The 65,514-nt window shown below is 38.6% G+C and overlaps 1 protein-coding gene across 2 annotated transcripts; it reads right to left on the reverse strand.

Moving 5' to 3' along the window:
- Positions 1–21,964: 21,964 nt before the first annotated feature.
- On the reverse strand, positions 21,965–58,207 carry ALKAL1 (ALK and LTK ligand 1). Of its 2 annotated transcripts, XM_054647809.2 has the most exons (6): positions 57,903–58,207; positions 56,743–57,059; positions 31,647–31,700; positions 27,789–27,869; positions 25,479–25,555; positions 21,965–22,622 (listed from the first exon to the last, which is right to left on the reverse strand). In XM_054647809.2, exons 2-5 carry the CDS (start codon positions 57,047–57,049, stop codon positions 25,491–25,493), a joined length of 507 nt encoding a protein of 168 aa, XP_054503784.2. In that variant the 5' UTR covers positions 57,050–57,059; positions 57,903–58,207; the 3' UTR covers positions 21,965–22,622; positions 25,479–25,490. The 2 variants fall into 2 exon arrangements, with proteins under 2 accessions (XP_054503784.2, XP_077041658.1); XM_077185543.1 differs by lacking the exon at positions 25,479–25,555.
- Between the last annotated feature and the right edge of the window lie 7,307 nt (positions 58,208–65,514).

Here is a 65,514-nt window from a genome sequence, read left to right on the forward strand (position 1 = left end):
CATCAGGGTTTGGGGTGGTCCATTTAGGCTGTCTTTATCTGCCTAATCTCTCCATAGTACAATCAAGCTAACAAAAACATATCTGGTCAGCAAGCAGTCAGCATGGAGAGGCAGCAAGTGGCACTCAACCGTGGCTTAGTTCTGACTCCCTCCAAGAATGTATCAAAATTCTCCAAGTAAAATTCTACAAAAATATTGTGCAGTTGAAGGGTCAATAGTTGGTGGATTAGCACTTAATTCCCTGGAATAGGGATATAGGAATGAGCTCATTAACAACAATATTTATTCCTGGAACAGGGTATAGAGACAGCTACTCTCCTGCTGCTCAGTTTTGCTTCCCTCCCGCAGTAATTCCCCAAGCCCATACATTCAATTTCCTTAGACTGTGGTGTCATCTGGCAGTAGCTGCACCTTTAGCAGCTGTTGCTGGATGTGCCACACACGGATCCAGCCAGCGCACTGGAGCCTTGTGCCCTCTCTGAGGTCCAGTTGTGCTGCTGGGATAATTCATATTCCCCAGATGTTTGTTGGTCCTCTCCTCTTCATCCATCTCCCAACCCTCTTCTGCGGCATGCTGGAAGGAATTTTGTGAGCTCTTTGTAATCTATTCAGGTAAAATCATCCAGATTAATGTTACTTTCCTCATCAAATTGAGCTGACCTTATTGATTTTCTCAGCATTACTCCTTAGAAGGTCTTCAAAAAATGGGAGCACAATGTATTCCACCTAGCAAACAGATTTGAAAAATGAGCACCTTTAAGACTAAAATTCATGTTCAAATTATTAATTTTAAATTAATTAATAATTGAAAACTAGCTACAATTTATTCTATGGTTAAATGTTAAATTTCAGACTGAAAAACATTTTAATCTCAGAAACCTAAAAAATTCTTAAACATTGGAAAGAGTCTATTAACTTCCAATATTAGTATTTCTTCTATTGAATCTTCAGAATATTGTCTTTATTTCATTGTAAGATCAATTATGAGACCATTTGTCTTCTGATGATAACAAAATATAATTCACCAATTTTTAATTGAAGAACACCTAGCATTCTTTTTTTTCAAATGAAAAAAAACTGTATTTCAGCAGTTAATGTAAAATTAAAACCTTTTATTCTTTGAGAAGCTACATTTTTTTCTGTAAATTGTCCTAAAGATTTGGTGAATAGAGGCTAAGAGAGGCATTCCCACCAAGAGTTTATGCAGTTCCAAAACCTTATGACTAAGTTTCTTTATTTGTCATTTGCAGTCTCAAGATGCCATCTTCTTACAAACAAGCACCATTTATAAACAAAATTTCTGCACCCTCTCCCTTGAAAAATCAATACTTATTTTGGTAACAGCTTCATAAATGTGAGAGAAATAAAATGAGATTATCCTGCAGTTATTTTTCATGGATCCATTTGTGTGATCCATTTAGGCTCTTCCCCTTCTGCTGACACAGATCAGTTATGCAATGGAGAAAAAGATCCCAAGCTTAATTCTCCTTGGCTTTGTGTGTGGATGAGGAAAATGACCTGTTGAGAAGTCGTCTCAGAAGTCAGTTCTGGAGGCAGTTGATTGCAATGCATTTCAGCTATGCAGGTTAAAGACCTTGTTTTGAAATATAACTTGATATTTTACTACCAGGGGGAAAGGTTAAATAACTGAGTAAGATTTGAACTCTGGGAAACACTGAATTCAACTCAAAGAAGTTCAAAATGGAGGTAAAAGGTAACTCTGGGTTTAAGCTGTCTGTGACCCTAAAATCAGAGAACTATATGGCCTATATAAGAAAAGAATTGTGACTTCAGTGAAAAATTAGGTTAGAGAGAAGAAGTCTCTCCTCTTTGGGAGGATATTTAATTGTAAAAAATGGTATGTGTTTAGAAAATACATTAAGATACAAAATTCAAGAGCTAGTAATACCTTAAAAAGAACATAACCAAACAAGAGAGAACTCTTCAAACTCTTCTCAGTACATCAGAAAACTCCTCAAATACCAGCCACAATTGCCCAGTTTCAAGAAAATGTGATAAAAAATTATTCTTTTGGAGTTGTTCTTCACAGGAATAGGAAAAAGATATCTCCTCCCATCCTTCAAAAAATCACTTTGCTTTCCTCTAAAATAGCAGTCCATTTGTATAAGGGAGATTCTTCCCTATACAACACTGGCACCATCAATTCAAGAGCTGAAAGGCAGATTTTAATAACCTGGTGGAGAATGGGACTGTGGGTTGTTTGGTCTCCCAGATGTGAGTTGCCTGTCATTCAGGAGTAATCAATGCACCCTACCTATGTTTGAACTGCTGCTGTGGGAATGGCACTCTGTGTTGTCAGGCTACCAAAAAGACTTTAGTATTCAGAGACATATAGGATAAGAGAGCTGAGATCTGCTGAAGATTGGACTGCAAGGTGTTCCTTGTAATGGAAACAATTACAAAAGGAGCAGAATAAGACAAGAAAACAAAATGGCAGACTATGCTTATCAGTTCACAGCTATTTTAAGATCATCATTTGGCTAAAAGTTAGGCTGGCCATCTAACCTTTCCTCTCTTCTCTCATTGCACAAAAAGCTCTGAGAGTTGCCTGTTTCCTCTCCCTGGTATTAAGAGATTGATTTTCCTATCCTTAATGTGTAACCCATAAAAGGGATGGACAGCTGTGCTTTTCAAATTCTGCTGCCACTCCCCAGCATGCCTAAAATTCCTACTGTGATTGCTTAACTTAGATCATTTCTTCCTGCTTGCCTTCTGCCTCCATAACCAGTTAATGAAGAACCACGAGCTGGACTATGTGACCCCAAAGGTCCCTTCCAATTTCAGGTACCCTAAAAAAATCAATAAATTTCACATCTTGGAAAAAATGTGCTTATAGTAATTTTGTTAAATTCTAAAACATGGAAAAATGACACAGTTCACAAGTCATTGCATTACTTCTGTAACACAGAAGTAGTTGAAACTGAAATTCTGAATAGGACATGTCTGGTAATATTTTATTTGAATGATAGATTACCCACCAAGGACTGGCTTGTTTCATTCATGCATACACAGATTGTCCAGAATTTCACCTATATACCCTCTCCAGTTTATTTGCCCAAGGAAACAGAAATTCAGAGGTGGATCAGAACTGAGTAAAACCAGCTTCCTCTTCCATCCCTACAAAAATGTAACTAAACATTTCCTTTTCAGATGGAATTTGAAATCAAGCTACATTTGACCCTTTGACAAAAGCTTTTCACAATATGAAACTTGGTGTTCTTTTCCTCCTAGAGCATAGTAGTCCTACCTTTTCTGTGTAGCAATTGTGCAGCCAAACTGTAGGCTCATAATAAAAGGTTGTCCAAAATTACATGCAGCTTCATGCTTTGAGGAAATAACAGAATTTCTTTTTCTACTCTATAGTAAATATTCTGGACTTTTTCCTGCCATTAAAAATACATATTTTAACTGTCTGTTCTTTCTTAATCTGAACAGTCATCTAAATTTTTATTTCATAGTATGATTGCACTATCTGGGACAACTGAGCCAATTTCACTTGTATGCACATCCATTTTCCCTGAATCATATCCTGAACTTTTATAAGAGCCAGTTGTAAGCTGTAGCACTGAAACATGGGATGCCCATGTCCCGGGTCAAGGATACACAGCTCAAGCCTATATAAATAAACATGAAGTTATATTACTATGGTCACTTAGTACCAGTTGTGTTACTGAGGGCTGCAGATATCCAGCTTGAACCAGAGAGTTTTCACTTTTCCTCTGCTATCAACTTGCCAGACAGAGTTCATTACAGCTTTTTCCTTACAAGAAGTTTAAAATGTTTTGGGGCCTTCCAGGAACTAAAAAGTTTTTTTAAAAAAACATGTTATTGGAATGCATTGACTGAATCTATGATCCTTCAAAAGCAGAGAGCCACCATGCACTATAAAAGAAAAGAAAAACTCACTTTCTTCCAACCAGGATTCTTCAAGGTCTTACTTGAGCAGATATTCTGCTTCAACAGATGCTTTACTCCCACTACATTGTATAAACTTTGTAAGGTGGTTTTGTACAGTCATGTCTGCTTAGCATAAATGGATGGCTGTGTCATGCCTAAAAAGCTGTAAATGCAGGTCACAGGAGAAAAGGACTGCTTGGATTTATGACAGTGACAAAAGAATTTTAAGTCAAGCAGCATAACAGGAAACTATATAATTTTTTCTTTTAATGACATTTCCCCTTCCTTCAGATGTTAAGTGTCTAGCTAGAGAGAGATAAATCATTTTGCCTGAGATACTGCATCACTTTGCAATAGTACCTTAGGTCTGTGATCAAATAGTACTTGAGAGCATTTCTGCATGTATAACTATGGTTCCATTTTTGTCTTTTTCAACACTAAAACAAACAGATATGTTTCTTTTCCTCCAACTGCCTTCAACGTTCACTGTTCTATTTAGGTCCAATCTGCTGTGTGTTTCAAAGCTGCATTTGAAACTTGTGAATTAGCCACACTACATGTGAAGGACAGTTTCCTGATGGTGGGAAAGAGTTTAAAAGAATGGCAGCTCCCAAGATTTAAGTGGTGCTGCAGGGTGTTAAGCTCCATAGGAGATTTTGAACATGTCAGAAGTGTCAGGTACTTTATATTCATGGACAATTTCACAAAGGAGTTGATGGTGCTGTCTTTACGTTGTTAAAGGCAAAAGGAATGACGTGGTTACCAAGTTTAATGACTTCAAAGAACTGGGCCTGTCACGTGGGCTGCTACAGAGCTATTTGTATTGAACTAGTTTAAGGCAAACATTCTTGTCAGTATTTGCTATTAAATTGTTTAAGAAAGGCCACATTGAGCTTTTAGTCAAGCCCTGTAATGCTCTCAAAACACTGAAAATTTGCATGAAAGCCTTGGGGCAATGTGCTAAGTTGATATAAGTTAAAACATCTGTTGCAGGATTTATCCCTGGGTAATTAACTAGACTTGGCATAATGGAAAGGAACAGATTTACCACTCAGCTATAGAAACCTGTTGCAGGGAAATAACTGCTAAACATTTCTTCCTAATTCTTTTCCTAATATCATAACCTATTCTTTTGTTTCACTAAAATGAAAAGAATGCTGGGTATCCTGTATATGAGCACAGAAACTTATAAGTGTGTTTCTAGCACCCTGATTTTTTAAATTCCTGTTTGCAATTCTGCCATATCATATGAGGAAGCATGAAGTCTATAAAAACCACAAGGTGTTCCAGGTTGGAGCTTATTCATAATCTCTAAGTGAAGCTCTCCCACTTTATGTGAAACACCTAACACCCCCCACCAGCACCCCTGGGTGTTACATCACTGAATGAGCTTGGTTTTTCTCTGTGCAATCAGCCCACCTCCAAATGGCCCTGGTTCAAGCAAAAGAGCTGGCAAACCCTGTCCACATCACAACTTTCCCCTCTAATTTGGCAGCAAGGAGTATGACTTTGGCAGTGGCTATGAAACATCCCAAGAAGTTGAAGGATTTCAGACTGGACATTAGAGTAACCAGGACTGACCTAAGAGGCTGTCTTTTTTTCCCCTGCTGTGCTTTATTGGGGAATAGCATTATATGCTTATCTAACAGAATGCCTCTCTTCTCCATGGGGTCCAGAGAAACATAAATCTACCCAACACATTTCCCAAAGACATCTGAGAGTCCCTCTGCCAGCATTGTGAGCTCACAGACATGGGCCAGCTGTGGCCTGGAAGCTATAGATCCAATTTAGCATGGCTTTGTGCCCAAACTAAAACATCTTGCCTCAGCAGAGCTGTGTTCATGCCTAGATGACTTCTGGACTGCAAGGGGCAAGCATGGCCCATTGCAGAATGGGCAGGACAAGGGCACTTGCCTGTGTGAGACACAACTCTGCTTGCAGGTGCCTTGGCTATGCAGGCTAATGGAGCTCACCAGTTCTGTCAAGAGCGCTGTAAATGCCAAGAAAAGGCACCCCTAGGAATTTTCTGCTGCAAACTCTTAACGCCTTGAGAAATTTAGTCTTCCCCAGGCAAAGGAAAGGATTTGGGTGCCAGGTAAGTGCTTAGGGACAAAAGGATATTTGTCCATCTCATCCATGGTCTTGTGAAGCAGCTGATTAACCTTAGATTAAATTATTCATATTAATTACTAATGCATATTAATTCATTATAACCTTTAATAGGATTAAGACTAAATATTCTATTTCTACAGTATATAAGCTAGATTGTTCAGCTCAGCCTAATTAGTATATTAATGATGCAGTTTAGAGAACACGGAAAATTTTTAGACAAAACAAAATCTATTTTATGTCCACCAGTATGTACAGTTGCTGCATAAATATCCGAGACTGTGTATGGTAGAAATGATTTCGGTTTTCAGAATTTTCCCAGAAAAGACAAACTGAGATTTCCTGCACTCTCTAAATGATTCTGAGTGCAAAGTCTGTTGTAGGAGAGTGGGGGATGAGTTTTAACTGCCTTTAATTAAAACAAACAAACAAAAAAAAAACCATTAAGCTGAACACTCACATGACCTACAAGAATTTTAATTTTTTTTTCTGGGACAATTCTACTGACTATTTAGGATTTTAATTACAAATTTCAGGTTCAAATTTGTCAGTGACCAGACCAAGCAGTAATTCAGGTCACAATTTAGGTGGGTGAACAAAAATGAAGAACAAGGACTATAGAAGTTTGTATGATGGTGTAATTGCTTAGTACCAAAGAAACATAGAATATGCTGAGTCAGAAGGGATCCACCAGGACCATTAATTCCAACTTCTGGCCCTGCACAGGACACCTCAAGAATCACACCACAAGCATTTCATACAGGCTTTAGATTAGTGCCAGAATGTTGTTTGCCTATACGGAGGTGTTCCATCCCTGACATATATTCTATGAATATGATCAAAGACCCCTGCTTGTTAAATTATATTAAACAGATAGGAAAGAAATAAATTACAGAAATTTATTATTTCATTAGGGGCAACACAGTGGTTTGATTAAAATTTGGAGGGGTATCACGAAATCTCATGTCTGAGAAGACAGAATTAGTTTTCTAAGCTGTGCACATGCCCTTCTAAATGGTATGCTTGAGGAAAAAAAAAGATTAATTGCTAATACACGATGATTAATATATTAGCTGTTGCTGTCATTGTCAATTTGCTATTTTGAATAACCTTTAAGGATTCAAAGAACTGCAAAGAATTCAGACATTTGATAATTCATATCAATGGATTCCAATTTCTGATGTTCCAGTCAGGTTTGTAAGAAGAATCATTCTTAGGTACAACTATAGAAACCACTATATCTCAATATTTAAGAGATTAATCCAAATACATCAATAACATTGCTGATATAAATATTGAAAACCTAGTTGGAACATGCCAGTTTTTAAAAACAGGATCCATAGGAATTCTTCTATGCTTCAGTGGAAACAAAAAAAAAAAATCACATAATCCATATGAAAGATCTTTTTAAACATTGCTGCTTTCTTTCTTCCTCATACATGGAAGTACGTGAACATTTTGCTACTCCAATCATAGGCTTGAAAACACAATAAAGTCAGGAAACTTTAGATGAGTTTTGAATCACTTTAACTAAAGCTTTATCAATGCTTTTTTGAGTCTCTCACAATCTCAACTGTGGTATTAATTCTTATTTGATTTTAATTATCCTTTGCCATAGGTGCGCTGAAGTGATACAAACACATTATTCTGTGACTTTAATTGCTACCAGCCTTCTAACCAACTGGTGGCCTTCCAGCAGTGTATACTCAAACATAGCATAATATCTTAATTTCCACTGGCATTTTGCCATGGCTACACTACTGTCATATTTCTCTCATCCCAATGGTTAAATGCTTGGAGCACAGGTTGTTTTATTTTAGCCAGTAAGCTTAATAAAATATAAATATTTATGGATGCAAATACAATTCCAACATCTTATCAAGCTAGCCAAAGTCTACTCACATATCTGGTTCCAGGGACTTGGCTACTGAACTTGGCAACAGGAAAATGATTGAGTTGATCAGCATTCTAAGAAGGTAAGTATGACAGTGAGTTTGCAGGAGATCAGTAGTAGTGACCTGCAAGTAAAAAACCACTGCTGCTCAGATTGAGTGACATAACACTACATGAGGTGGCTTGGGGAATACAACAGATTACTGAGAAATTAATATCTTACAGAACACCTTCCTACTGAACCACAGAAAGCATGGCTCTCTTACTGTTCCATATATTTTCATGCTATCATGAGCTTAAAAGGATACATATCGTAAGATACAAAAATAGAGATATTTTAAGTGTTTGTTCTACTACTGACCACCATAGAGATGAAGGTTGTGAGCCTAAAACAAAAGTAGTGACTACAACTCTGGGCAAAGGGTTGTATTACAGAATAAAAACTAAACAAATTATTCCAAGGAGTGAAACAAAAATGTGGAGCGCCAACAGCAATTTCCTCTTTGGGCCATTGTTCCCTGGATGCCTTCATGGGTTTACATCTCAGGCAGGGAAGAAAGCATGGACAGGAAATCTTAGGAAAGCCCTGTGATCCGATCATCCTGCCCTTAAGCAAAGGAATTCAAGTACAATCACTCTTTAGCACCAATTTCTGATGTAGATTGGGGAAAGGAACTGGGGGAACTGGGTTAGGAAGAGAACTTGGGCCCGGGAAGGGAGCAGGGCATCTATCTCCAGGCTTCTGTGGAGACAGCTGAGAAATCAGTCCAATAGATGGAAAAGCTTAACCTTCTCTGTCTTCTATGTTTCTTATATAATCAAAAGAGAGCTCTGCCATAGCATGTGCAGTCTTAAATATCTTATTAACCAGAGTAAAGTGAGACATTGCTTGCCAGCTGTGTTTTTCCAATGTCCCTTGGCTCAGCTGTGCACCGTCTGTCTTTAAATCATAAATATACTAATAACATTTACTCTTTAAGGCCCTAATCACCTAGGCTTGAATAACTCTCAGATCACAGGCTAATATTCAGCTCAAGTCCACTAGCCAGACCCGGTGCAGCAAACAAATATAAGTCTGCAAGATTTTGTTAATGAGAATAGATTTTTCTGAGAGCAAAATCAAATTCAGATGGACTGGGTTTTAGACGTGGTACACATTTTCTGACAGAAAGGGTGTTGCCCACAATATACTTTTCTTAAATATTTGTTCCATTAGCATTTAAAAATTCAAGCAGTAAAGCTTCCACTGTATTAATTGAGAAATAATTCTACAGAAATCACTACAAAATGAAAACAAAGTTGGATAATGATGTTCCTTTAGTTTTTATGTTTTACCTCATTTGCCATTTTGAAAAAAAGTATGCTCATTTAAATGTTGAGTATTTTGGAGACAGCTGAATAACTCAATGGTTTTAATAATATTTTCTTTTTACAGAACTTCACCATCTACTGTAGCTCCAAGACATCTTCTAAACAAAGCAGTAAAGAAAGGAAAATATGAGGTTGGAAAATGTCAAACAGAGGTCCTTGGTCTTTTATACCTCCCTGTCAATAATTCTAAGGCCTTTTTTAGCACAGCTCAGCTTCTGACAGGCTAACACTTCCTTGTGCAATATGTTTGTAGGGATATGTACATCTGCATAAGAGAGGAGAAACAAGGTAAATATCCTAAAGAAAGGATACAGAACAAGCAGAAAAACAGGAAAGCTGATAAAAACTGAAAAAGAAGGCCAGAAGAAAGATTTTCCTTAGCAGAATGTACTCAGATATTTATATTCACTCCCTTTGGAAAAGCTCATTGCATCCTCTCTATCAAAAGTGAAGCAAGTGTGTCTTTTTTAGCATATGTGCCCACATATCATCTCTGTGATAGTGTAAGCAAAAAGATATAAAAACAGAAAAAGAGAAGCAAACTCAGGGCAATTATCTCCCAACTTTTCAGGCAATACTCCTTTTTCCTGGTACTGTCTTTTACAGTCCTTAACTTTGCTTTTAGTAGCAAACAGAGCTTATTCTTCAAAGACCACTACTAAAACTGTTGAACTGTATTATTTTACTGTTCTTAATAGTTAGTATTTCAAAGACAACAAATGAAGAAAATGACTGATGCATATACATTCATAAAAAGGATGGAAAATTAAAGATAAACCATTGTCGTGTATGTGTGATGTTTTTTTCAGATTTACTGTATTCATTTTGAATGACATTTTATGCCCTCAGGGTGAGAAGTTCTGTTTATTGTACAAAATAATTTCCTAAAATTCCTTACCATTTAAATAGCAGACTCTAATCTTTCCACCTCTGCAAAGATACAGCAGAAAAGTACTCTGAACTCTCCAGATACGTCCAAACTACTTTGAAACACAAGTAGTGCCTGACAACAGAATTTCATTTGGAAATAGCAGATAGAATATTTAGCATTGCCTAGTCACACCAAAAGGAAGAAAATAAGGGGGAATAACTGAGCAAACTGAAAACTGCAATGGAGGTGTTGCATATTCTTTCTAGCAGCTCAGTAGGATTTCATTGATCTATTCTGAGGAAGTTAAGAATTTGCATCGCATGAACTGTGGGCAGCAAAAAGCCAGTTGTGATTCTTACATGAGATTGTCACTGTGTGGCGTGCTCGAGAGTTCTGTTTAATAGTGGCATGTGGGAGGAGGGGACAGGGAGGACGGGGTGGGAGCACCTTGGGACGACTCGAACATCAATCACTTGTAACCCACTCCCTCCCTTCTGGAAAGTTCCCCATTCCCCACTCCCTCATTGGACCTCTCCCCAAGAACACCCTCTCCCCACTTTCCCATAGGTGTACCCCAAATCACCCCACCTTGTCCCCTTCTCTGTACCCTTTCCCCAGTGGTTGAATTGTACCCCAACCCTGCCTACCCTTTCCCCTTTATAAACCCCGGTCCCAGACCGGTGCGGGGTTCGAGTTCACCATGACACTGGCTCTGTTCAACTGTGGCTGAACCCCTGCTTTCCTTCCCTCCTTGCACCCTGTGCCTCGAGTCCTCCTTCCCTCTGGTCATGCCATCTGATAAACATCCGGGACTGTGCGCGCGTGGAAGAGGCAGACACGCTCCAACGGGCCCCGTGAAGGGGTGATCTGCCCACACCCACACGGAACGGGGTCCCAGCGAGGGGACCCCCTCCCGCAGTAGCACACAGCAGGACATGAATACAGCAGAGAAACAGAAGTTCCACACACATTACCAAAAGAGGTGTGTGGAGCTATTCATGTATTGCCCATGAGGTTGCTAAATGATCTGCCAAGAAGCACTCTGTGCTATTATTTTTGACTGTTTGCCTGTTCTTGCAGTGTTCTGACATTGTCTTCATAAGACAGTGCAGTCAACCCTGATGCTCCAAACCACTGGATTAATCTGTCACCAAAGTAATTGGCTTTCAAATCACATCTGTGCTGCAGAATAAAACATTTTCCTAAGTGAGGATCTATACAACCATCCATAGGGTCAAAGGGTCACAATCCATGTGTTGCTACCTCAGAGCAGGTCTGTCTGAGCCCTGTGGACAAGTGCTGCTGAGTGCCAGATGGCACAAGCATGATCTGATGTGATGTTCTCCTCCTGCACACAACTGGAGCTTCGCGCTCTTTGAAGGCACACGCCGCTGATGTGAGTTAGTGCAAATCTGCCCCCTGCAGTCACCAGCCTCCTGCAAACATGGCCTTCATGCCTTTCCTCATGTTTTATATCAGCTGATCCTTGTCATCATTCAGCTATACAAAGGACATATGGTGCGGATCTCTGGCATGCAGGGACTCAGATTTGGCCAAATGGGAAGCATGCCATGAAGGACATAGAGAGAATGTTACTTTCATCACAAGCCAAGACTGTGGAAACTGTTCTAGACATTAGCAGACCTTTATGTAGAGGTTTTTCAGCATGGAAGAAGATGCATAGCCTATTTCATGACAGCCAAAGTAAATAGTGCTAGCAGGACTCCCTTATTTCTCTATTTTTGTACTAGACATCAGAAACACTTGCCAATGTGATGGTGACTGATATAAACTCAGGCACAAAAAGCCATCTTCATTGCTATTCATTGGCAATATTTAAATGCTGCTGCTGACCCTCTTCAGTAGTGACCAGTTGAGCTGAAGACTGTTGTACATTTCTTTTTTTAGGTAAATCACATGAGGGGAAGTCAGGCCAATAAAAAACAAATGCCAACAAACTGTTTTAAAATACTAGGCGTCACTATTTTTAAAAAAATTATTGAATAGGAATTTTTAGTCATAGCCTGGTTTTCATCCTCAGATAATTTAATGTCACAGTACAGCAAGAATTCCTGGGTGGTTTGCAGTTTGTATCACCCTGGAGAGACATTGTCTTTTCCATTTCTCTGTCCAGCAGTTATCCAGGACTCACATAGCTACTCACAGTTAGTGAGTACAGCATAAGAGTGATGCTGGGAAAGTATATGCAAGTGTATTAAATATTTTTAAATGAAAAAGAAACATTCACTGTGTTCTGTCAATTTCAGAAAAAGTTAAGTTACAAAAACCAGTTCTCTCTGTCTGATCTCCTGTCCCATACACAGCCACTTAGAGGGAAAGCCGAGACTATGAGATGTCTCATTAGCTATTGCCTCAGTCATATAGCAAGGATAGTTGGCTTGTTCATGTCTGTCCTGTGTATAGAAAAAAGCTGTCAAGAAACAGTCTTAGTTTTAGTAGTTTAGGGATTGAGGGAGGAGAACTGTCATTCAAAATAGTTTTTATAATTTGTTTTGGAAGTACAAAAAATTTTCTGACAGACATACCTTTGCATCTGAAATTTCAGATATCTCAAAGTTATCTCTATTCTATCAGTACAGCATCAAAAAAACAAATCTTTATTTTCTTGCAGGAAGGGTTAGGCCTAAATGTTTTACAGGACTTCCTAATTATAGAGTACAGCCATTGCCAGTCTCCTGAAGTCTTATTTAGAAAGAAAGAGGCAGAGTAAAAAGCATAGGCTTTAAGACCAGAAAGGATCATTAGATTATCCAAATTTTTATGTGTTTCAGGCCAACACATCTTAATATGTTTAACTACTTACTAAGCCTAATAATTTATGAATTATCCTAGTACATTTTTTTGAAAACCTTCCATTTTGAATTCTTTCCTAATGCTCCCAGAGAATTGAACATTCCTCAATAGATTAACTTTTTTATACAGATCATTAGTGATTTAGGGCCATTCTGAATTTAAATCTGCACAACAGCCGCTTCCAGTTTTTGTCTTTATTGTACCTCTCCATACAAATTTATGAAGTCCCTTTGTCCCTTACTCTTGGGAAAGTAATTAAACATGGAAATCTATTCATTACTTAGTAGCCTTTAAAAATCTACTAGGCAGGCTGAGCCCTTTAATTCTGTCATTCTGACATATACTTTCCAGCTCCCAGACATTTTTATTCTGTCCCTGCTCTCTCTCCACTTATGCAGCAAATCTTGAAGCTGTACAGATAAACTACAGATATGGAGGTAAAAAGATAAGTTAAAAACTGTGATGAAACATATCACAAAGGTAGCACCACTTTTTTCTCTCAGGAAAAAACTTCTTAGCACACCTGATATGAACTTAGAATTCTTCCCAGGGTTTTCAGGAAGTAATTTTTAATTCTGTATTTATGGTCTGTATTCCATATTTCTACATATGTAGCCTTAGTTTTGCTAATATTAATGCAATATTAAAGCAAGCCTGTCTTATAAATCAGTCTGGTCATCAAATAATCCATATAATTATATTTTTTGATTACTTAACATGACTGTTACCAGCAATAACTTCATAGTTCCAAATCATAAATCAAAAATATTTAATTAGCTTTAAAAGCATTAGTTGATGTGGAGCCCCTTTTCAACAGCTCTCCCAATTAATGATGAGCTGTCATTGGCAGTTCATTGCAGATCAGCCTGTCAGCTGTTTGCAATCTGTCTACAAAGGCAAAATGCAGATTATATAGAGCATAGAGAGCAAAATAAAAGTGAGATACAGGAAATTATAAAGTTTATTAAAGTGAGAAAAGAGCCCATACTGCCTTAAAAAGAAGCAGATTGAATTCACCCAATAAAGCACGTAAAACTCAGATGGATAAAGGAGTTTGGGGGGAAAAATCTGAACAGTCTTTATTTCATGTTGGGCTCTGAATATAGTCATTGTCAGTTAGGATCTCATAGACTGCAAGGCAGTGAAGTGAATAGACATGCTTTCCTCCCACTTCTAATCTGTTTCTCCAGACTCTCAGCCTGGAGATTTAAAACAAACTGCATTTCTCTGCTTGTTTACATACTCAAGTTTGCTCTGGCAGGTGATAAAAAGGTAAAGACTATATAATTCTTAGCAAAGGCTACAGCCACAGAAGCACTGTGATGCTTAAAACCAGAATGCACTTTCCAAGACACGTGGGATCAGAGTATCTTAGTTAAAACCTGTGCTGTTACTGGTTTTGCTATGCCCATGCAAGTCTCAACATTTTCTTCCCATTCTTCAGTTCCCCTCTTCCATATGATTAGATGTCAAAACATAAAACAAATTAATCTAACTTTTATCAGTGGAGTGCTAAATCTTACACAGTGTGAGTCAAGTCTCAAGGTCACCTCCAAGATTTTTCTTACCATTGCATTACTTTAGTTAGCAAGTGACAGGAATTCTATTTAGGAATGACAGATCTACTGTACAGACACTTCTTCTAGTGGAAGTTTTCACTAGATTTCATCTTCTTTGAGATATTTTGCAAATATCATGTTGCCAGTTATTATTAGACCTTATGTTAATTTAAAAATAAAAATTCCACTTGACAAAAATACTGTCATACATGTGCCTCCTTTGGCTCAAAGCTATCAATCATCATGATGAAGTAGACATAAGTTATGAGATTTCCATGGAGGAAAGAGTACTGGACCAGTGAGAGAATGTTATAACCCAGCTGTAGCAATAATTCCAAGCAGCTTTTAGGCAGTGAAGTCTTAATAAACTTAAACACTTCTTTAAGCCAGATTTATTGAAGCAGCTTCACATAATGTGGTTCTGGTTTAGGGTTTTCTATTCTGGGCAGAGCACCAACTGGAAAGAAGCCTTGGAATATGCACTCCCTAGTCCACTAGAGAGTCCTCTGAAAACATCATATACCTTTTTCTCTGCTCTTCCCTGTCTTCCCATCACATATATTACTAATATTAAATAATAAGATAGTTCACTATTCTATGATGCAAAAGTAAAATAAAAGCAAACCAAAAGGTTAATTTTTTATTCACCAAAAGAGGATGCATGTTACAAAGCTTACACCTGAGACAGCAGGTTTTTGACAGTTCCCATGTGGGAATTTGCCATTGCCTTGGATATCTCTGAAAGCTCTTAGTGTTGCTTATTTAGCTTTTTTTTTTCCAATAAGAAATAAGTGCACTCTAAATTTTCTATTTGCATGCTTCATGTTCATTGTGTCACTCTTTCATGTTATCTTGAACTCCCTCTTTTTTGAAGTATAATTTACCCTATATTTCTCCCTCCAGAATGGTTTCTATTTAGATTTTGTACTTTAGTCATTTCCAGGAGCTATTTTCATTTGCATGACCATTTTACTTGGGTCTCTTTCCTCCTCCCTGACCTACTCAGAGGAGTTTTTCCATTGGTATCTATTTCATTTCTGTTTACAAATTTAAAGGCATATAATATAATTTTGGGAGTTCTAGCAATCATTCCTTCCTTTCAAACATAAGCCAGTCTGGAATTCATCTCTATTCTTTCCAATAATAATTTATACACATGGAAACTAAGATTACTTCTCTTGCAAAGCACATTAGTCTTCACCATGCTGTGGGGTCTCCAGGATCTTTTTGAGTCTAACAAGATTCTAGTTCAGTTCTAGTCTAATAAACTAAAAGCAATACCTGAAATATGCTGCTTTGTATTGTGCCACTAAGTCTTCAAGTTTTCTTGTGATGCTTCTCCAAAAATTAGTATTGTGATAAAAAGATATGGCATGACCATATCTTTTGATCAGCATTTCTTGTTATTATAGAATGTGGATGAAAACTAAAACTGGAAAGAGAATTCTCTCAAATTGTCTCTGTTTTTGATGTCAACAAGTCTTAATGAAAAATGACTGAAAAAAAGTCTCAATCCAAAGCTCTCTCTAAGCAAAGCAGTGACAATGACTCTGACACTCTCCATTAGATTTGCATTGGGATTGAGGAACTGCTATCCATCCTGGCCTGAGGGTATCAGACAGTGGAGAACAAGGCAGTTTCCTCAGAACTCTGACACTCACTTTGATGTCAGCCTCCAGCCATGAGACTGCATGGATTGGCTGCAAGAATTCAAGAAGTATCATGGATACACTAATTTCATTTGGGAAAATGCAATATAACTCCATAAACTGACAAAAGTCTCGCCAAGAGGAATTCAGCCCCAGAACAACTTAAAAACACATTCCTGTTGTTCAAGTGAGAACAAAATATAAGCTGGTGGTTTATGTGCTGTGTCAGTCTGCTGCACACCCTGGGTCTGAGTGTGACTGGATGTGTTCAAACCTCTAGGGTTCAGAGGCAGCCTTTTTATACTTAGTCTCTGGTTATCAGCTGTAAATAAACCATGAGCCTGGTGAATGTGCCCTGAAAGCTGTAGAGCTCATGTAACAGAAGTACAAGTTATTCTCAGGGTATGGGAAAGATGAAGGAACTCTTCAGGAGCAGGTAACATTCAAAACTCTTTTACCCCATCTTGCAAATTTCAGTTTCTGATGTCATCAGTTATTGCTTTTCTTTGGGGTATATGAGTGGGAGAGACCTCTTTAACTTGCAGAATTACCCTATTAGACTAAGGCATCTTTTAATTACTATAATTTAATAAACATATTTCAGTCCCCTGATAAAAAATGTTTAAAAACTGCCATTAAAAGACTCTCTCACAATCTGACAATGAAATAATTCAGGGTTTTATACTTTCAAAATATCATCCTGACATTGGTCCACAGTCAGCTCCAATGGAGTACATCTTCATGTAGACTTTTAAGACAGAGAATTACACCAAAAAGTTAGTGATTGATTCTGTATGGGTAAGGCAGTAAGGATGTGGAGGTCATGTGAGGAGAAATTACTCCCACTGAAAGCCCTAAATAGCTCAAGTTCACAGAAGTTTAGAGACACAAAAAGTTTAAGGAACATTTCCATATAGCACTACCTAAGTACTCAAAGTTGCATTCAGGAATGTGTGAGTTATACAGATCCTCATATCTTCCAGTTGAAGCAGGGAGAACATGGTAAGGCAGGGGAGAAGCAAGTTTCAAAATGGAAAGAAAGGAAAGGCTGCAGTCTGTTTGCTTTCTTAGACCTCTCTTACAACCAAATGCAAAATATTCCCTCTATTTTGTAGAATTCCCTCTAATGAAGCACAATCAAAAAGTGATCAATTTTAAGTACTTTTGCTGATAAAAACGAGTTACTTTGAGTACCAAAGATGAAAGCTGATCTGTAAAATATTCCTACCAAACCTTAAGATACTGAGTGACAGGGAAACAATGAAAACAATAAATTTGATCTGGATAATCACAGAGCAATGCAGATGAGAATAGTCATATTACACTTTATGTACAGATATAATGATGGGCCTCAAGCTAACATTTTCTGAGATATGGAATGAAATACTTCCATGAAAACATAAATTTATTTTTCAGCTCTAACTGAAGTGAGTGTTACTAGAAAAGAAATATCAGTTACACAAATAAGAAATATTTAATTTATGTGCTATTTAGACAGTGAGTTCTAAGGGAGGCAAATGGCATAAATGGAATTCATATTGCACAGAACAGACTGCTGCAAAATGTGCTTCATAAGTAGAAGCACATGACCATCAGTGAATATTTCAAATAAATATAACAGTTTCTTTTGTAGTAAATGAGTAAGTAATTATTCCTTGAACTGGTTGCTTCATGGAAAAAATGTAAAAATTACCATACTCAATGTAAAAATGGACAGCAATTCCAATGACAGAACTATTTTTTAGAAGAAATATAAGAGGGAACAAACATTTTTTGATACTGCAAGTAAGCAAATGAATCAACTACTAAAGCAAGGGGCAGAATTACTGCACTTCTATAGAATTACAGGAGTGATAAGGACAAATGAGAACCAAAGCTAAATTAATTACACTCATTACATTGTGCAGTGTAATTACATTACTAAAAATCTACATGGATAGTAAAGTGATTCTGGTATGGTTGAAAAAAATACTCGTCCTTGGGTCTAAAAGCCAAAACCATGCTATAAATTTGTCTGTCAAAATATTTTAGAATTATCATCTTACAGTGAAGCTACATGAAAGCTTCACAGATTATTTGCACTGTTTTCTTTCTTTGGTGGACTTTTTATGATAATGGCTTATATTTGATTTCATATTTTTTAAATACCTGTCTGTGAGCAGAGGATAAGGCTTTCATATCCGTAGAGACAGTGAGGAGGTAAGACTGGGTGGAAAGTTCAGCTATTGTATGGCTGATGGAGGAGGAAAGAAATTAAATGTAGACAAGCAGCAAATATTAGCCTAGGGAATTCAAACCCATCCTCCAGAGTACTAAGTGCTGCCTACCCTCACTTTTTTTATTTGTTCCACTCCTTTGCTTTTCCATAGCTATCTTTCCCAGCTCAGGTCTAGTGCAAGTAGCCCCTGATTATGGGATGGTGAGAGCAGTGGGACATATTTCAGGCAGATTATTCCTTTCCCAGCATGGCAGCTATTGATCCTGGTCTTCTGCACTGACCAGTTGTCACAGGTCAGAGTCTCTCATGCCAAACCATCTTGTGCTGGGTAACTCTGACAGGTCTATAAGCAGCATCTCTCTATTTCTGCTGGCCAGTACAAGCTACTGACCCAGGTGAATTAAAGATCCCATGGTGGATAAGGAGGATCAGGTGGGATGAAAAGAACGTCTGTGAGGTGCTGGTTTCTTTGGTCATGTTAAAGCAATTTCTACATCTCCTATGCCTAGTGTATTTATCTATCTAATGTCTCAACTTTACCCATTTCCTCCTGCAGTTGAAAACCAACGTAGCCATTAATAAAGTATTTTAAATATGATCTGAACATATATTCATTTTGCTGTTTTACATCTCAGTTACTCTCCCAACACTTTTGCTGGTCTTCACAACAGGTGACCAGTGCATGTGTCCAAGTTGAATCTTGCAGTTAAACTTTTCCACATTTTTGCTTATTCTCATTTTTGGTGTCTTCCATTTTTGAAACTAATGCCTCATTCCATGATAAAATTTCAGCTTCTGACACCAACAAGGTGTTCATACCATCACTTATTTCCTATGTGGGTTCCTGTGTGCAGCACTGGGTTATTCTATTTATTTTAGAAAAGCCTCTCCACAGTGAAAGCCCTCATCACAGGAAGAGTTCCTTATAAAACTCTACTTGGCTGTCTTGCCCTCTACTGTCAAATCTCCAAGTGATGCATTTAGATAGCTGACAGTGGAGTAATTTTCCACCTCACTGATCAAGAAGAGTTCCTTGTTTTCATGTACACTTTCCTCACACTGTTTTACTCTGTGTCTTTAACTTCTCTGAGATGAGAATAGGGTCTCTGTCTTGCATTTGAATAGCACTCAGAACACAGACTAGGAAAACTCTTCCAGTGTTTTGATAAAAAATTAAGAAGGTCTCAGCAACAAAGACAAAAAATTGAACTTTGGGTTGCAGTCTCCATTGACACAGATCCAGGTTAAATTGCTGTTGGCCTTATGGCCTTCTCTCTGCAATATGCCAGATCAACAATAGTATTTGCTGACAGTGGTTTTCTTTAGTAATTCAGAAGTCTGGAGCAATGAAGTTGTTTGAAAAAGGTGAACAGTTTAATAGAGTGAAAAATCAGGTTGAGGCGCTACTATTGCTGCTGGGTCTGTCTCTATCCAATATTCCCCACCAGGATAAAAATTAGACAAAAAATCTTGAGCAGGCAAGGACAACACAGTAATGGGAAAAGCCATAATCAGAAGTATTTCTGAAGCCAAAATATTTTTTATTTAATGTCACAAGAAAAAATGAAAAAAAAATCTGGAAGAGAAAACGGTCATGTGAAAACATGACAAAACTGCAATTTACTTGAGTGTATCATCTCGGCTTCTATGGCATTTGCTTCTTTACTGTGTTTCCAAAAACCATCCTGTAGACTTGATTCCTAAAATGTAGGACCATCAGCAGATCTTACAACTTACGTTCAGGTTAAACAAGAAAGGGACTGTCTTATGGTTTTTCTGCTACTAACTTTAGTATCCCTGCATCTAAAAATCATGATAGAGTATAGTGACAAACAAATGTGTAGATGGGTGGTTCGAAAAAGTTGGGTATATTTCTAGCTACTAAGAACATGCTGAGCATCAAAAAGGGGCCAAAAAGAAAGAAGGGATCCATGCCACAAATGTCTCAAAGAATAATTTTTTTCCAGAAAAAAATAATAAATCTAAGCCATTTGACTTCTGGGAAAGAAGAACTTATAGGGGTTTATCCCTTTAATCATTTCATGATTTCTTTTTTCCCCTCATAAATATTTTAACTTGTCATACTAATCTCTGTTTTGCATCTTTGTAACATCTGTGGATCTTCTCTAAGATACGGACTTGATCACTTTTCAACTCAATAGAGGTAAGATTTCTTTATTTTTTCAAAGGTGAAGCTCTTGATTTAGCACATTAGATTTGAGCTCAAAAATTGTATTAAATAATCCCAATTAGGTCTTCTCATTGGAATTTAGATATCACAAAAAGGAATTTTCAGAAAAAACCCCACAAATACTTCAATTCTTTTCAATTCCTTGAGGAAAGAAAGGAAAAACCTTTTTTAGACTGAGAAGCTAGCAAACCAGAGTGGAAAAATTAAAGTGAGACTAAAGAAAAATGCTTTTCTTGGAGACTGATTGTCTGTTCTGAGCCTCATCATTTGTCCTCCCACTGAAGTGTTTTGGCCAATAATCCTTCTATGAAGTATGTTACCCACAGAGATCCAAAGATATCCCTCTCACCATTCAAACCACTGGCATTTTCAGTATGAGTATTGCTTTCAAGATGGATTAGAAGGAGACTTGAAAACTTTGCTCTTACCAAAAGAATATGATTGCAGAAAGTTAGAAAACCAGTCCAGTTAATCACAAAGAGGACAGGACAACCTCCTAGCTGGGACTATAGATGGAGTACTTCTAAAAGTTGAGGTTGGACTGCATAGAGCATCACAGGACACTGCACAGCTTTGGTGCAGTAATACACTGAACATATCAAAAGCAGGAAGAAAATCCCTTTGGATAACAAGGCAACCCTTTGCTATTTGGTGAGGGCAAAAAATTCCAGGGCAAAGTTTTCCTACTATTCTGTAGTGGGAAGAGTGCTGGGCATAGAAGCTAAGGGGCTCATGAATCCCACAGTGAGGGAAAGGGTAGAGATAATATTTAATCTGAAGGGATTATCTTGATGGTCAATTAATCTCAAGAATTGTGATTTGAGCATAGCAATCAATGTGTGTTGTCAATTACTCTGGATCTGACTGTAAAACCCCCACTGGATACTAGATTCTTTGTAAAGCAATCACATGAACTTGCAATAAAAGAGATGAGATAGCAAATGGACAGCAAATATGACCAATATGATTAGATTTTAAATAAAAAATATGTAGCAGTTGTGCCCTGGAGACACAATCTTATTTAAGACTGATGTATCACCAGCAAAATTCATTCATTATACCCCTTGGATTTGTGGTATTATACTTTAAAGCATTTTTTCTCCTGTTTGACTTTTTTATTACCCTCTTTGCATACTTGAAGATGTTTTCTGTTGTGCACACTAGGTACATGATGCACTTTTGTTCACACCTTATTCAACTGAAGAATAAATGGCTGAAAAAAACTTACCTCATGAAAATGAAATGCTGTAAAATACTAAACCCACAAGTTTGAAGTTCTCAGTGGAGGATTATTTCAAGTTCACCAGTAGAATAAATATATATATTAAATAAGTGACCTCTTAATATACTTAAATAATCCCTCCTGTAAAATAGTTTATTTTTATGTTCTTTATTCCACCAAAACTGCATTGCAGTTTTCCAGTCTTTATATTTACATTATTTGCAACTCTTTCCATAAGTGCCGGTACAAATGTAACTGATGAAAATCCAGAATAGTCATACAAATGTTCCTGAAAGCAAGGTGCATTTCTGAGCAAATTTTTTTCTGATGCACAATAATATATATGTATATATTAACAAAGCTTCATAATATAAAATATCTTCCATGGCAAGTAAAACTTCCCCACTTACAGCTTATTCAGATTTCAGTTACACAGACTTCTGCATTTCAAGTTAGTGCAAATAATGAGAGTAAGAGCCTGAGCAGAACGATGTCAATACAACGGAACAAGAGAAACAGCAAAATTTTACCAACTCCCTGCATACGGTTATAACATTTAATCAGTACATCATTAGTATTCTTCATATACAATGTATTTAAATAATTGGCTTGTCTGAGCTATAGGCAACAAATTTACAAAATAAAATAACGTTTCACACAAATATGGAATGTCGGACAAATATATGAAAATAAAATGCATCTAGTAACAAAACATTGTAAATCAAAAAGATAAAAGATGTCTTCTCCATTTTTGAAGATTTCAAGGCACTTTCTTGGCAAATCAGAATTCTCTCCTTGGTAGAAAGTCTGCAAGAGAAAAGGACATGCCATTTTATAGCTGTTTCAAACCAGAGAAGCAGACTGCTTAGCAAAATTCTGTTCATAAACCACAGTTTCCTGTGGGTTGCATAAATCATAAGATTAACTTCAAATGCCAGTGGGTCTTGCCCTCCTGTGGACAATAATGAGTTTCGCCGGGGCAAATCCTCAGTGCCAGTGCCAAGAGGTTTAACACACAGAGGTCTGCACTGCTGCACCTTGCAGGGAAGCTCCCCATGCACACAGCCGCGTGCAGTTCTGCATTCTGGGTTTCATTAAATGCTTTACTTCCATTTGCTGGGATCTGACTCAGGAAGTGAAAACGAACCCACCCGAACCTCTAAGGGCTGTAAGGGCAGCGTGTGCCCGGTATCCCGGTCCCGGAGCCACCCCAGCGGCTGCCCGGGGTGCGGCGCCTCTCCATGGTGCTGAAACATCCCGCCGCGGCTTGCGCGACCAGATCCGCGGGCAGACAACTGGCTTTCCCCAAGCAAAAGTTCATTTCGAGGAGGAAAAGACCACGTCTTCTCTGTATAGCCGGATATTTACAGATGAGGAAGGTAAAATATTTGCATAATAGCACTGCAGCTCTTTTTTTTAATGAGGAAAAGGCAGCCTATTTTAGTACTGGCAGGAAAAGGCTTAAAAATAGCTGTCAGTTCTTCAAGTAAGAGAGCCTCCTTCTTCAAGGCAACCAAGAGTCTCCAAGATCTGTCAGATGTTAAAGTGAAGACAAATTTTCTTACAGGCAACAGGATCTATGGCCATGTCCTCTCTACACTAGTGTGAGGGTGGTGAGGAAAACAGATCCCTTGTGTGGAAAGATGAAGCAGAAGCAATCAGAGAATCATGTTAGAAATGCAATGTGATTGAGAGATGAACATATGTAACTCCTTTGTTGCACTCCCTACTAACAGGGAAGAAAGAGCAACTCCTGCCACTCTTCACCCTTCTCAAGAAAATATTTCCATTCCAAGAATCAGTGGATATGAGTAAACATGAAGATCTGAGAATGTCTTATTTATGATGGAAACTATCTGCTGTGGAGGAATGGGCTGAGGGAGCACAGAGACAGCTGGGAAACACTCAGACCATGGCTATACTTTTTCCTATAATATTTTCTCTGTTTTTAACAAAGTAGAGAGAAAGCCAGCCTAGATACAACTTTAAGTGAATGCAGTGCACACGAGCTGCTAGCAATGCTTACCATTTAAAACCTTTCTTCCCTATTTTTCATGTCTTTGAATGTATTTTTGGCAGGCAAATTAAAACACCTGGCTTTGCAAATCATAGCAACTTTTGATCCTTTTGTGTTTTAAAGATGGAAATAGGATGAGATAGATGCTTCTGTACTGTGGATATGTAGGCAGATCTTTGACTCATTCTCTTAAAAGAAAAAAGAAATTTGGAACACCAGAAATCTTTCTGAAAGCCCTGATACATGAATCCAGAGATGTAAATGGATACAGGTAAAGGAAAAACAGAGACTAAAAAGGTAAAACTGCAGAAAGTAAGAGAGTGGTAGGATGTTTGAACAAGCTGAGATTTAAAAGAGGATACTAAAAAACAAACAGGAATTTAAGTACCCCCCCCCCTCCAATTTTTTTTTTTTTTTTTTTTGTTTAAGAAGGCATTCAGGAAAGGATTCCTGCCTTGAGTCATGAAAAGGAGATACAGGCAAAGTAATGAGATGCCTAATCAGTCTCTAGTTTGCTGTCCTTGCTATATTCAAAACCATCTGCAACACCTGGAAATCAAGAGGCCAAAGAGACTGAAAAATGTGAAGAAGAAAGGAAAAGAAAGAAATTATGTCATTTCTTCTCAGAACTGAAATATTGCCATATTCTTTAAAGCACAGCCACCAAAATGAATCCCACCTCCACTGAGAAATCAAATCAGCTAACACTGACTCATATCCTACTCTTCTTTTCTTATTCTTGATTAGTATGAATTGAAGTCTTGATGCAGGAAGAAGTGACATACACAACTCCCCCAAGCTCCAAGCTTGCAGTATTTGTCAGGAGGAGGTGGTGAAAGGAAACCATCTTTAAAGAAATGTAAATAAATAAAATTCACTGATCTTATACATTTTAGTGGTTAATAATAACAACTAGAGTGTGTATTTACAATTAATCTTTGAAATTATAACTATCTTATTATTATTCAAACAACAGGAGAAAACAACTCACTTAGAGATGTTACTTTTACCAGTGACAATGCTGTGTAATTGACATTTGACATGCTATTCATAAACAAGAATGGACAGGTTTCTTCCTCAGACTACTTAGTGAAACCTTTAGCTTTCCACATCTTTCTGTTCAGTTTCCTTCCATCACCATGTAGTGGTTATTAAGTTTTCAGAAATTCTCAGAAGACTATATGGGAATGAAAAGGGGTCCCAGAAATGAATTAAGTGATAGGTGATCTATGAAGATTGCAGTGGTAGACCTGAGACCAAAACATTCTGTTTTTTCCATGGATTAACAACAAAGTTCTCTGAAGAATGGCCTGAAATAAATGTGCTGATGATGTCCTTGGGTATTTTCTTTCACCAAGCAGACTCCTTCTTGAAATTTTGAACAGTAAGAGGCCACCCAGTGCATAACTATGGAATGCAGTGCCACAAGTGACTTGCAGAAAATTACACCAGGGCTTGCCACAGGTATTTATGCTTCTATGTATTTCCAGGAGGAGCCAGTCAGTTCTGCAAAGCCAAAGCTGCATGTTGATACACTCTGATAATACCATATTTTTTTATGCACACCTGATAACAAGGTACAAATGTGAAGTAAACCACTAGACCATTCAACAAATAAGAAAATAATTGGGGAAAATGATACTTACATAGCAAACATCCTAGGACTGTGTACACAAAGGGCTCATTGCTAATCTTGTTAGCAATCTTGCACACCTTTTGTAATCTATAAAACAGAATTACCCACAGCAATAATGAATCTCTGTTGACAGATACCCTCAAAAAACTGCATAAAATTAAATGTAAAGTGTGTACCTGAATTTCAGACACTCTACACAGTGAAACTGTTATCTGATTGAAATTCATGAAATTATCTGTGCAAGATGCAATATTAGATTGTACCTTAGCATAAACAGTGCTCTAGAGGAAAAGTACAAGGGATGCAAGGAATTAAATTTCAACCAGGAAGTTTTAAATTTAAACCAGGAAGTTTTCTACTGGGATGTGGAAGACCAGGAATTTTACTCATTAACTCGGAGGCTATTGTAACTATCACTATAACATAGTCAGAAGTCAGGCTGCTTCAAACATTTTATTGTTGCATTTCTTATTAATATTGATTTAATTCCATATTTTCCACATTTAAGTACATCTCCTAATCATCAGACTAAAGATACTAACCTCCCACTTCCAATCCCCTTGTGTGTGCCCTTGGTTCAAATGACCACTTGGTTCAAGTGGATCCTGAGTCACTACTGCTATCCTTTCTGGTATTTGCTAACAACAAATACATAGATGCTTCTCTTGCTTGATATGTATTTTAATGAAACTTAATATAAATTGTGCCAAACAGCAAGAAAGTGATTGCTATCTGGGTTTCAGTTCCTCAGAAAATATTCATACAATTATAACCATGTCAGAAGGAGAGGAAATAACTCATCCTCAGACATCCCATGATGACTAAGGTGTCCCTGACAGAAAATATCAAACCCCTCTAAAGGCACAGGGAAAGATCTTGGCTAGGATCAGCCTGAATGATAGATAAGGTGAAGACAAACATGAAGATTTAGCTCTCCTTTTTAGAACAGAACATTTCAGGTGAATTTAACTCATTGTCTGGTTTGGGTTTGCTTGATGCAAGGGGGAACAAAAACTCTGCTGTGGTTTAAATCACCCTTTTAATTTTACAATTTGCTTTGATAGTTGAACTAAAACATAAGTTCTTAATACCAATCAAAATCACAGTCTTGTTTTTAACTTGAAGAAAAGCTATTTAATTAGAAGAAAAATAATATTACTCTTTTTCTGGAGAAATAAAGTGAAACACTCAGGCAATACATTAGAGTCCAAATAATATTCACATGCTCTGGATCCATGTGTCAAGGCATACAATGTGGTATTTTTGTTGTACAGCATGTAATAGAAATATGCCTTGCCTACTCCTGTGTCTGCTTAGAAAGCTGCATGTGTATCTTTTGAGGATAAGCCATGGATTCCTACATTCCAGCTTCTAATAAGAATAAAAGCAAATGGAGATGAGGGCTGCTCCATCCCCTTTCAAACACTAAATGCTCTGATGTGCTGACCTATGGTGAGAGAGCGCCTTAACTGCTCACAAACAGTGCTTCTAAGTGATGCAGCCAGAAGGTCCCATTGCTTGTTCATGTTAAACCCTGAAAAGCTTCCAAAGCACCAAACTTTGCCCACAGTTTGTGCTTACACATCCTTAATGAGGTTCACCTTCTCTAATTAAAACACACTCCTTCTTTTCCACTGACTTGAATTGAATTGTCCATTGCACTAGAGAATGCTGAAGTAACTTCTATTTAAGGAATTTCTATTTTGGTTTGGGGTTTCTGTTTGCTTTTTATCCATTTTATCCAAGAACATTTCTATTTTTCAGTGTCTCTGACAAAACTATATTCAGGCTGTGTTAAAGCAAAGCTTCTGCAGTCTCAGAGAGGACGTTTGCTTGATAAGAACTGAAAGTATCAAAACAAAGTGATGAATCAAATGATTTTCTGTTGTTTAACAATGGGCATATAATAGAAAATTATATTCACAAGCTGAAATATACTAAACCCCAAAGATATAACTCTACTGTTAAGCATTAATAGAAGGTAAAGAATGGTTCAGATTTTATCTTGCACAAGGAAAGCTAAAGAGAGCAAGAAGGAGAATATCTGCCTTCTGCATAAGCATGCCCTACTGACTTTTTTCAGTGTGGTTTTGGTTTCATTTATTTCAGTATCGCTTTGAAGGAACTCCATGGTGTTCAGCTGACAGCAAGTGCATTAACAGGAAATCTTTATATATTAGAAGACCTTGGGTATGTTTTTTAATGTAGTGCTAAAGAGTAACTGTTAAAAAAGGACTAGGACATCAAATACTTAATAGAAAAAGTGTGCTGCTTTCAAGCAAGTATCACAGCTAGCATTAAAAAGTACTTTGCTACTTACAGGTTGGTGTTGAGCAGTCCCTTGTGTTGTGATACAGTCGATGAAAGTGCTTGCTACACTCTGAGGAAAATGTGACTGGCCCTGTTTGAAAGTAAGGAGGAGTTAACAACAAGCTCTCAGTGTCACTGCTCTGCAGCTTCAATGGATGACAGCAACACATAGCATTAAGTTCATTTTTTTCTTGGCTAAAACTGAATTAGTCTTTTACTATATCTTAAACAACTATGATGCAACAGAAGTATAATAATGCTAGTGAAATAACACAAAGAAATTCTTTTGCTGTGCCTTTATGTTCATGATACAAAAGCCAGAAAAATGACACATTAAAATGACTGGCTGGTTTAGCCTTGAAATTCCAGTAATTCAAAATTAGCAGTAAAATTTCTTATATGTTGAAAAGTAGAATGACAATTACAGTAGAATTTACTTTGTTCAATAGTTGTCTGTAGTCTAATGCACCTGGACTGAGGATACTATTTGTAAAGATAAATAAAAGCAACATTTTAACCAAATATGAGTTTCTAACCCCTGGAAAGATGAAGTACTTTCATGTACTAATGCTTTTAATTTGCACATAGATGGTTTATACAATTCTTAATATACAGTGTGGGTGTTGAAGGAAAAAAAAATGACAGCTGAATAACATCTAGGAACCTGATCTCCTGTTAAAATAATCCTAGTAAAAGAGCATACAATGTGCAGAATGCAGGATATGTTTCATCTTTGGCAAGGCAAATCCCTGCATGTCCAGGGTATAGTGTGCTGCTCTCTTCTTTGGATATACAGTGCCATCTGTTTACATTAATATTTGATAAAAAAGTGTCCCTGCTTATGCCAGGGGGTTGGAACTGAATGATCTTTAAAGTTCCTTACAACCCAAACCATTCTATGGGTCTATTTTTCTATAAAACATGTCTTAACTGTAACAAGTTGCCAAAGACCCCTTCCAAAATTGCTGATGGCCCCAGAAAGTATTACTGGTGACATTCAAGGAGAACAAAAATATAATACTTGCATCCTGTAACCTGCTTAGCAAGACTGTCACTGACAGCTGAGGATGAGTATCCTGTGGTTTGGACAGAAAACATTGACATAAACTGACATTAAGTGAATAAGGCTAAATTTAAATGCAAATTTAGTACAAGTAGGAGCCCTGAATAAGAATAGCTTGCTTCAAGCAATGCTATGAAATGATTCACATGAAGTAGACTTTGTTGGCCAGCATTCCTTTCAGAGGAAACCAGGAAGCATTTCTGGGAAAAAAAAAAAACTTGTTTCATAACTTGAAAGATGGTTTATGGGCCTGGTAAAATATATCAATCTAATTCTCTCTGGATAGTGAAGCCAAACCACCATGAGCTCCAGAGAAGATTCCTCTCTATGACAGTGAACATACTTGAAGATTGGATTTATTTTACAGTAGTACATGGATTTCAGTAGATTTTTTCAGCCACAAAGGATCTTTTCAACAAACTGGAAGAGCAGCCTTTGCAAGTCTGAACTAGAATATTGTTGCCATTTTTTTTTATCTGAGTGAGTGATTAGGCTCAAGGAAAAGTATGTAATTTGAAATTATCCAGCATATATGGAGACAACACTGGCTTTTGTCACTAAATAAATTCCATGTCCCTTCAGATAATATATGGTTTTCCAGCTCTCTTCCCTGTCATCAAAAATAGGATGTTAATTTTACTGTGCCTTACAAAACACTCTGTGTCAGCTGGCTTTCCAAGTTAAATTGATAGATTACTTTATGACTCACAAGATTATTTATGATTTTTCCTATAGTCAAGGACTGTTACATATGGTTCTTATTTGGCTTTAAAATGTGTCTATTATTCCTGGCATATGAGAAGTGTGCAATAATTTTCTTAACCCTGAAACTGTAAAGATAATGTACTATAAAGATAATATTGATTTCAGCTTCTCTCTTTTTTTTTTTTTACATCTTCATTAGTTTAGGATGTTCTAATTCTGAACTAGTAAGGACTGTAATCAAACAGTTTAATTAATGAAGGCTGCTAGAAGATTCTGATTGGAACAGAATAAAAAAACCAAAGTTCTACTGTATTTTAAGAAAATGCCTATGTATTACAGGATCTAATAAAACTATGAAAAATAAAATAAAATATAAAACAACAACAGGCAGAAAACTCCGCCACTGAAGGTCTTAGAATATATTAAAAAAAGAGTGAAAGAAAGAGAGGAAAAGAGAGAGAGAGAGAGAATGAGAGAGAAAAAGAGATATAGATAGATAGATAGATAGATAGATAGATAGATAGATAGATAGATAGATAGAAAAGAAAGAAAGAAACTAACTGTAGGCAGAAATTCTTAGCCAACAAATAAACTTTCAGTATTTTGGAATGATCCTGCTTTCCTCATTCATTCCAACTAATCTTACTCAAGGAATTTCAGCAATTTTGATGGCAATTAAATTAAATTCATGCAGAAAAGGACTATTAATTTAATGAATGGGTCCAGAGACATGCCTTGAACTAGTTCTTTTCTCTTTTTCTCTTCTATGATTTACCACTCTCACAATAACTTCTGTAGAACTCGTGGCTGTTTTTCCCTGGTTTTGAGTAATGAAACTCAATCTGTATTCATTACTTAGCTTCCCCAGATTCTTATGTTGAGCTTTTTATGGTAGCTGAGGAGTTTCCAAAGCTAAAAATGAAAAGGAAATGGATTAAGTACTAACATAAACAAATCTCTCTTTTCTGACCCTCCCAGGAGAGGAGTATTCAGTGTTCCTCTGTCACATAGCATAGCAGAGTTTGAAGCTTTATGTTAATTTCTTTCTCATATGGGCTGAAAATGATCAGGTTCACAATTCCTCTTGTTTACTGCAAGGATGAAGGGCCAGCTGGCTCTGGCACATTTCCTGTAGATTCTGTTGGGTTGCAGTGAGACATTGGCAGAAAGATCCTTAAAGTTGTGCTTATCCCAAGGGCTGGAATACACTTCCCCCATGCAAAAGAGACAACAAATACCTTCCTTTCTTGTCAAGCACTGCCTGAAATTTCCAGCAATGAGGAAATGCATAATTATTTCCAATTCTCTTTTTCATGCTCCAATGTCCAACTATTTCTCTAGCTTTTAGTTTCAATACTTCAAATAAACCTGAAAATCACCACAATATTTGCAGTATCACACTTTGAGACCTTCACTTTTCTGAGTTACAGAAAGCTGGAACTGGAGAGCAAAGAATCAGTGCAAGCACCTTGTCATTGGCAACTTTATTGCATATATTCAGAGGGTACTATATTTTTCTCAGTAGTTACAATACAGTCCCAAAGTTAAGTGCATTATACAACTCCACCTCAGTTTTCAAGTACTTGGTTGTAATCATCATAAGCTTTCATACTAGAAACAGCAAGTTATTTTTTATATTTCGTTTACACTAATTTAATTCTTCCTTGTTCTATCTGTTTCCACTATTAAAATAAGTATCCACACCTAGACATCATGAGACAGATGCAAAAATCTTCCCTGATTTGGTAAAAACTTACTTGGCCACAAAGGTCTGTTTATTAAAAATATGTGCAGGCCAATGAGAAGTTCTGAAATTAGTGAATGTGAAAATAAATATGGAAAGCACAATAGGAGGATAAAAGTTAAACAATGAATTTTAAATTATGTTTTAACTTGCCACATTTTGAAACTTATTTTAGACCAGATAGTTCATTTGATTATTCAATGAAACTAGAATTGTTCAAAACTTTATACTTCTAAAATATGCTCATTTAACTTCAGAAATGTTAATTTGGTGTTGAGCCTCAAAAAAATTAGTTGTGTGACATTTGTAGCTACATAGAATATGCACATGTGGGAAAACACAAGCAGCTGCCTTACCTGTAAAATGTTTTATGAACTTGTCTTTTAGACTGGAATCTCTTGGAAAAATTTCTGAGGAGAGAAGAAAACAAAATTACATTTATGTAGCCTAGGAATTACAATAAAAGCTCTGAAAGCATAATATGCCAAGATGTCTGATGTACAGAGACCAAACAGATTCCCAAATTAATTATAGTATTAATTTTCATAGTGGTGGGGGGTGTGGGCATGTAAACAACATTGTGAAGTATTTCAGGTAATTCCCAGATGAAGTGAAATATTGTGAAGTATTTCAGATAATTCCCAGATGAATACTAAATGGTCATCCTATGACACACAATCATTTTCTGACACAGATTTCTGCACATCTTAGGTCTGAGTGGGGCTGTAAGCATAGAAAGACTGCAAATAATATAAATGATCACACTTACAAGTATTTAAGGACCTGGATAAATTATGTAAAATACATAGATAAATAAAAACTAATTACTTTATGGATTTTGAAATAACAAGTGCCTGAAGAGAAAATTCTCCTACAAATCACCTAAAAGAGACATGGGCCATGCACATTTTTATTGCAATATTAGTAATAAAATGGTCCTCATCTCCTGTGAAAAGTGCTGTGAGTTTTAAAATATTCCCTTTCCATTTATGGCATTTTTTTTCCCAGAAAGTACAAGAGAGTAGAAGCCTCAGAACCCACCAAAAGAATCACAAAGAACAGAAAATGGAAATAAAGTTCCTTTTTCTTTTTCTTCCTCTTTTTTTCAATGGGATGCTGCCTCTGGCTGACAGCAGAAACTTTTGATGCAAGTAAATACCCTCAGAATGAGTACACCTTCCCCCAGTCTCATGAATTTTCCACTGAAAAAACTATATCAAAATTTTTGAGTACCTGCAGTAACAAGCTGCCTGTTATATCAAATTCAAAGAACATCTCCTGGCAGTAAGACAAGGAGCATTACTAACATGTATTTAACTGCAGGATTTGGACCTGCAGTTAAATACATTTATTCACTAAAAATATTTCCTTATATCTAAAGTAATTTTAAATCTTTGTATTCTCCTACATTTTTTTTTTCCAATTCTCAATCTGAGTTAACATTTAGCTCAGAAGAGAGCTAGTTTCCTTTCATACTATAGGAAGATGTTGGTTATCTGCCAAGATAAATTCTTACCACTGGCTTTAGGCAGTTTCTCAGAGGTCACATGGGTGTATTTTTAGGCTGGGATTTTAAGATAAAATGCCCAAGTCTTACTGCAACTCATCAAGGTTAGGAAACCTACTTTACTTAATATTCCTTAAATATATCAGTTTTAACTAATTTCTTTTCTCATTGCAGAAGAAATGCAATGAGAAGGGTCTCATTGCATTTCTTCTCATTGAGAAGAAATGCACCCTTTCTCCAATAAACTTAGAATTTTACCGATAAGAAATGTCAGGTAGTTTAAAATGATACAGAATGAAGACAAAAAGGCAAAATAGGGAAACAATTGGTGTGAGCTTTGAATGAGATGCCTCAAATGGGCAAGTACTGATGAATAATCACTGCCTGGTGAAGGGTAGGCTAGGAACTGACCGTCCTTGCTCAGACCAAGTGCATTTAGATACAGACACTTGCAAAGTGCATAGAATTTCCTGTGGGAACAGTAGCTGCTTTTTGCCCCATAAAATTCTCTATTTGCCTTATAAAATTCTCTAGGAAAAGCCTGTATACAGCCAAAACCCCACCTCTTAATGGCCACAAGGTGAAACAGGAGGACAGATTGATGCTCTGTCAAGGAGCTATGCACTGCAAGTATAAAATTGCAGCTGTAGCTGTGGTGGCAAGCCTGAGAAGGAACACTGCAGAGTCTGCTTTCCATGAGTAACCCACACTGGCCCAGGGTTCACACCAGCCTGCCCCAACAGGGAAATCTAGGTCAGTTGTGTGTTGAAAAGCAGCCAAGTGTCGCTGCCTGCGTGCCTGCTGCTCCCCTGCTGCGGCTGCTGTCCCTCCGGGCAGCAATCAGCTTTTCACCATGTGCCCATGGCTCAGCTTCCTTCAAGGGCTCCTTTGCTTAACAGTACAGTGCATGTGCTGGGTGAAACACAATCAGTGAGCCCCCAGCCCTGCACAAAAACAACCTAAGCTCATTTGTATGAGAATCACAGGCAGCACAGGTTACTGGAACGCTTCTGGCTCTAATGGCAGAGGCAACTCTCCCTGAACCATGAATTGCCCAGCACAAGCACAAGGACAAGCACAGTCATTTTCTCCCCTCTTCCAGCAGCGTAGCCAAGCCCTTCTGTCTGTACACAACTGCGAGTTTGAGGTCTCAAAGGACCTAGCATTTAAATCAAACTAACACACATCTTTGAATAGAATATGTGTCCCTGACTCCTGATGACGCTGCAGCCAGAAGCAGGACATCAAGTCCATACATACTTCTGGCAAGCTTTTCTATAGAGCAGCAAAAACTCATCATGAAAAAGCCCCTGAGCTAGCTTTTTCTGGCTTCTAAACAGTTCTTAGTTGCTCCAGTCATATTTTATGTGTTATCTATCACCTATTAAGGTGTCCATTTTCACAACAAAGGTTCATATCCTCACAATGCAAGCTAAATTCCTTTGACATACTAATTTCACAAAAGAAAAGCAGAAGCATGTATATTACTATTATAATAAAATAGATTGGCAAAGTATTACTAAAATCAAAACACTTCAAAGTCACACTGTGAAAAACTAAAAAAGAAACAGGAAAATGAAAAAAGAATGTTTTAAGTGTGAAATCCACATAAATGGAAAATATTGAGTGGAAAGAGCTTACTGAATTCACTCTTGCCCCAAGAACATATTACACAAACTATTAAAATACAGCCAGTATATATCCTATGTGATATAGTAACATTGGTTTTATTAATCTGGGAGAATATTTAGACTGTGGCATTCTTGTGTCCAGGCTTACAAAGTCTGCACTGCTCACCACAGAGTACATCTGGGTTAAAAGGCACTTGAGCTATTGACTCTGTGTTTGTTCTGGGCATAATCTCAGTTTATAATCATAAATAACATTAGTTCTAGGATTTATTTCCTATCTACATTAGGACTTCGATGCGTATCCTTCGATATTTACTCATCCAGGACAAAATATTGCCTGTCCTTCCACAGACAGCACTGGCCATGGGCAACTATTAAGTGGTGCTAAGATGGATTTTCTATTGGCTCTTCTGTCCAAAATGGCAGAAATATTTATGGTAGACTCTAGGGACAAGACAAATTTTGAGGGTTTTCCAGCTCCGCTTCACAGACAGAATGGTTAACTTTACAATGCAAAGTTGGTTCTAAACCAATCCATACCATTAGTCCTATCAAGCTAGGACATTTCAGATTCTCATGGCTTTAGGTAAGAGGTGAGTAGATCTGCCTGAGTTTTATCCCAGCTGGGATAAATGTGATGATGGAGAGAGCTAGCTAGGTCCAAGCAAGGAATCAGTAAGCAACACCTGATCCAGCTCCCCTCTCTCAAATTTTGTTATAAACTTTCCAAAGTTGATTTAGCCGCTGTTGTAAAGCTAATTCCCGAGAAGATTATTCTTTCAGTTGTTATTCAGCACTCAGCAGCTGACAGGAATGTTTAATTTTTCACTAATTTGGGTGAAATTACAAAAAGCTCTGAGATTAAACAAACTACAGTGTGGTCTCAGGTTTGTCCTCAGCTTGCAACTTAAGACATAGTTGCTCCACCTTCAATGGGTCTTTTCACCTTTCTGTGCCTTCAGTTTCTCTGTGTTTTGTCTGTTCAGACTGCAAAGTTGTGACAGCACATGCTGATTTTTACCCTGTGTTTGCACTGTCTCCTGAATCATGTCACCATAATTGTGCCAGGAACATTCATGTCCTAATGGAGTATAAATAAAAAGAACTGTGATCACAGCCCTGAAATAAGCCAACTCCACACAACAGTTTGTTGACTTGGAACATAAAACCTCCACATCCTCAAGCAGAAAAAAAATCAAGATCTCCATTTGTTTATGCTCCCAACAGACAACTTTTGTATATTTTTAGTTTATTCAGAGAATTAGTGTCAATCAGACAGCAAAAGTGCTCCACTGGTCAAGTCTGGGCCAATCAGAAATGGTGGTGACACCTTTGTGATAACATATTTAAGACAAAAATAAAAAGAAGTTATTGTGCAGATGTAACTACAGCCAGAGAAGAGCAGATTGAGAACATTGAGAGGAGCAACTCTGCAGACACCAAGGTCAGTGGAGAAGGAGGAGGAGGAAGGGGAGAAGGTGCTCCATGGTGCTTGAGCTGAGATTCCTCTGCAGATGGTGGTGCAGACCATGGGGAGGCAGCTCTGCCCCTGCAGCCCATGGAAGTCCATGGGGATGCAGAGATCCACCTGCAGCCCCTGGAGGAACCCCACACCAGGGTAGGTGGATGCCTGAGAGGAAGCTGTGAACCTGTGGTAGGCCCATGATGGAGCAGAGTCCTGGCAAAGGTCTGCAGACCCATGGATAGAGAAGCCCACTCTAGAGCAGGTTGCCTGGTAGGACTTGTGACCCCATGGGGACCCACACTGGACCAGCCTGTCCTTGAAGGACTGCACCCCATGAAAGAGTGGCCCCCATAGCAGCAGTTTCTAGAGGACTGTTCCCCTTGGGACGGGCTCCAGTTGGAGAAGTTCATGAAGAATTGTCTCCCATGGGAGGGATATGATGCTGGAACAGCAGCAGAAACGGCATGCAATGAACAGACCTAATATCCATTCCCTGTCTCCCTCTGCCACTGAGGGGAAGGAGGTAGAGCTAAGAAGAAATGAGGGGTGGGGGAAGGCGTTTATAAGGTCTTACTTTACTTCTCATTATCCTGCTCTGATTTTAAGCAGTAAATTCAATTAGTATCTCTAATTCCAGCCTGTTTTGCCCATAACAGTATTTGGTGATTGATCTCTCCAGGTCCTTATCTCAACTCATGAACCTTCATTATATTTTCTCTACCCTGTCCAGTTGCATAGGGGAGTGATAGAGTGGCATTTGTGGGTGTCTGGCATGCAGCTAGAGTCAATCCACTAAAGTTGTGCATTTTCTTAGTTCTCTCTGTGAAATGGCAGAAGAAAACTGTCAGCAGTAAGATGCAGCTGACTCTTCTATTATGAACCCAGATGCAGGCTTCCAAAATGTTTTGGCATGAAAATAGCATGTGGGTTTTGTTTTTTTGTTTTGTTTTGTTTTTTAGAAAGAACATTTCAAGTCATGAAACTGCTTACAACACAGTATGTTTTAGCAGAGTTTTAAATAAATGTGACATTTTAAAGGAAAAGACTTTCCAAAGTTTCAACTTATACAAAGGCTATATTGGTTCATAGTATACAAATAAAACTTGCAATGGTTGAAATTTCATGCTCCCAAAAATATTGGAACTCTGTCAGCAAAACTTGTCTTGAGTACTTACACAGACAACTCACATTTATTTGAATGGAGCTTTTCTTTTCTACAAATTCTTCACCTTGCCTAAAGATGGCAACCCTTGCCTACCGCAACAATCAAGGTGAAAAAATACTAGGAGGAGGTTTGCATACTTTCAACTGTGTCAAGATGGTTTACTTAGCACAGAACATAGAATGTTTGGAAATAAAAATGATAACAAAATCTTTCAAATGTAAATTCATAAGGAATTTTATACATTCCCAGAATAATTGAAGTGGTAGAGATGGAATTCAACCAGGCCAAGATAATAATACCCAAGTAAAGTGATATGCTGGGAAGATGAGTGAATAGAATGACATTGCAATGCCAGGATGAAAGCATCCTCAGCATGATTGTCCAAAATATAAGTGAAACCCTAGAAAAACAATGCTTAAAAAAAATATATATATTCAAAAACTTAATGTCCCAAATTAAATGTCTGCATTTAATCTACATACATAACTATTCCTAAAACTTTTAGATATAGATGTACTGCCTCAGTTTAAAAAAAATTTAGAAAGAGTTTTGCTCACAATAGAAAACAGTTCAAAGAGCAAAGATAAGGCATCCTAGTGGAGAAAAAAATTGTTAATATTTATTTGAAAATAATTCAGTGTGGTGTGGAGTAAAACATAGGTGTTTTACTCAGCAGCAGATGACTTAAGCATGGTTGAATCAATTAGCATATACTTCTTTCTTCATTTCCCCTACCAATTAAAAGGTCTTAATTTCGTCCTTTCATTTTTACACTTTGGCTGTGACCAGATTACACAAAACTCTTACTTCTGGGCTCATGGCTGGACAAAGACCTTACCTGAAAAACTGAGGGCTTCCAGCAGCTTTGGCTAGGCTGAAATGCTATATTCTATATGCTGCTTGGCCATTGCTACCAGAATGATATTACTTTTTGTTCTGCACACAATAAACATATCAGTATAGATTGAAATGTTTTCCTGATTCCTCATGTGGTGTCTGAAACAACAGAGAAACAGAGTACACACTTTGTTGAAAAAGTGGGACATTTTTATTCGCTGCTAAGGGACCACCAATTGATTCTAAGGTCCTTAAGAGCACTCGGAATCCTTAGGATGAATTTGTGGTTGTATTACAACTCAGTCCACAGACTAATAGATTTAACACTTTTCCTACTGCAGTCTCCCATAGAGAAGGAAAAAACCCCTTTGTGTAAAAAGGAGCAACTCCTTCCATCATTATCAATCATAAATCATTAAAATTTTTATATTATTTGTGTTAGAAATAACTGCCATATGAGAAAATATCTACAAAAAATGTTACTAAGACAATTAGAAATTATTAGAATAAATGATGTATTTTAATTCTCTTAGACTACTCATCTGCAATTTCTACTACATAAACTCCATTTCTGCTTTTGCTTTGTTCTTTTTCTTGCAGTTTTCTGCAATTAAAAGTTTTACAATAATTTCTAATTGTCTTAGTAACATTTTTTGTTTATATACCCCTACCCCAACTCCCATACCCAGCTTTCCCCTACTAGGTCTGCAATGCATTCCTTTAGACAAGGGAAAATATCTATTTTTGTGTGCAGTATTCCGAGAAGTCCGTGTTACTACTCCTGTTAAGTAACACACACGGTTCCCGCTTACTGAATACTTTTGTTTTGAGACTTTGATGTGTACATACTGAACATAGATGGAAAATGAGTCAATGCTCCAGACAGACACATTCCTTTTCGGATGTAATATTGCTGTTGAAATTCAAAACTTACCAGATTCCTCCAAGTGCTGTGTAATGAAGATTACAATAACTTAGCAATTTTTTTTTTTTTTTCATTTTCTGTCACTTTCTACTCTAGCAAGTGAAGAATTATCTAGTATCTCAGTATTTTCTGGAGAAGAAGAAGCCTCAGATAAATCCCCAAATCAACACAGCCTGGATTCACAGAGGCAAGAGTGTCTGCTCAAGAGAAAATCCGGAATTAATATATTACTGCATACCACTGCCATCTACTGAATGTAGAATATGCTGAAATTACTCATGCATGCCTTCCTGCTCTGTGAGCAGAGTTTACCAGGCTTCCCATTACCCTGCCTAATGGGATCTCTTTCAGTTCCCACAACACAAAGTATACTCCAGAGCTTAAGGGTTACACGTAGAGTGCAATTAAGAATTCATAATTAATTACTTGGTCAATTTATCCTCTGAAAGAGTAGATATAAACACTACTCCAATCTCTTTGGATTTATTTGCTGTCCATAAAATTTTTGTTTGGCATTAAAATTTTATTTATACAAAAATTGGAAGGCACATTGTGATATCTTATAATACCTCATTAGTCAAGTCCTAAAATGCTAATTCTGCTCCCATGCCTAATACATGCTTCCATGTTTAATTATTTGTCCAGGCTTGACACAGTGCTTCTAGGGACACCTAAACCAATGACTTAACACTTACTTGCCTTGGTATTCATTCCAGTAATATTTTTCTGATGTGAACATGGCAAATAATACTCTTCTTAAATGCAGATTAATTGATATATCTTCAAGTTCTCCCAGCTTTAGTTATGAACAGAATATGTGGTCTTGCATATATAAAATGTTAAGGTTTTATTCTGGAACATTCACCATAAACCTGAGTAATGAAGTGGGCTGTGGCAACAGGCAGTTTAGACGTACAGTGGAATCACCCAAAGAAAAAGCGTACCAGCATCTGCTTTCATAATGGTTGATGAAATTTACCATTTCAGCCACATTGTCAAGACTATTACATTAAAAAAATCAGTGTTTTTATTAACTCTGCTGAAGATGGGTATAAAAGGAAGAACTAGCTTCCAAAATCACAGTCTGGCATTTAGTCACGATTTCTATTTTTGTCCTCTCTTCGCTCTAGAGTCAACCATTCACTTTTATCCCAGAATGTTTACTCATGTGTGTCCCACCTCTCTTACTCACCCTTTCAAGTCTTATCTACATCAGCTGCTCCCTTAAAACTAGGGGGATTAATATCCACAGGGCATTCAGGAGCATAGCTACAATCAACTTAGTTCTACCAAAACCGCAATACTGCAAATATTGGGCATTTAAAAAATGTGCAAATAATTGTACAGTGGGATTCCCAAAACTGACAAAAACCACCAAAACATCTACAAATGGTAGTAAAATGTGAAAATAAGCCCATTAAAAACATACAAAGAGCAAAGGCACACAGCTTTCCTAGTTCTGCATGCTTAGATTTTTGTCTGTAGATCTATGTTTACATGGCCTCATAAAATTTGTTTGATGGATTGACCCCTGCACACTACAGGTGAGAATAGATTTGAAGTATAGCAAATTTCTCACTATTCACCTTTTGCTTGGAATGGAATATTCTTTTTTTTTTTTTTAAGATTTCTGAAAATAATCTTGAAATTTAATATGAAATGCTGCCTTTTTACAGCGACCAGAGTAAAATTCTACTTTTACTGACGGCTGTATACTCTCTTGTTCATCAGCTCCCCATTCATGTAATTGCAAGAGAATTATGGAAGACATTTTTTACTCAAGTAGTTTTCAGCTTTATCATTATTACAGAGACCTTCAGGTGGATACCAAGAAAAAAAATGACAAATGTGAGACACTTAGTTTCAGTTGGATTTATAAAATTTATTTGAGCAATGGGGCAGTAAATTTTAGGAACACTGTTAAAAATAGTACGGAAAATTCTGTACATACTATAATATAAATAGTAACACAAAAGACGTGACTCAGATCTTTCCTCAAGAATAAAGAGGTACTTATTTATCTCTAATAACTGATACACAGGCAAGAGAAGTCTTACATTAGCTAGGCACATTCCATTTATTGAAAAAGGTTATGAACAAGATTCTTGGATGTGCTTCCTGAAATATCTGATAGCTGGATTCAATAAATCCAATAGGCTTCAACCAAATTATTCTAAATGTGAAATACCAATTTTAATTTATTTACCAATTTATGTTCTCTCATCCCCATTGGATCATGGCATAAGAGGTGTGATTTCCCCTTAAATCCCTACTCCTACCTCTCTCCTAGAGTGCTTCTGATCACACCCTACATCTTACCTAAAAACAATGCAAGCTTGTAAACCATGAACCAAAACATGTTCTTAATCCTTGAGAAGAACTGGATTTATCTGTCACTGTGTTTTATCCCTAAATCCTCCATTTTTTGTTTACTGCAAGTCACTAAATGGAGTCAGGTTCTGAATTAATTCAGTTTACTTGCTACTACATGTGAAAATGTACCTGGGATTAGAAATTAAATGTCTCAAGCTCCTTGCCACATTTCCATCAAATCTGTAAGTAACATCCTACTGATAAAGTGGTAGGTCTTATGAAAAAAAACTGCCTGTTATTCAGGCCCTTTTTGGATGTTTCAAACTGTAAAACATCACTGTTTTTGGAAAAGCAAATGAACTTTGGTGTACATCATGAGACAGATAACTTTTAAAGCAATCCATTTTTTCAAGTTTCTCTTTCTGAAGCACCAGAGCCATAATTGTGCTGCTGTCTCAGAAGGCGTTATGTGCTCATTTCTATTCTAAATTTATGTTCTAAATTTATGCTCATTTGTATTCTAAATTTTCTTCACTGCTGCAGTTTTTTCTCCATTCATCTGAGGTAGAAAATGAATGAAGCCTTTTTTTTAAAAAGCAAGACCTTCAGTCCTGTAATCCTTGTACCTCTCTATCAAACATCACAGGACATACTGAGAGCAGATTGCCCCGGCCAGGGATGCTGTGCTATTGCAGCTAGGATCGTGGCAGTCTTGCAAGCACAGTCCATCCCCAGCACAACATGGGATGGACTGGGGAAACCTGCCTTCCTTCATGCAAGTGCAGGAAGGAGAAGTGACACAAAGTTCTCTGAGACAAACTTTTGTCTCCAGGTTTTCCTATGTTTCAGGTGAAATCAATTTTTCAATAAAACCTTTTACAAAATCAGATCAGTAAGAGTAAACAAAGCAAACACATACTGATTTTACTTGACTTTGCTTTTTCATTTGATTATGCTGCTAACTGGAAAGAATACAGAAGTCCTATCCTTTCCCAGCTTTCTGACTTGAACTCCTAGAAAAATCCTGGAGATACCACAACTGTTCATGTACTCTCAGTTTCCCACTCTCTGTGATCCACATCACCATGCTGTTCAAAAGTAAAAGCACCTGTGACAGTGCAAGGGCAGAGGCTGGAAAATTCATCCAGATGTAAGAGAACAAAACTAGGAGAAACAGGTATAGGAGTATTTGGTGTTCATCTTATCATCACTTGGAGCACTTTCAATGGATACAAAACACCTTCCCACCTTTACTCACACGGAGGTCAATCCTTCAGAAGCTGTGGAGGACAACTTTATTTAACCAAGGCCCGTCAGTAGCCTTAGAAGCAGAAAAGGTTGATTTTCAGTCAGGGGAGGATGATACAGATCTGTTCACATCCATGGTAAGGATCCAGACAGATACTTCTCCCACTCCTCCCTGCATCTACCCTCCCCTTGCCAAGCCATTCCCTTTGCCTTCTCCCCTCCCTTGCATTCTGCTTGGCCTCTGTACCTTGTCTGGACTCTGCAGAGCTGCAAGTGGGGGCAGAGAGTGACAGGAATAGTTAGCAATGGCTGCTATGAAGACGACTAACAGCATGAACAGTAATTCCAGGGAGGCCTTCCCACCTCAGCACAGCAATGACTATTTACGGCCTGAAAGGGCTTGCCAGCCACCAGTTCAACATCCTCTTAAGGGCAACAGATTATCCCTAAAGTTGGCTCCTCCAAGACTGGGCTCTGGACTGTGGGAAGGACATAACCTGAAGCTGGAGGGAGCTAACCCACTCAAGCTACAGAAGAAACATTTGATCGTGTCTGAAGTGTCAGGATAGGTGGACTGGGAATGGGGTGGAATAGCTTCTCCTGCTGTCGACTATACACATTTTTCAACACTGGGAATATTATGTTTCTCCTCTCCCCCTCAAACTTGGATTTTTCTTTAATTCACCATTTATGAAGGAAACATAATTGCTCACTAAGTGCTTAGACACCGTAATTCCATTTCTCAGAAAAAGAAATCACAGCTCAGTTCTGATTAAAAGACTACTGTAATGGCATTATCATCATCACAAACTTGAAGAAGCTGAGCCCTAGCTGCAGTATGAATGCAGAAACCAGCACATAAGAACAGCCCTATCTAAATCAGAATATTTCCCAAAGCATCTTCCAAGTATGTCTAGAAATATGATACTAAATAATTTCTCTCTGTTCCTTTACAATGTATCAGTTACATGCTGTACCAAGTCATTCATCATCCAGACACAATTTGTACAAATATATGTCAGTCTATAAATTGGCTGTAGAAGTTTCCAAATATTTTTTTTTTGTCACACGTCTCCCAGTATTTCTCCTTGTCACTAGTACTATGTGAAGGATCTTAGACACAGAATGGAAATGTGTTTCAATTGTACATGAGAAGCCTTCTCCCAAAACAATCCTATTCTTCCTGAATGTAAGATTGTCAGCCAGCTCCAGATAATTTAATTTTGGTTGTAACAAAAAATTCCTTTCAAGTTTTCAGGTGCTAATGTCCTTCTTTAGATATTTTCCTCACTCTTATAAGGCCTTCATAATTAAATATGGGTTTGGTTTGTTTTGTTTTTTAATTTTTAATAGAGAATTTAAAAATACTAAAGGAAGCATTCATTAGTGTAAGATTGAAAGTGGTGTGATTTAAAAAAGATTCTCCCTTTATTCATAAAAGTAACAAGCATCTCTTAGATGTTCATTACAAGAAAAAAATATCTCTATGTAGTTATAAGTTTTTCAAAACTACAGTTTCCCAAGGGGATATTCATACACTAATGTCTGTGGCACAGGTCTAATTATAAGACTGGAAGAGCTGTAATGCAAGACTACAAAAAGGGGAGGAAAATAAGTGTACATCTCAATGTATCTCTTTGAGACTGTCAAAAACCACTGTCTGAACCAGGAGTTGCAATTGTGGTCCTTAATGACAGAATCTGTTGTTTTTGTTGGAATAAAAACCAAGAGCAACTAAGAAAATAGGTTCTGTTTAGAGTCTTAGCTTATGTTTACAGCAATAAACCACAAAGCAGTTGTGTAGAAGCAGCTCTCTGGATTTCTGGCTGGTACAATTAATCTAGGAGCTGGTGTACTCTCAAACACATTTTTGAGGACTGAAAAACGCTGGAAGGAGACTATGCCCTGATTCTGTTCTCCTTGATTTCAACAGGAGCAAAACCAGGTCCTCAATCTGTGTGTAATTCACATGATCTACTTAGCTAAACAATTAAGTCACAGCTCTGACATCTGATATTTATTTTAAGTTCTTTGAGCCAGATTCTCTTTTCTGAGCCAACCCTTTTTTCTGTACTGGTGGCACAGAGTCCATAACAACCATGGATTTTCCCAGCTGGAGATTCTACCAGCATTAATAAGTCTTTACCCATCTGGCAAAATCAGCTTTCATGGTATTTCCTCCTCTATTTTTCATGGTATTTCCTCCTCTATTTCACCTTCTGAATATTTACCATACCCTTATGAGAAAGAGTAAATTACTAGGCCTGAGCTACATTCCTCATTACCATGCTTCAAATATCCTTAGTCTGTATACTTGCCTCTTCAAATTAAACCTATATGGTTAATTTGAAATAATCCTTAGGCTATTGTGACTGAGGTAGAAGCATAGTCTGCTCTGGTGCTTCTTCTGTGATATTTCAGAAGACGTACAACTGAGTATCCTTCCAGGATGTGTACCAGTGAGATACCTCAGAAGGTCTAAACCCATGTACTCTGGGTCACTTCTATCTGTGCAGGCCATGCTTAATAATTTAATCAAAGTGCAAGGTCACCCCTAAAGAGCCTCAGTCCAAACATGCCAACCTCTTAGCCCCCATCTCCACTCTAAGACAGCAGAGGCTGAAGACAGGTTCAACTGAAAAATTCCACACAATCTGAACAGAGTGTTTGTCAACCATTGTCTGAGTGGGGAACCTTATGACACCTTCTATGTTATTGTAGGGGATGCATGCAATGAGAAGAACTTTGGATGAGACGAATTTATTGGGGATGAAAAGAACCAGGATGCAGTTAAACACTGCACTTACTTGAGTCTACTTTAACCAACAATGCAGTGTGGAACTGATCTGCTGGGAAATGTGAAGGCTCACAGAGGGATTGCCTCCTATGTGTGCTGCAGGATGTAATGGACAATGCTAAGACATTGTGAAGGGACCACCAATTATTCAAACTTCATCCACATCTTTAAATACGTTCAGACTGTCAAGGATCTGAGTCCAATCTCAAGATGCACTCAAATCCTCATCCCTTATGCCTCTGCTGTTTTCTGAATAACAAAAATCTGGAGCTCTCCACAAGTATATGCTGGTACATAGTCTAGGCCACAGCTCTTCCCCAGTGCCTCACAGTGACTTCAGTGTCACAAACAGATATTTTCACATTAGAGACTCTGCCATGGGCAGCTGAAGAGTCATCGATTTCAGAGAGAACTGGAAACTGGCAGCAAACAGGTTACCAAACAGAAGAAAAAAAAAAAGAATAAGTATGGAAAGTGTGGTTTCTAAGAAGAAATTAAAGGTCTGGTTGGGTATCTCACTTATTTCATTGTATCCCCTTTAGCTACCATATAGTTGTGCCCCACTTCTGGCGAGAATTCTATTCTAAGCTGTGAGTTCCACTGAGCACTTACAATGTTCAACAAACAGCTACCCACCCCATTTATCTTCCAAACACGATATAATGGTCCAAAAAAGTAGGCTCAGACCTTCACATGCAGAGATTTTTGGCCAAGGAAATGAGTCAACTTGGGAGGTAAACAACATCAAAGAGAGCAACATTTAGAATGCAGCAGCCTCTTCTGATTCAATGCTTTTTAATCAGCCACTTTCCAATAATTCATTAAGACTTAACAAAGAGATTGAAGCATTGGCTTCTTCTAGGGCTTCAGCCAAGCGTAATGAAATTATACCAGGATATATTTACAAGGTTGGATACCTTGAACTCAGCTGTAATTATGTTTATTAGTAATTCTTCAATAGCTGCTCAGAAAGCATATTTGTATTAGTTAATCCTTGCCTGTGGAGACCCTTATATTAGCTTGGCAAAAGAACATTAAGAAGGATGGATTTCTTTTTTTTCCCCTCTCAGCAAATCCCTGTTTCCATCAGAAAATGCTCTGGGATCAAGAAATAAGCCAATTGTAGAGTATGTGGTTACTTTTCTGCTATTACTATTAACAATCACTTCAGAAAACAGTTAAAATTAGAAAGGATAAAGATCTAGGTTAACATACTCTGTGCATACTTCATCATTTTTTTTTCTCCTCTGCCAGAGATGTGAACATGTAAAACACTAAAATACATATTTATTTTGAAAAGTAAAGAAAAAAAATCTCAAAACTATTACTGATCTGATGGATGAGTTTAAGCAAAAGATCCCTCTCTAAAAAAAAATCTAATAAACAGAATGGCATATTCCTCAAACAGTTGAAATGAGAAAATGTGGGTATTTTGAAACCCTTGCTATTTTGAATATTAAGCTGAACATATGTACAATATTCCTTTCCAAGAGGAAATATGTATTACAATGCTAATTGTTCATTAAACTTACAAAGGATAATTCACTGAAAATAATGAGGCACATAGAAAAGACTGGTAGAACTATTCAAGGCATTATTTACTGAAGCTATCTTTCCCTATTCAATTCTATAGAATTGAAATTGATCTATTGAAAAAAATTCTATTTTTTTCTATAACAGAAAACAATTTTCATTAATTTGTCTATTTGCCCTTCAGGATCACTAAACTATCAAGATATTTCAGATGATATTTCAGATGAATCAAGAGACTCCAAATTATGCCTGGAAAGTTATTGGAGGGCTCCTGACTGAAGGCAAAACCACTCACAGGATAAGATACAGACACTACATATCTGTAAGTATTAAGAGGAAATTCACTTTGTGCAATTCTGCAGGACTCTATGCAAAGCACTCTGGTTTAGCTATCATGGCTGCTAATAAATGTAGATTTTGGAATATTTGCATAAATTAAACACAAGAACAGCTGCAATACATCAAAGGCAATATATGAACTAGTTGAATTGACTGAATGAAAACTGATGACATGTGCTTTACTGCATGCAAGCCAAACTCAGCACTAACAAACACAGCAAACTCTGTTGGTGTGAAAGGAAATAGAATCGAGTTTGCCAGAGCTTAATTAGACCCTGCTCTTTTTCTAAATATGAATAGGCTCCAGGTTGATTGCTGTGCAAATGGTAATGTTTAACTGTACTTTACATTTCCTGTGCTTATTTTAGAAATGTTTCTATTTTTTTCCGAATTTGAAAAGATACAGAACTGTCACAGGTGGATTTATAACATACCATTTCTCCATCATAGATACTTTATTCTGAACTACTACTTTCAAGATGTTTCCAGGGATCATATGTCGGGTTTATACTCAGGCTAAGGTCATTTTACCCTATCATAATTACATAAGGAGACCGCTGATAAAGCATAACTAAGATCAAAATATCTTATGTGAGTGTTACATATAAATGAATCAAAGATAGTGAGCTAGTTTAACATACTAATATTGGAGGTTTGATCTTCATAAACAGGTGTAATATACATGCAAACATACATTTCAGTGGGCCAAAAGGTGCTGAGCAGAAAGAGCTAACCTTAAATTAAAAAGCAGAAAATACTTTCTATAGTTTGTGACTGAGCAACTTTAATATTTCCCTGATTTTTTATACCACTGTCACTGTTATCCTGGCATTCTGAGATAGAGTGTAAATGCAGAAAAAGTGCCTCCCCCTAATACTTGAGAAGTTTTCTATTTATTCTAAGATTACACTCAACATATTTGTAATACTTAATCTCCAGATTTTCCCTTTCTCTCACTCCTTGCTCTGACAGGAAAGAAACAGCTACCCCAGCCAAGAGTAAAGAGGGCTTTTCTGGAGGTGCTGCTCAGTTCTGGGACAGTGGACTTCAGTATAAATGTGTAGTTTGGATTTCTTTCAAGGATTTTTAAAGCCCTGACTGCATCTTACATAAGTGATCCTCCATATCCCCATGCAGCTGAATCACACATCCATGCATGGAGTGACTCCATCATGTAGGTAATGTGGAGCCACCCTGTTCAGGAGAAGCAGATATGAGTGTAAATTTGCAGTACCTTTGCCAGTCTTATCCACACAAATGATTTATTTTCTAGTAATCCCTTTCTTGAAAGAATGAAAGTTGTCTGATATCTAGAAAAGTGACTTGGTACTGAATAAAGGGGGAAATCTGTATATGTTATCTTCATATACAAACATGGAATTTGATCCTATAATAATGGGAAGCCCAAATTGTGGTACTTTGCTGATTTACTAGTGACCAAGAGGTCCATTCAAACTTTGGGTGCCTAGTATCAAATGCAGGCAATTAGCTTGCTCTAGATTGCCTTCTGACACAGAAGGTTTCCCTGAAGGCCACAAGAAACCCTCTAATTAGTATGTCTCAGTCATCACTTTTCATTTGCTGTGTAAAAGACAAGTTCTGAAAATCTTTTTCCTAAATTTCCTAAATTGAAATTTCTGTGACAGCAGAGAAGTCTCTCATGTATTAGGCATGCTGTGTGATTAACACACTAAGAAGTAATTACTCTATCATGATTAGAGTAATAACATCACAGCCATCTCCTTACTTATTTTAATCCAATGGGATTTAAGGGTTTTACTAATCCAGGGCATACATCCACTACTGCCACATATACTGACAAGGATGTATTTTCTAACACTTCATTTCAAAGTCATCATAAACAGCACAGGTTAAGGAAGAAAAATTATCTGTTTTCCAGTAGGGTTTTATTTTGCTTTTCATTTATTTTACAGGCTTGAGTAAAAAAGGAGAAAATAATTTGAGTATCAAAGCCTTAATTAGAGCTGTGCTATGTCACTCAGGATGCTGTCTAAAATCTGCAAGGAACATGACAATAATTGCTTTACTGATGTAACTTTAAATGTTTTTCTTTAAGCCAAAGACACAGATTTCAAACCATGTAGTAAGACAACACATATTAAAATGCAATAGAACCAACTAACTGGAATTGAGAAATAAAAACGTACTAGACTTTAAAAAAACAACAACAGCAAGACACTTACAAAAGAAGTTTACCTATTCTTAGCATTCAAAATTGTGCCTTTACCATGAGTGGTTTTTGCTTGGCTACATACATTTTGACTCTGTCTTTAGAAACAAAGAATTAGGATCAAATAGTAGCCACAATTTGTAACTCCAAACAGTATTTTTCACTGGTGTTAAAGCCCATACTAAACAAACACGTTTTTAAGCAGTGTTTTGGTAAAATCAGTGGAGCACTGCACATCAATGATTTTTTTGCACAAGCAGACATGATAAAACATAGGATAATATCAAAATGGCCACTAATCAATCAAATGCTTGGATCCTTCATGTGTTAAATCTTGTTTATAACCTAAAGAGTTGTGCCTTCAGTATGTAATCAATAGTCAATTAAACCCCTCACTAGAGCAACTGTTTTCCAATTGGCCAACATTAAAACCCCAGAAAACTTGAGTAAATAGCCTCTAGGACTTACACAAAAGTAGTAACCTCTAATTCAGAAGAGACAAAATGAAGCACTCATCCTTAAATTGAATAGAAAGGCCTAACCATCAACCACCAAAACCAAACATAAGCAAACAACTGAACTGTTTTCTTTTTTTTTCAGTACAATGTCATCTGAATGCATGTAACAACAAAGAAGATATTTACCATGACTTTTAAAGTGTACTTTTTTGGTATGTTTTAAAACAAGTCTTACAAATTAGTAATATAGGATAACATTCCATTTCAGTTTTGGGGTATTTTTACTTCTGTGAAATGTACTTGATAAACCACTGAAAATTTTATTTTTCTAGAAAACAGGTGTTAATAAGGGGGATATTTTCCCCTTGCAAAAACTACTTTTAAGTGACTTGGAGAGATCTTCTTTAAGAATAAAATGATCTCAATGCAGACAGTGGCCTTACGTATACTTTAGGCATGGAACCAGTCACCCCTTTCTCTCTCCAGCCTCTCAGTGGCTCTTTCTGTAGATGGTGCATCTTTCTTGGGCATCTCATTGGTTATGAAGCTTTGTTTATAGCTTTCCACAGCGACGACTACTTTGCAATTATTTTTACGCTGTGTTAGCACTTTGGAAAACATAAGCCTTTATAATTCACATTGGTGAATTATATCTCTTAAATCACATGTGGGTGATTTAAAACATCACATCATTCTCATGCACATTGCCCTCAAACCTTATTAATTAAAAGAGAAGTCTGTGTGCCTAGATGTATGGATGTATGTATAGTTCTCTTTTTATATCCTTTTCCCTGTATACATGCTTATTAAAAAAGCATCATCTCCACACTTGAAGTAGTGTACTTTCAAGGCTAGAGGCTACTTATCAAACAATAAATGTATTACAAAGCCTTATACCTGTGCACTGCCTTTCTCCCACCTCTCACAGGCTTTCCCTGGCAGACTAACACCTGAAATAACAAACCACAAAAACACAGAGACCTGCCATTCTTTCTTGATAGAAAAAATAGAAAAATCAAATTGTGCATAGTGTAAAGGAAAAAACACTCACACACACACACACACACACACACATATATATATATATATCAGCTCTTCAGTTTGCTCACAGGCTCAGGGCCAAGCTAGGCTTATACAAAATTCATGCTGCTCCTCAATTACAGATGGTAATGCATGCAGATCTACTTTGAAACAAAACTTCTGTTTTCTTTGCTATTCACTTTGCTGCATATTGGAGAAGTTCTGGTGTACTTCAGAGCCAGTCCTGGTGTAATACATTGAAAATTCTGACATTCACTTTTTTGGGGCCAGAGCTGCACACACTAGTATAGGGTGTCTTGTCGTGCTGAATAAAAGTCCTATAAAAATATTAAATAGGACTAAAACAAAACCCAGAAGACCTCCTCATATTTATCAAAGCAATAGCTCAACAGAAAAGCTTTTCCATATGCTGACATCCTATCTTGCTCCCGGGACAGCACAGTGCACTCTGAAATGTTTGCTGCTCAGGGTACTGCAGTTCAACAGGGCTTCTCCCTTTTTGTGCCAGGACAGCACAATGTCTCAGATATCCTTCACTGGGATTAATGGGAGTGAGAGCAAAGCCCCTTGGAGACCACTTCATTTGAAGCACTGCTCTATACTTCACTATATTTTGGGTCTCCATGTATGCAACAACTACATTTTATCTTTGCTCACTCCCTCATCAGCACTTAGGGTTGGTGCATGGGCTTGATATTCTCCACCACAATATGGAAGACTTCTGTCTCATCCTAGATTTCAGATGCCTTTTGTTCAGTGGCCTGGCTCTACAGTGGCAGTTCTGTTTGCCAAGCACAGAGTACTGCTGTTAAAAGTCATATTGCACAATTCACCTAAAACCCCAAGCAGGCAGGGACAGGAATGTAGCAGTGGTGTGACTGATGGCAAAGCCATCATAACCATGATTGGTCCAAGCACTGTGCAGAACTGAAGGAACAGACAATCTCTGCAGTGTTTGGGACTTCCTTTCATCAAAGGAAATGAAAATCTATCCTGCCCACTGGTATTTTTGGGTGGAACTGACACCTAACCATGGTACAAGCAGAGATAATGGTTCTTTCCACCAAACCCTCTGTAATTTTTTATTAACTTTCATCTTCTTCTAAGCTTCTAAGTCTCCTGAATGCCCAGCAATTCCTATTAACACAGTACAAAAAAAAAAAAAAAAAAGGCACTAGTTTATTAACAGGAATAATAATCAGATGAGGCTTAAGTATTACAAAGAACACTGTGTTATGTCATATCATATATTTTAATTTCTTAGAGACAAAGTTTACATTCCTCAATGGTCTCCTTTTTTTATTCCAGATCTGTAATTACATTCACTGAAGTAGTTTAGTACTAGGCACAGCAGGTCTTTCAGAATTAGGGACTTCCAGCTGTAATTATCACTACAGGAGAAATTATCATTACAGGAGATTTCTTTAAGTGAGGAAAAAAACCATAACTTTTCTTATGCCTTACATAGGATATAGGGGTTTGATTTAACCATAAACTAAAATAAAACTCAAACATATTTTTCAAACCTAATTCATGATGCATAATGTTTAAACTAGCACTATGTCATAGCACAACTTTTTCTGCTGCTGATGTGTAAGAAATTTTGGCATAAAACTGAACTTATAAGTGCAACCTCAAAGTTTAAATATTTTGAGGACCAAATTTTCTTCTCTGATATGTTATTCTAAATCTGAGGTAGATATGCTCAGGAGGCTAATTTGAACATGCTCTTAAACTCAGAGCAATATTTGTCTTCATTCCTTCATGCTTGACAAATGACTACTCAAAATGTTTTAAAATGTCTTGTTGGTCTCCCACGACAAAAGGGAAATTTCAGCCCCCTAACTCTTGTAAGTTCAGATAGCTCCTTTCTCCACTGTGGTGGGCAATATGTAAGGAAAGAATAGTCAAAGCAGATGTTTTTATTTCTCAAGATTCTTTAAATCTAATTATGTGGAAGCTATTCTGGTTTTGAAGAAAGTGTTTGGAAAAATCTAACAAAGAAAATCGAAGAACAATGACAAACTATTCTAGTTCCCTTGACGTGACATCCAAAAATAACCTGAAGCTGAATCTTCTCTTTGTGAAAATACATGCTTTCTTCATACAAAAAGCTGACCACAGTTATGCATCAGAAGTAGGGGATAGTTATAAAAAAGATTACCAATTGAAGAGCTTTCATCACTAAGATTAAAAAACTTTAAGACACTTCTTAGTGAAAAATATAAAATCACACTCAAGCATAAAAACTTCATGGAAATCAGGCAAGTAAAGGATGTTATGACAGAAATTTTAATCCTACTAGATATAATAACTCTAAGGAACAACTTGTATTTTTAGTGACATCCTACCAGGAGTCCTAGAAAAAATGAAGCTTGCTTTTTGGGTAGTTGGAATTTCTTCTAAAGGTACTGTTCAGAGTAAGTGCTCATTCTCATTAATCAGGTCACCAAGAAAAACAGGGACAGATCTGTGTGAGATAAGACTTTTGAACATGTAGGGATAAAAGAGATAAGAAGTTAAGACAGCTAAAGTGTTGGTGAAACTGGTATTTCTATTGCATTTGTAAGTGTCCTGGGTCATACAGGAACCATGACACAAATTTTCTAATGGTTAAGAAGCACATGACATGGAATACAACCCTGGTTATTAAGGGGCAAGAAAGACCTAAAGAGTCCTTTCCAGGCAGCTCACAGCATCACACTGTCCCATACAGCTGAGCAGGTTTGAGTGTCCACTCTATTTCAGGTTTGCCCCTTTGCTCTGTGACAAAATCACAGGAAGTAGAGCACAACTCTTATTCCCATGGCATAGCTCTGGCCTGGGAGCTGTCCATGAACCACCTGCAAGCCACATCCAGATGGGATATCACAGAACAAAACCACTCTTGCTTTTATATCCCCTTTATGCATCTGAACTGAGTGGTACACATACAATGGCTGACAGGTAAGGGTTTCACTCTTCTTTTTCCTGCCTCATCAAGGTGCCCTGTGGATGCTGTGCTTTTCCATTACAGCCTCAGCTAAATGAGCAGGAGCCCATCAATCTAAGGAGGAGGTCCTATCCTCTCTCAAAGCTCACCCCTGGACATGTGCTGTAGCCACTTGCCCTGTGCTGCCCCTAGAATTCACCCAGTGGTACTCCAGGTCAGCTTTCTCACAATACAAATAGTTAACCAAGCCCCTAAATGAAATAAAAGAAAGGTGAGTGTGGAGGTGCAGCTCAGTGAGAGGCTAGACTAAAGCTGGAGAGAGTCCTGAGAGTGAGGGAATGAGATAACAGGGGAGGAAGCACATTTCAGTCCTCCTGCTATTCAACTCATTGATAATACAGAGTAGCATCCTCAGGAAAAAAAAAAAAAAAAAAAAAAAAAAAGAAGAGAAAACACACAGAAATCATTTGTCTTGCATTCTCTATTCCGTATACAGCACTATTCCAGATGCTTTTTGTTTCAAACAAAAGTAATTAGCTGCTCAATTGCCTTTTAAATCAGACACTTGGGTTTGATTTTCAGCAGCTACAGACAATCAAAGTACATAACTCCAGTTTCAAATGCTTGGCTGAATACTCAACTGAATGCAACAACTTTCCTGTCTGAGGGGAAGATAAGCCTTCTGTTCAGCTGATGATCAGGTACTACCAGCTGGAATAAAAAGCTGCCATTAATGTGTTGGTGACAGGAGTTATAAAAATGAGTTAATTACTTGTAAGAAAAGCTTTGTCACAGTCCTCTATCCCAAAAAACAAGTACACACCATCATGACAGGTACTAATTTGTATCCTTGGTATTGGTAACAAAAAATGAGGTGAATATAAAAATGGGACTATTATTTAAACTGTAGAATGCTCTTTCTAGGCTAGAGAGACAGCTACCTTTGTGGCTGCCCCTAAGACACTGTACCTATGTCAGGGACAACTGGAGAATTTCTCTAAGAATGTTCATCTGTTCCTTTTGTGTACAACATAGTTACTAAAAGTAATAACTAACAGAAAACACCATCTTACTGTGTATAATACTGATGTGTTTAAGAAAATTCCCCTTCACAGTTATATAAATATTATGAAATATTTCTACTTTCTATAGATAAATAGAATTATTTCGTTAAGAGCAAATATCTCTAATGGGAGAGACTTGTTCGAAACAGAATTTTTTTCTTAAACCACCTGATAATAGTAATTCTTGCAATAATTACGGCAAAATATAAACCTGAGACTAATTCTCAGGTTTATACTACTCTATCTTTCGTTCTCTTGAAAAGAAGAATGTAAGACTTCATGTACTCTGCCTTGAAAAAACATTTTACTTTCTTTTTCTTGGGCTGTGATCTTGTCCACAGCACATAAACAGATATGACCACAGTAAATAAACAGATATGACCAGTCATGCTGATAACCTGCAGCATCTTCTCCAGTCAGCACACAAATCCGTGGCAATCTGGTTTGGGCTGCCTTTCCATAACTACCAGAGACCTTATATCTGAAAAAGCAAGAATATCTGGAAGCTCACTGGGACATTACAACCCCTTACAGACGGGGTATTGAACCCCAGGTTCAATACCTGGAGCAGACCAGGCTAAGAAGCTTCCATGGCCAGAGCATTGTTTACTTTTTGATGGATAAATTTTAGCCCAGTTCCCTTAGAATGTGCAGCAATCTCCCTGAGCAAGTGTGGCCCTACCAATCAGTTATTCGCCTATTAACTTCTCAATCTGTCACCCAACTTCAATTTTTTCGAAAATGGAGCTTAATTTCATTTAAAACAGGCTACTGAACAGAAAAGAGTAAGTCTACCAGTGAGACTTGAGGAGGGCTGCATCTCAGCTTCACCCATTACCAGCCATCAGCCACAAGGGCGCTCTCCAGGGACACAAATCCCTAAGAAACTGAACTTCCTTGGGTTTCCTCAGTTTGGCTTCTCTCCAGCAAGCTCTGTGGCAGGCAACAAGAGAAAAATATTAGTGGGCCACAGCCAGGGACAGTCACTAGACTCTCCTTTTTTTGTGGCACTGCACCATCCTAACTCACACAAACTCCTCAGGCAGCTCCACTCCAGGAGGAAATGCTTTTGCACGGCTCTGCATCAAGCCTAGCAGTGTCAGTCTCCTGGGCAAGGACAGTGGGACTATCACCAGGCAGCTGTGCTTGGCCCTGAGCTGTGTGAGTATCACCAGGCAGCTGTGCTTGGCCCTGAGCTGTGTGAGTATCACCAGCCAGCTGTGCTTGGCCCTGAGCTGTGTGAGTATCACCAGGCAGCTGTGCTTGGCCCTGAGCTGTGTGAGTATCACCAGCCAGCTGTGCTTGGCCCTGAGCTGTGTGAGTATCACCAGGCAGCTGTGCTTGGTCCTGAACTGTCCCTGCTGTCCCTGCCAGGCCTGGCCCGTGCCAGTGCTCCCTGCCCGTCTGAGCATCCTCCGAAAGGTGAGATAAGCCCCATGCCCAACTCTGTCTGGATCTTTTGCACCTGTCCTGAGAAACTAGAGAAGTGCATCACATGGGAACTAGCAAAGTTGGAGAGGAAGTTTAAAGGAGTACATCCAGAGAGCTGTCGCTCAAATTGGTCATTTATTCTCTTTGTGCCTGTCAGAGCAACTCTCCTAAGACTGGGGAGAAACAGGGCTCCCCCAGTGCTGCGCTGCAGCATAGGGAAGTTGGAAGCCTTGCTCTGAGGGGCTGTAGATCAGTGGTGGTCGCAGCTGACTCCCCGGCCGAAGGTGCCGAAGCCCCGGTGACCCTGTCCTCCCTTCGGTCTCGGATCCCCCACAGCTCCAGCCGGGGAGCGGGGCTGGGCTGTGCTGCCCTCAGCGGTGCTCGAGCTCAGCAGAGCCCCCGCCGTGGCTGCCCCGGGGAGTGGGAGAGCATCCCCGACCCGCTTTCCTCCCGCCCGCTCCCTCCGTCCCTCCCGCAGCGGGGTGCTCCGGCAAAGGAGCCGTCGGGCTCGGCCGCCGGAGGCAGCGGCAGGGACGGGATCCGAGGGGGCTGCATCCCAGGCTCCTGTCTCTTACCTCCGTGCCGGGCGGCGGCGAAGAGCCGCGGGGGCGGCGGGGCGGCGGCGGCGGCGGCGCGGGGGTCTGTCGGAGGGGCACCGCCGCCGCTGTAGCGCCGGGAGATCACCCGCTCCCTCCGCGGCGGGCGGGGCGGCAGCGGGCGGCCGTCGTCGCCCAGGGCTTGCAGGAGGATGTCGAGGAGCGCCCCCCGCTCGGCTCCGGCGGCGGGCACGTCCCTGCCCTCGGCGCCCGGCGGCGGCGGGGCCGAGGCCAGCAGCAGGAGCACGATGGCGGGCAGCGCCTGCCGCTTCTTCGCCCCTCGCATCTCTGCGGCGCTGGGAGGAGGCAGAGAGCGAAGGCGGTCAGCGCCGGGCCCGGCCCGCACCCCACCCGCCCGCCCCCCATGCCGCGCCCGGGGCACCCCCGCCCGCCGCTCCGCACGCCGGGGCCGGGCAGAGGGGGCGCGGAGCGGGGACACCGAGGGGCCGCCACCCGCCGGCCCCGCCAGCCCCGTGCGGTGCCGCTCGCCCGGCTCCGCGGAGGCTGCGTTTAATAGACACGGATTAGGGGAAGGGTTTTGAGCGCGCCGCACATGTTCGCGGTACGGGGTTTGGCGGGGTATTTGCTCGGCTCCCTTTGGCCCCGGAGTCCCCGCGCCCGCGGGTTCTGCGGGTTCTGCCGGCGGAGCCCCCGCGATGGGCCAGCCTTGTCCACTGCCACACCGGGGGCTCGGGGAGCGAGCACGGACGGCAGTCGGATGGAGTTCACTGAGGGGCAGGTTACACTGGAAGTGCCGCACATCAGGGTAGAAAGGGCGAAAACAATTACCACAGGCTGCGGCTTCGAGAGCAGCACTTAATGCCCTAGGTAAGCTATTCTAATTATAGGGAACGGGCAGGATTAAGAGGGAGGGAGGGAGGGAAATTCTGTTATTTACAAACTGTTTTCTAGCTGGCCTGCCTTGCAAATCCTCTTGGGCGAAGGAGTTAATCGGAGCCTCAAGGGAGCCGGCTTTCCCCGACGGCTCCGGGCTCTCCCTCCCTCCCTCCCTGCCGTGCCGGGGCGCACGGCAAACCCGGGAGTAACCGGGGAACGACCCGCGGTTCGCTGTCGGGGCAGCGGCACCTCCTCGTTCCACGCCGAGGTCCCTTCTTTAGAGCCGGCTGGCGGCCGCTTACCTTCAGGCAGAGGCGAGTGCGGCCGGGTGCGTGCGGGCTGCCGAGCGAGCCCCGGTGCCGCCGTGGCAGAGCCCGTGTCCCCGCGGAGGCTCCGCTGGGCGCGGAGTGGGGCGCTCGGTGCTGCGCCCGGAGATGGGGGATGCGCCCTTCAGGGCCATGCGCTTCTCTTATATAGTCCACACCGGCGTACTCATCTGAGTACTATCGACTTTAGGTGGGTGGCAGTCGATGGAGACACCTCTGGTAATCACTCTTGGGCTCAGAGAGGGTCTTTTCTGACAGACTTCCTCCTCCCCGTTTGTCCCCCGGTGGATGGCAACTGAAAGCTGCGTTTGAAGTGACTGTGATCTATTTGTGAAATTAGATTTCCCTGAAGATTGGGGAACGCTTACTAATAAAGCTGCCGGCTCAAGAGATTAAAATGTGCTTTAACTTAGCGGGATTCCCTTGGGAGTACAACAAGGAAACTATTTAATTCCCCCCTTTTTTTATTGAGCAAGAAGCCGTGAGCAAAGTCTGAAGTGTGTATAAATTTGGTTCTGTTTTGATGTCAAGGAAAGTGGTAGTCTGTCTCTGGCAGGTGAATTCACAAACTATGAACCTCGTAAAAGTTTGCTTCTTCAAAACAGCTTTTTTAATTTTTGACAATGACACTTAATGAAAAGTTCACAAAAAAGGTAGTGACCCCAATAAACCATTAAACCCACAGATTTAAAAACTTGCCTCCTAAAGCCCTAAATAGATCTGCCAAAAATTAATAAATAAAATCTCAACTTTTAGAGAGCAGTTGTATCCAGGTGATCTTGACAGATTGAAAAGCAATACACATTTTTCAAATTATACCAGACAATATTTTATTTTGGTATTTTTGTTGCAAGTATAACTCTTTGTCAGAAGTTACCACTTACATATTTACTTAATAAGAGTGGAACAAAAAGAAAAAAAGATTTGAGATGTCCTGTAAGATGTGAAAATAAGGAATTTAGATTTGAAGGAGATTTAAACTATTCTGAATCTGCCTGGCACACATTTCCCCATGAACTTTGTCTCTTTCCCCAAGTTCCTTCATTCATACCCTTCTCTGGTTGTCTCAGGCAGCACACACTCTGGGCTGTATCTCACAGGGACTGTGTCATTGCTGGTGATGGGAACCAGCTTCTTCCCCACATCTTCCTCTGCTTGGGCCATCCTCACTCACCTTTGGGGGTGTGATCCCACAAAGATCGGAGATCAAACAATGTTTAACTAATAAAGGCTTACAAAGCGTTTTATCACACTACATTTTTTTTAGAGGTCAGTGTACTGCACAAGATACACTGGTCTGACCTGTGGATTTCCAGAATAACTGAAGCAAGGTGCTGTTCTCTTTCCTCCTAGGTGATTTCCTGCTTTTGCATCTTTATTGGGTGCATATAAGGAGTTTACTTTTGTCAAGCTGATGATTAAGTTCAGTGAAGAGGGAAAGGGGAGCACTAATCAGCTGAGAAATAAAGCACCATATTAATTAACCAGCTGTAAAATAAATCCAAAATTTTCTCTCGGTTTGCTCATTTGTTTCTATTATTTTATTGTTCTTTTATTTTGCCCTCAGAGACATATATTGACACCACAGAATGGGACTGAATTTTTCTATGGAAACTACCAAAGTATTGCCTTCACTGGAGCTCCTCTGCTCAACTTCATTACTAGTCATGGACTAGGTTTACATCTTCTAGCCCTGGAAGCAGGTCACATGGGAAGGAAATCCATGTGGCACTGCTAAGACAGAATATTTTTGCTGTTCATAAAAACCTCAAAGTCTTTATTGGATGTCTGTTTGTGGCAGATGGCAGAATACTCATAAGGATTAAAAGCAGTGTTGTAAAAGGCAATCAAATAGTCCCTTTATTCTCACCCACATCCCCAGAGAAGATCTAGGGAGTCTGCAGACTAGCATGGCTGACTATCTAATGTTGATGAACAACATCCTGGGGCCGCCAGTTTGGGAAATTTCTAACCCCTTCAGCAAAGATTCTCAAATATGTCTCCCCCATACAGTGGGTTCCTAAGATAAAAATGCTGCTACTAAGGCCATTAAATTTTGTTTTTTAATTTAAATGTTTATTATTTAGTGTTTTGAAGCTTTGTATTGGAACCCTACTAGGCCCTTTACCTTTATGAGCCACCCAGTTTTACCCCTGTCCTTTACCTCTGCTGTAACTTGTTTCTCTCCTTTGGAAGAGCTGTATCCTTCTTTCCTGGAATGGACATTATACCCACCCAGAGGGCAATTAACTGTTTTATAATTAGGTTTAAGTTAGACAAAATAAACAGGTAAGTTACTTAATTTCTTACCCTCTTTTTATGTTATCTTTTGGTATTTTCAAAAGAATAATCAAGAAGGTTAGGAAACAAGAGAGTGGGTGTCCCTGCTGAGCCCCAGCTTGAGAGGCAGATCTATCAGCCCTTGAAGTTACTGCAAAGATTTTCATTCACCTCTGTAGGAGTTGGGACAAGCCTCAAAATGAAAAGAACCAATTAGAACCATAGCACATCTAAATCACAAGTTTTAAGTAGCTTTTTCAGATTCTTTCTATGCTCAAGAACCGTAAAGTCTTGTGTAAAAACAAAACAAACAAAAAGATTTGTTTTCTATTATTGTGCAAAGCCTTGTCTCCTTTTAAGTTGTTTTGATATCTGAATTCATCAGAGAGCAGTTGAAAGAAGGAAGACCAGACTGCATCCAAAGGATGATGTTTTACTAATCCTGGGCAATTCTGGCAGGATGAAACCCCATTTTCATTGGCCCTTTTGTTAGCAGCTCTAGCGTTTCTCCTCATCATTATATGGAGAAAGCATCTCAGCATGAGATTTACATCAAAGAGACCATCTTAGGGCTTCACTCAGTACCTTATTTAGGAACAGAAAACCTGTTAGTAGTGAGCCTAAATAAGTCTGGTTATTTGCTTCCTGTGGCAAACAGATTTAAACAGGTACATCACATTATTTTTCCTGTGACATGTTCTTTTTATTTTTTGGTGTGCCTTAGCCACAAGTATGTCTGATTGAAGTTAAAAGCAAACTAGTTATGTTGAAGTATCACAGGGCCGACAGAGATTCAGAGGGATGATCTAGTGCTTTCCCTTGCTCAAGGCAGAGACAACTGTATCTATGTCATCAGGGCTCAGCAAAAAAACTTTTAATTTCTCCCGTTAAGCTCAACACGTCATCACAAATCCATTAAATGAAAAATTGCTAAATGTGGGTTCAGAAGTGACATTTTACCATGGGATTTACTCTGAAATATAAAAATTATCTAAATGTATTCCCAAAGCACACACTCAAATAAAAGTCAGGCTAAAGTGATTTAAAATTTAGGTGTCTTGCTGTCTCTACATAAATCTGTCAGCTAAAGATTTCCATGGCCACTCATCTAAATCAAGAAAAAAACCAGAGAATACCTGTTTCTGTTGAAGTTCATGGGAATTTTCCTGTTGACTTTGTTGAGCAGGGATTTAATGCAGGGTAGTTACTAAAGGAGAGGTGAAGAAGTGAGAAATCACCTCAAAAATATGAACCTATTAGTCAAGGCAGTAACCTATAGTAAACTAAAGGCAGTAAACATTCAAAAATATGTAGGTATTAGCCAAGGCTGTTGTAATTTCTGATAAGTAACAGAGGATTCCAGCTGTTTTCAGATCACAGCATTTCCTTAAAATCAGAGTTTTTACACAGCCATATATGTATGTGCCTGTTGAGGCTCAGTGCAGAGGACTTGATCAGGTGGCCTTTTGAATACTTTTTTCAGTCCTTTGTTTCTATCAATCCATAGAGTTTTTTTGTGAGTGGCTTTTAAGGCACAGGTCATGCTAATGAACTCTCTGATGGGAAGGCCATACAGCTAAAGAAGCAAAACAGTGTCACTAAAAGAAATGTGAGAATCAGTGTGCTGTATTTATACCTTAAATGAAAACTTAGTGCATCTCATAACTTGATGTTATTTTTTGAACATTTTTTGGTAGAAGTAGCACAGCAGAGAATTGTGGCATGTTCTTAATTGAACTCTAGACAGAGGCTTCCAGTGGTTACAATAAATATCATCCTCTTTCTCATTAAAGAATAACATATAAGTTTTATTATTACAAACGTATCTAAGCATTTTTAACTACAAATCTGTAATGATCTTTACTGGCCTTATCATTAAGATATTCTACAATTAAGTCACCTTTAAGGTTTGGGGGGTATTTTGCACCTTCAATTTACAATATAATGAGTCATTTTTTTAGGCCCTTTGTCTCCTTTGTGCTCTGGAAGGCTGAGCTGGAAACATGAAGAAGTTTCTGACATAGAGATCTCAAATAATAACCTGAAAACTAACCTACAAGTTGTTTAGCAGGAGGCAGAGAGGATCTAGGGAGAACACTGAGGAGCCAAGTTTGGTAGGACTATGAAATAGGTCCTGTATTCTTTTATTTTTCCTGAAACAGTTTCAGTAGTGAAGGTTTTGTGTCTGCACTGACTGACTGTCTGCAGCTGGGACTGTTCTGCTGAAGGTGGCACATGGGACAAACCACCAGTCTGAGTCTGTAGGTGTTATTTTATTTAGCGTAGCTGATATTGAGAACTTAATAGCAAGAAATGAACATGGCTTGTCTTTTAAATTGTTCCCTGGACAAAATCTTCTGCAAGATTTCCAAAGAAAAATAAAAAGACTTTAAAACCTAGAAAGATTTTCTAGGACCTGAGAGTTGTGTGCTGAGGACAACTGGTCTCAAGGGCTGAGAAATAATTTGTCTGGTCAAACGACCCTTTGAGCTGCTTGCAGTTCCTCACAAATGCTGGAACATGGAGGGTATGAAGGCAATTATTTGTATTACCATGACTCTGAAGATTGACAGCTTAGCTTATTTTTAGAAAATATCCAATAGTGGCTTGGTTTGTTGTCACCTTTTGATTTTGGCCAGAATTACATGTAAGAAGGACAAAGCAGACCCTCCACCACAAGAATCCTGCTGCAGGTACCTGCTGTTATATGACTTCAGAATACCAAAAATAGATACCAAATTGTCCCACTGGTTTGAGCCTTTTTCTTTTGAACCCAGATCCTCAGCTCTGTCAGATGTGCTACAAAAGACAAAAGTTCTTTTTCTGAGGTAATGACAGCTTATTACACCTGTCATTATAGCAGCTAAAAGAGTTTATTTGCAGATGCAGCAGGTTTAAATTAAATCTCTTGCCTGGCACAGAAGACATCTTCACCATAATGCCCCTTGGGACAGCAAATTCATGACAGCAACTTCCTGACAGCACCAAAAAAGCTGACTGGTGACCAGAACACCAAAAGCTGAAAAGGACACTGAAAAGCTGTGCAGGTGCCATGGCTTCCTTGAAGAGATCCATCTGATCAACATGAGGATCGTTACCCAAACTTTTCCTCTCAACAACACCAAAGACTGAGTCACATTTTCAGGGCTTGGCAACAAAGGCAGAATCAGGACTTTACTTTCAAACCATGGAGTCACTGATTCAGAAAAAAGAAGTTTAATTTCAGCTTGCAGTGACAGCCTTCATCAGGGGAGCCTGAACCTAGGGATTTTTGTGGATGGAAAATTTCAAGAGCAACCTTCAACGCAGATGGAGAATCACCCCAGGTGTGCTGCATCAGAGTGGTCTGAGTATAGAGCTCACTGACATCCACTGCTGAAATGATCAACTTTTAAATAAGAACAAGAAAATTTGGATGCAAGTGTTGTGTCAGTGATGAAAGAGGAGGCTTGAAAACTTTTAGAAAAAATGAACTGTAGGGACCACTCCAAATGAAAAAGTCCTCCAGCTTAGGTTCATGTTACTTCCAAAGCAGAAGTTAAGACATTTGATGCCATCCCCTACAGCAAAGATATTTTCTGATAATCTATTACATTAAGGATAGATTTCCACAGTGGTCTCCTGTAAATCCTTGCTGATTTCTTGTCTGATTTCTCATCTGATTTCTCATCAGACTGGCAAACTTTCCAGACCTGCTGCATATTGATGGTTTCAATGCAAAAGATTTCTATGAAGCATTTGACTTTGTGCCACTTGACAGTTTAGACAAGAACTTTGAAAGTTAACGTGGTTTGAATTCAGTGGATTAACTGGTTCTCAGAGGAACTTCATATAAAAATGTTAGTGGGGTAATGTTTATTTGAATAAAATGCACATCAGTGTTGATTTGGTAAGACATTTTCAGCAGGAATTGATTTTTAGACTGGAAAGAGGTAAGGAAAATTGGTCTCTGTTTTGCTGGCTAATATGGGCACTGAGACTGAGGGGACACAATCAATCAGAACACAGCCCCATGCAGAGAGAGGAGCTCTCTGAGGGTGCATTCCTGCCTGGAAAAGAGTTGGCCAAGCAATGCTGCTGATGTCCAGAAAGAAGAATCTCAAATAATACTGTCTCACTGGTGAGATTGCTGATCAAATCTTGTACTTTAATTGTCAATTCAGACCTCGGGAAGAATAACAGAAACTGAAGAAAATTAAGGAATATGCTTTTAAGTTTGGAAAAAAAATACTTTAAAGCAAAAGATTCAAGCTTATGAGAAAGAACTTTGAGCTTGGTCTAAAAATACCTACTCAGAAAACAGAAATTTGATGTTAGGAATCTCTTTAATATAGGAACATGAATTTGTAAAAGACCATCATGGTCATTCAGTCCACAGATCTGAAGCTGTTAGAGTGCAATAGAGACCTGCTTCAGACAGAGGACAAAACGTGCCCTCCACATGCCCCTGCAGACTTCAGATGACACAGTGTTAATTAAATAGTCTAGAGCAAATTTAAAATGCCCGTGACAGGTCAAAAGTAAATCTATAATGTCTGAAGACACTTCAAGAGGATATCCAGAACAATGCCACAGCCTTGAATGAGCAGGGGATTTTTAAAATAAACCAACCTGAGGAAGCAGGTCATCCCCTTGCTATGAATTTCAGAATTCTTCTGCCTACCTGACATAGAGGAAAAATTTCATGATGACTCCAGCCCTGGTGACTGACTTAAAGCTGAACCTGTGATTATGATACACAGCCAAGCAGCTGAGAATTTTATAAATTACTAATGGATCTTTTTGACATATTGTCTCCAGCTGTGAAAATCTCCAGTGACTCAAAGGGAAGGGAAAAATACCAATCTGTTCCTCCTCTCTGCCTCCTGAGGCAAAGAAGGCATCAAAGGGACACCTAAGGAATAGTTCCTATTTCATCTGGTGGGAACATGGGATTAAAGCAATGGGAATGAAATAGGTGAGCAGTGCTCCTATAACTTCTAAATTCACTTGGATATAGTCACTGTTAGTTTTCAGAGACTACTTCTAGGTCTGGCACTCTTCTGGTAGTGGGGCAGTGTGACCAATGGCTTTATCTTCTCCTTATCACTTCTCACCCCCCCAACTTCTTATTAAACTAAATAATGGTTCAAAGGAATAACTGATCATAGATTTTCCTTATTTCTTAAGATGTCCATCCTTTGATAAAAGTTATTTTGTAAAAACCTCTACCAACGGCAGAGAAAAATCTCCTTATGATAAATTGTGTAAAAGTGTCTTTAGACCTTATAAATAAAATAAACTGTTTAATTTGTTAGCATCAGGTTTG

This window comes from Agelaius phoeniceus, chromosome 1, assembly GCF_051311805.1.
Source record: "Agelaius phoeniceus isolate bAgePho1 chromosome 1, bAgePho1.hap1, whole genome shotgun sequence".
In the NCBI taxonomy this organism is placed as follows: Eukaryota; Metazoa; Chordata; class Aves; order Passeriformes; family Icteridae; genus Agelaius; species Agelaius phoeniceus.

Coding starts and splice junctions, on each gene's coding strand:
- ALKAL1 (XM_054647809.2), bottom strand. CDS start 57,049: ATGCGAGGGGCGAAGAAGCGGCAGGCGCTGCCCGCCATCGTGCTCCTG. Junction 31,701..56,742: donor CGCCGCCGCCCGGCACGGAG/GTAAGAGACAGG, acceptor TTCTCTCCTCAG/AAATTTTTCCAAGAGATTCC. Junction 27,870..31,646: donor GTTCATAAAACATTTTACAG/GTAAGGCAGCTG, acceptor ACTTTCAAACAG/GGCCAGTCACATTTTCCTCA.